General features: G+C 36.8%; 3 protein-coding genes and 1 long non-coding RNA gene across 4 annotated transcripts; 2 read left to right on the top strand and 2 right to left on the bottom strand.

Annotated features, from left to right (window-relative positions):
* Positions 1-58,580: 58,580 nt before the first annotated feature.
* LOC116138933 lies at positions 58,581-60,174 on the bottom strand. The gene is made up of 4 exons (XR_004129360.1): positions 59,851-60,174; positions 59,151-59,387; positions 58,906-58,995; positions 58,581-58,809 (listed from the first exon to the last, which is right to left on the bottom strand). It is a non-coding gene; the product is annotated as an uncharacterized LOC116138933 (long non-coding RNA).
* A 109-nt stretch (positions 60,175-60,283) lies between these two features.
* Positions 60,284-61,548, top strand: LOC116138932. Its single transcript, XM_031424618.1, has 2 exons — positions 60,284-60,573; positions 61,232-61,548. Exons 1-2 carry the CDS (start codon positions 60,295-60,297, stop codon positions 61,457-61,459), a joined length of 507 nt encoding a protein of 168 aa, XP_031280478.1. The 5' UTR covers positions 60,284-60,294; the 3' UTR covers positions 61,460-61,548.
* A 7,196-nt stretch (positions 61,549-68,744) lies between these two features.
* LOC116138853 (putative pentatricopeptide repeat-containing protein At3g23330) lies at positions 68,745-69,984 on the top strand. The gene has a single exon (XM_031424513.1). The coding sequence runs from the start codon at positions 68,795-68,797 to the stop codon at positions 69,782-69,784; it is 990 nt and encodes a 329-aa protein (XP_031280373.1). The 5' UTR covers positions 68,745-68,794; the 3' UTR covers positions 69,785-69,984.
* On the bottom strand, positions 69,896-71,670 carry LOC116138852 (pentatricopeptide repeat-containing protein At1g05750, chloroplastic-like). Its single transcript, XM_031424512.1, has one exon. It carries the CDS (start codon positions 71,651-71,653, stop codon positions 70,115-70,117), a length of 1,539 nt encoding a protein of 512 aa, XP_031280372.1. The 5' UTR covers positions 71,654-71,670; the 3' UTR covers positions 69,896-70,114.
* Positions 71,671-72,089: the final 419 nt, after the last annotated feature.

The following is a 72,089-nucleotide window of genomic DNA, read 5'->3' as shown; positions in this document are numbered from 1 at the left end:
TTCCACATCATTTTGAAGCATCTCAATCGGAGCTTGGATGAGAGAGTTATGCCCAGATTACGAAACGATGTTGAAACTGTCCGAATTCACCTAATTAGTTCCGTTTTGCATTTAATGCCTCCATTTGCATCCTAAATCAAAATAGAATAATAATGAGTATATTTAGGCAACAAATAAGTATAAAAGACTAGACATTAAGGGGGGTAAATATGACATTTTGCATTCTCATCAGTGATGCTTACAAAAGAGTGCAGCGCATTGTTATTGAAGAAATTACCACCAAAGCTCAGAGATCCAGGGAGTTTCACAATTCCTTGCACAATAGGTAATGTTCATTTTGATAAAGTTTTATGTGACCTAGGAGCTAGTGTTAACCTCATGTCATTCTCAATTTATAAGAAACCAGGCCTAAGGGAAGTAAAACCAACCACAGTCCATCTTCAACTAGCTGATAGGTCTATGAAATACCCCATGGGAGTAGTAGAAGATGTATTGATCAAGGTAGATAAGTTAATTTTCCCAGTGGGTTTTATTGTTCTTGAGATGGAAGAAGATCGGGAAGTACCTTTAATTCTAGGAAGACCCTTTCTAGCTACGGGTAAAACTTTAATAGATGTTCACTAGGGGAAGCTAATCTTAAGAGTAGAGGATGAACAAGTAGAGTTTAATGTGTTTGATGCCATGAAGTACCCATCCGAGGGAGATACTTGTTTTGAAATTAGTGTCTTTGATAATGTCATTGCCAAAACCATGGAAGAAAATTACCCAAGCTCCCCCTTAGAGAATTGTCTAGTTCATGCGAGGAAAAATGAAGATGAAGTGGATGGAGAAGAGTTGAAAAGGTGTTTAAGTTTCGTAAACTCTCTACCATCAATGAAATCCCCACCCACTAAGAAGTTCTTTGAGATTAATGCGATAGAAAGTCACTCCAACTCATCAACAAAGAAGCCTCCGAAACTTGAACTCAAACAACTTCCATCTCACTTAAGGTATGCATTTTTAGAAGATTGAAAGTTTTATCCTGTTATTATTAATGCTTCTTTGAGTGATGTAGAGGAAGAAAGGCTATTGAGGGTGCTACGGACATACAAGACAGCTATCAAATGAACAATTACAGACATCAAAGGTATAAGCCCCTCAATTTGCATGCACAAGATTTTAATGGAAGAAAGCTACAAGCTGACGGTGCAACCACAAAGAAGACTCAATCCAGCAATGCAAGAAGTGGTGAAGAAAGAGGTTTTAAAGTTGTTGGATGCATGAATTATTTACCCAATTTTGGATAACGCATGGGTAAGTCCGGTCCAAGTTGTACCAAAGAAGGGAGGAATGACTGTGGTGCAAAATGACAACAATGAACTCATTCCAACAAGAACGGTTACAAGCTGGTGAGTGTGCATTAATTATCGGAAGCTTAACTTTGCGACACGCAAAGATCACTTTCCGCTTCCGTTCATTGATCAAATGCTAGAGAGATTAGCAGGCCATGCATTCTATTGTTTCCTAGATGGATATTCAGGATACAATCAGATTGCAACAGCATCGAAAGACCAAGAAAAGACCACATTCACATGCCCATATGGAACATTTGCATATCGAAGGATGTCGTTTGGACTATGCAACTCACCAGCCACTTTTCAACATTGCATGATGTCCATCTTCTCAGATATGGTGGAGAGCTCTATCGAGATTTTTATGGACGACTTCTCTATGGTAGGTAATTCATTCGATTCTTGTTTATCTAGCCTTTCTTTAGTTTTGCAAAGATGTGTGGAGACCAATCTAGTACTAAATTGGGAGAAGTGTCACTTCATGGTACAAGAAGGATTCGTACTAGGCCATAAAATCTCTATCAATGGGATCGAGGTGGATCGAGCAAATGTGGAGGTCATCGAGAAGTTACCACCCCCAAATTCTGTGAAAGCCATATGAAGCTTCCTTGGACACTCCAGCTTCTATAGGAGATTTATCTAGGATTTTTCTAAAATCTCTAAACCTCTTTGTGATCTATTAGCTAAGGATACACCTTTTAATTTTACTAAAGAGTGTTTAGAAGCATTTGAGTGCCTAAAAGCTAAATTGATATTTGCTCCTATAATTGTTGTGCCCGATTGGGAATTACCTTTTGAATTAATGTGTGATACTAGTGACTATGCAATAAGAGCTGTATTAGGGCAACGAAAAGTTAGAATTTTGCATGTTATTTACTATGCTAGTAAGACATTGACAAGACCACAATTGAATTATGCTATGACAGAGAAAGAATTTTTAGTTGTTGTTTTTGCAATTGACAAGTTCCATTCTTATTTTCTAGGTACAAAGGTCATCGTACATACCGACGATTCAGCTCTGAAGTACCCTCTAGCAAAGAAGGATTCCAAGCCAAGATTGCTTAGATGGGTGTTACTTCTTCAAGAGTTTGACTTGGAAATCCGTGACAAGAAAGTAACCGAGAATCAAGTAGCAGACCATCTATCTCAATTGGAAAGAAGAGAAGAAGATCAAAATGATGAAAAGCCAATCAATGAACATTTCCCGGATGAGCAACTATTTACGGTGCAAGATGGACCTTGGTTTGCCAACATTGCCAATTACTTAGCAAAGAAGGTGCTACCTCCCGGAATGACATACCGAAGGAGGAAGAAATTTTTCTCCAACTTGAAACATTACTTTTGGGAGGATCCATTCTTGTACAAGCAATGTGCGGACCAAATGGTCAGGAGATATGTGCTGGAGGAGGAGATGGAGAATATAATTCGACATTGTCATTCCCTAGAGGTCGGAGGGCACTTTGGAGCAACACGAACAGCTGCTAAAGTTCTTCAATCAGGATTTTTCTGGCCCACTCTCTTTAAAGATGCATATAATTATATTCGAACTTGTGATATGTGTCAAAGGGCTGGGAATATTTCTAGGAAAAATGAAATGCCTCTTAGTAACATTTTAGAAGTGGAAATATTTGATGTATGGGGAATAGATTTCATGGACCGTTTGCATGTTCTTTTTCTAACCGTTTCATTCTTGTGGCTGTAGATTATGTCTCAAAATGGGTGGAAGTTGTGGCACTACCTACCAACGATGCTCGTGTTATAGTCAAGTTCATAAAGAAGAGCATCTTCACAAGATTCAGCATGCCTAGATCTATCATTAGTGATGTAGGAGTTCACTTTTGTAATCAACAATTCGAGACATTGTTGAGCAAGTATGGAGTTACAAATCGAGTGGCAACACCATATCATCCACAAACAAATGGGCAAGTAGAGGTTTCTAACAGGGAGATGAAGAGAATCCTAGAGAAAACTGTGAATGCCTCTCGGAAAGATTGGTCCACAAAATTGGATGATGCATTATGGGCATATAGAACGGCTTTCAAAACGCCAATAGGGATGTCGACATATAGGTTAGTATATGGAAAAGCATGTCACTTGCCGGTTGAGCTCAAGCATAGGTCATATTGGGCTATGAAGATATTAAATTTTTATCCAAAGGCGGTAAGTGCGAAGAGATTGTTACAACTCAATGAGATGGAGGAATTTCGCCACAAAGCATATGAAAGTGCTCAGATTTATAAAGAGAAGACCAAAGTTTGGCATGATAAGCACATAGTGAAAAAGGAGTTCAAAATAGGAGAAAAATTTTGTTATTCAACTTGAGACTTAGACTTTTTCCAGGAAAGTTACGATCAAGATGGTCTGGACCATTCATTTTAAGTAAGATTTTTCCATTGTAAGTAAGATTTTTCCGCATGGGGCCATCGAAGTTCATTATCCAATGAAAGGGACATTCAAAGTCAACGGACAAAGATTGAAACCCTATGTTGAGCATGAATCGGAAGAAGACAGAGTTTCGATTTTTCTCCACGAACCTAAGTGAACATAGAAAGGCGTCAAGCTAAGGACGTTAACTAAGCGCTTCGTGGGAGGCAACCCATGTTTTAAATTAATTTCATTTTTTTCATTTTCGTTTTCCATGCATTTTTTTTTCTTTTAAAAAAAAAAGAAGAGAAAAAAAAAAAAGAAGAGGAAAAAAAAAAAAGGAGTTCGTGGGGTGTGTCACAGCATGAAATGGGTAGAGGCGACTGTGCCGTGAACTGCTGGGTTTTTAAACCCATCAGTTCGTCACCCACACGAAAACCAGAAAACAGAGAAAAAAAAATTTGTCTTTCCCCAACTTTTCACCTCTCTCACCTCAAAACTCATCCTTGCTTCCAAATCCCATTCTCATTCTAAGTTTTCTTCCTCTTTTGCAAGGATTTCAAGTGGAAATTCAAGAAAATCTTCTTGGTGGAGTTAGGGTTGCGAAATTGGGGATTTTCAAATTCAAGAGAAATTGGTGGAATTGTTGAGCAAGATTGTCTCTTTCCAACACAAGTATTTCTACACTCCCTATTCAAGAATTTGGCTTCCTATTAGTTGATTTGACAAGATTGCTTGAGAAAATTTTAGAATAAGGGTGATGTACAATGTTCTTGTGTGGATTTTCAATCATACATTATCATTCGTGGTGTTGTTGATTTGAATTGGTGGTGATTGTGATTGGAATTGGGTTGTTGAAAAAAAAAAATTGGTGTTTAAGGGGGATAAGTTCAATCTTATTTGAAGAATTGGGTGATTGTTTAATAGTGGATTGTGGCAGTTCATTTTGCGTTGAAAACAGAAGAAAAAAAATAATTTTCATGGCTCAAAAAATCGCTCCCAAGCGAAAAGTGAGAGGTGGGCAGGGTAGTCAAGTGAATGATCCTAAGTTTGTGAGTGGAAAAGCTAAGGAAAGGTTTGAAGATGCTCAGCAAAAAGTGAGGGGTTTCATACAAGAAAGGGGCATGGATTTTGATGATGATGACGTAGAAGAAATAACTGACATAGTCAGGAAATTGGGTTGGCATAAATTCACTCAAACACCCCCGTCAGCCGTTGCTCCAATTGTTGAAGAATTCTATGCCAACTTACCCGAAAGTACCAATGGGAAAACGAGAGTTCGAGGAAAGGAGGTAAAATTTGATGCTGAGACAATTAACCAATATTATGAATTGCCACTAGTCGAAGAGGACGAATACGAGGAGTACTTGAAAAATGTCGATTATGACAAGGTAATTAGGAGATTGACAAAGGGCCAAGCAGAGTGGGTCATGGTGGGTGATTGATATAAGAATTTTTTTGCAGGAAATCTTCGTAATGCCACTCGTGTATGGCAATATTTCATGAACACAAGATTGATGCCAACAACCCATAATAGTACTGTGGATCGAGTGAGAGGAATCTTTCTTTACTATATCGTGACAAAGTTGAGACAATTGCACTTAGTTATGACTCTCTTGGGAATGGGTTTGATTGGTTGAATAATTCGGAAACTTAGAGACGTTTTATGTGTGTTTTTATGGGTAATAATTTTGTAAAAATTGTGCATAAACTCTAGAACTCATTTGATAACCACTTGAGGTGAAATCCTAGAATCCGCATTGCTTAGGATATGATTTAGGCAATTTTCTTTGAAACGATTGAGCCTTTCAAGCCAACCTATATTATTTTATCCCTAGTTAACCCTTTGAGCCTATATATACACTTGGTAAACCTTATTTTTTTTTTTTTTTTAAACCCACTATATCTCACCTTGACGATGAAGCCTAAAACACTTTCCAACCCATCTTATTGTGAGAGACTTAATTTAGGGTGACCTTATAAGAAAAACTCATGAAAAGAAGTGTGATAGAAGAAAAATAAATATATCTTTTGGATCACATCCTGAGTATGTACAATGAGATAGGTTGGGGGTTGTGAAAAGAAAAAAATGATAGTAGAAGCAAGGTGGGGTAGACGATTTTTTTTTTTATGAGTTACTATCTTCCTAGAAAAAAAAAACTTGAAAAAAAAAAAAATTTGCAGAAAAATAGGAAGAAGTAGCTGGGGAGAAGAACTTGAAATGAGGTATATTACATGAGGGTTTGTGCTAATGTTGGAAGGAAGAGTTCAATCAATGTGAAAGGGTAGAGGGTGAATGAGAAAGGAAGCAAGGAGGAGATTGTTCATGCTCATTTACTATAAAATATTAAGTCTCTTACATTTTGTTAAAAATTCATTTCCGTTCTTTCATAAACCATTACCCTAGCCTAATGTTATAACCATGAAAAAGACCTAATGATCCGAGGTAGTGATTGTTAGTAAACGACCCAGTTATGCAACGGAAAACAAAAACATAAACTCTATGGATCGTTCCTTAGAACCAAGATTCGGGTACAAAAATTACAGTTTATATAAAATAATCAAATCTGCAGAAAATCAGTTCAAGGTTTAAGAAACCATACCCACGTTTGGAGGCTCCACCAATATTGTCTTTGAACGTGTTTGCTACCAATCCAAGTGTAGGATCGAACCGTAGAGGTCCACACGAAGACAATCAACAAGAACCAAGGAGGGATTTGCTAGATTCTCCTTAGCCTTAAGAGATCAAAAAGAACAAAAGGGACAAGTTTGATTTTTCAATCAAACAATGAAAGTGGCGTGGGAGAGTGTGTTGGGGCAGGAGGTTTTCTCTTTCAATGAAAAATGGAATAATAAAAAACACTTACTATTTTTCAACTAAAACTTTTCTTTTACAGTGTTATTTTAGTTGCCCTATTCCCATATGGAATGGGCTTGGACTCCAACTCAAACACCCCCAAATTTGCCAAACACTCACAATTAGATATTTTAATTTAATTTAATTCATCATTATCTCAATTAAAATAAATTAATATATATTTAATATATATATATATATATATTAACATTTAACAATAATGATAATTTATTTAAATATATGCGAACACATATTTAAATGGAATTTCACTTATTTAATTTTTATAACAAATTAAATAAAGGCTACGATCTCAAAAAATTTAATTGCACTATGAAATTACCAAAATACCCTTTCACCTAAAAAGACGAAAACGCCCTTCTTTCTTCTTGGCTCTTAAATTATCTTCTATGTGTGTGACCCATAGGCTCCTCATCATACCGGTAGTGTATAGTATCGTGATTAATACCAATTAATCGTCTCACTAATACACAGACCAAGATTGGCCCTTAGCAAGGCATCATGGCCACCCGATAGATTCGGATTCAGCAAAGTAGCTACCTATCAACGATATGGTTACCATACAATTCGATCCTTTCATCATCCGTTATCTCTACGAGACGAAGGCATAGAAATAGTGTCAACCTTCGATTACTCTTGATATTATGTATTTAGTTTCTGGACCAATGACCCGTATTATAAACTGGATATAGCAACAACTCAATCCCACTGTGGCCACAGTTTTAGTGTCATTCCATATACTCAATTGCACCGTGAGATAACTTCTCCCGTACCCGGGAGTGATGAATCCTCTATCTATCCACCATAGTCTTGATACACTCCTTGATGCAGCCAATCACCACCGTATTGATAGCTCTGAAAAGAACTGCATTAGGCTAGTGTCAAACTGCACCAATCGGTGCACAAGAAGCTTTGATGATCTCAAGTCTAAGGATCACATGCACCACCATTCTTAGAGGATTTGTTCCATAGACACTGGGGTTACCATCCATATGAAATCCTCTGGTGGGTCAATCTAGTGAACTTGTTGTGGTATATCCGCCTACAACAAGCACCCATGTGTTGCACCAGGTTGTCACCAAACAACCTTAACAAGTGAGATCAGTCACCGCCTTTCGACAGGGTCGTTCAACACTATGATAGCCTTACCGTATTATCTGTGCCCTTACTTCAGAACAATACTAGGGCTACGGACGTTTCTAGAATGGCCACCATATTTGCTCATAGCGTTCTCACTATCAAGATTTGAAACACTTGATACCCTCGTCATGGTTCTACCATTCTAAGGACATATATTAATACATATTGCAATAATAATGATTTATGCGATATAGAATAAAATGCCTTTTATTATTGATTAATAAACATTATTACAAAGAGTCAATTCTACAATAATTGATTGGGGCATCTACTCTAACAATCTCCCACTTGCACTATAGCCAATCATTCATGTATTTAATACCAAATGATCTCAAGTGCCTTTCATGCTTCTGCTGTGACAGAGGCTTTGTTAGTGGATCTGCAAGATTGTCGTCAGTATGTACTTTACTAATCTGCACGTCTTTTCTCTCAACTATCTCTCTGATGAAATGAAATCGTCTGAGTATATGTCTGGACTTCTGATGAGACCATGGTTCCCTGGCTTGAGCAATTGCTCCATTGTTGTCACAATAGATGTCTATAGGATCAACAATCGTAGGAACCACACCAAGTTTAGTGACGAACTTCTTAATCCAGACTGCCTCATTGGCCGCATCTGATAATGTAATATACTCAGCCTCCATTGTACAGTCCGCTACAGTGCTTTGCTTGGAGCTTTTCTAGCTCACTACACCGCCATTGAGACAAAATACAAACCCTGATTGCAATCGATAATCATTTTTGTCTGTTTGGAAACTAGCATCACTGTATCCTCTTACAGTGAGCTCATCTTCCCCTTCATAAACCAAGAACATATCCTTAGTCCTCTTCAGGTACTTAAGAATATTCTTGATAGCCATCCAGTGACGCTCGCCTGGATCCGATTGATATCTACTACAAGTGCTCAAGGCACATGAGACATCAATCCGAGTACATAGCATGGCATGCATGATGGATCCAATTGCTGATGCATATGGGATCCTCTTCATTCTATCTCTCTCATCTTGTGTTTTAGGACACAATTCCTTAGAGAGATAAACACCATGTGACATCGGAAGAAATCCCTTTTTGGATTCTTCCATACTGAATCTTTTCAGTACTTTTTCAATGTATGCACTCTGACTTAGGCCAAGCAACCTACGTGATCTATCATGATAGATCTTTATACCAAGGATGTAGGCTGCTTTCCCTAAGTCTTTCATGGAGAAGCACTTGGATAACCAAGTCTTTACCGATTGCAAGTTTGGTATATCATTCCCGATCAGAAGTATGTCATCAACATACAACACTAGGAATGCTACTGCGCTCCCACTCACTTTCTTGTAAACACAAGGCTCATCTTCGTTCTTGATAAAACTGAATTCTTTTACGGCAAAGTAGCAAACCCGAAAAAAAAAAAAAAAAGCAAACCAAAATGAAAAAGGCAAAAGCAAAAAGCAAAATTTTAAAAGTGGCAGACAGCTGGCAAAACCAAATTGAAATGTATTACAAAATTTGGGGATTTGACACTTTGATTTGTGTTTGTGGTTTTTAAATTTTTTTCATATTTTTAAGTAGTGGACCGGATTGGATGTGGACCGGATTTCTGTGTTATACCGGTTAGACCGTCGGTTTGCTACAGTAAGACGGTCTAACCACGGTTTGAAATGGTCTGACACAAAAATCCAAGTTTTACTCTTTTAAAACCCAAAATATAAGCGAAACCCGGTCGGACCGGTTCGACTGCCTGGTCTAGTCCGGGTTTCAGAACATTGACTATAACTCGTCAAACTAGGGCCACCTAGGGGTTTAAAGGCTTGTTGCATATGCTAAATGCAACCGTGACAATCTACGGAAGTGATTTAGGATAGTTTAGATATAGACTTTATTTTGTTTGTGTTTTCAAGCTAAAGCACTTGTTCTATCGCTTAACTTGCTAGGGACTAGCAAGAAGCTGGTTGAGAGTTGTGATAAGAGTTTGAAAATATTCATTTAGTTAGTGGTTTATGGGGATTAATTGTGGGAAATTAGGCTTAAATTGATAAAGTTGCTTAATATTTTCATAATTGTCTTTTACGGGATCACGGGTGTTTTTGAGTTTTTTTCAGGCTACTAGTGATTAAATGTTATGCTTGGATGAAGAATCATGTCGGTAACGGAATAAGTGACGAGTGGAAACAAACGGATCGAGAATTGGAGTTGAATTGAAGAAGTTATGGAGGTTGAAGTAAAAAGAAGATTCTAGATTACGTTCCAGCTTGAGTATGCCTCGGTCTTTTGAGAATATCTTGAGCTGTAGAACTTGGATTAAGACGATTCTTGGACTGTTGGAAATCTGATTCAAATGGCTACATTTAATATGTTTACCACTTTTCCAAATTTCATCATTATCGATTTTAAAAATCACCATCACTGAATAACAGTGGAATGATGCAGGAAGAAAAAGAAATTACTGTGCCGCAAATCAACAACACGCGTAAGCGAGCCTGAACATTTCGGTTATTAAAAAAAAAAAACTAATTCAATCCCATTCTTTATCCCTCACACCAAACAAACTCTTTATCCCTCACACCAAACAAACTCTTATGGTTGACAATTTGACATACATTTTGTAAAAAGTTAATTTAGACAAAGGATTTTGATACAATAACTAATATACCTTTATTTTATCTATTTTCTTACAAAAAGAAACTAATATTTGACATTGGTTACATGATCAAAACATTAAATATATTAAATCATTTAAAAATATTAAAAACAAAGGGAAGAGAAGAAATAAATAAGGTTGTGGGTCCCAACATTTATATATAAAATTAATATTTGAATAAAATATTATAAATATATTTTTAATATTTTTTTATTTCTTCTCCCTTTTAAACAAAAATTTTCAACTTATGATAACGAAACCAAATGTTGATACGAAAATTCACACCAATCAAATGAATCCAATTGACCTTAGTGAAATCAGAATGGATGTGGACATGATTATGGATAATCAGCAATGGATGAATAATAATGTAACAAAGTAAATGACAATAAGACTCTTTAAAGTGGTTCAACGAGGTAAACTCTTGAGCCTATGTCTACAGTTCTTGTATTTGTTGTGAGAGCTTACAATAAGAGTTCTATGGAAAAATTCTAACCCCCTTTTCATCAATTGAGGGGGTTTATATATAATGTTTGTACAAAGGAAAAAACGCAAATAAAGGAATTACAATTGATTTGAAATACAACTCTGATATTCTCATGATTGGGCGTTGTGATTGTGCAGAAATTGTTGTTAATCTAATCATTCCCGTAATATATGGGATCTGAAGTTATCTGTGAATCGATTGAATGATCATTCAGATTGTTCACGACTAGCTAGGTCGAGTTATATGTCGACGAGTTTATGCTGGGTCAGACAACTGGTAGAGTCGAACTAATCTTGGGTCGATCTAATATCTCGTAACTCACCAAGCTTGATGAAAAAAATCACATACAACACCAAACATATTTGATATAAGATCATCGATATGAACAGAATAAATAGTGATTTAAACGAGTTTTATCAATTGCAAAAGTAATAAATATTTGATATAAACATTTTTTTTTCTTTTTGTGTTTTAAGATAAATATGTTGAATACATTTTCAAGTACTATGTTTAGAAAAATATGTCAAACACAGTTTTCATTTTTCGCCTTTTTCAATAATTCAAAAAATATAAAAGTGGATAGACAAAATTCGTAAAAATACACACCCAAACAAATAAATACAACTCATTTTAGTTTCAAAAATAAGTTAATCAAATAAATAAGCAAATCAATAAACTCTAATCCCAAACAAACAATCCAACAACCACCCGTGGCCGGACGGATAGAGGGGCACATGATTAAAAGCGCCTCCCTATTTTGAGTTTGAGTTATACCATGGTGGCCAATTACCATACCTAAAAAAAATAAAATCCAAACCTTAATCTTAAAATCCAATCCAATCAACAAAATCCAACGAAACCTAAGATCATTAATCCAAATCCTCAGCAATGGCGATAACATATCCCAAGAAGGCCAAGGACGTCGTAAGCTACGACTTCACGTTGACCCACATCTGTGGCCTTGCATTGGTCAGCAAGGTTGGACACCGTGGCCTTGCGGCCTCCAGTTGGCTAACAAGGCCTCATGGCCAAGCGTATCCCACCAAGGCTACAAGGGTTTGGTTACAATGGAGAAGCTGAGGCTATTAGGGATTGGTTTTAGTAGAGATGAAGACAAGGGTATTAGGGTTTGGTGGAAAAGATAAAAGGGTGAGATAGTTTGATTTTTTTTTCTCTTTCTTCATCTTATTCATATTAAATTTCTATTTTAACCTTCCTGAACTCTTTGACTTAGCGAAAAATCTCTAACATCTTATTAACGGCAGGTTGAGGGCTATTTATAAAACTTGATAAGTAATGTACTAACAAGGATTTTAAATATTCATAACTTTTTGAATAAAGAGAATTTTATTTTTATGCTTGATGAATTGATACCTGTTACGATTTGGGACCAAAAACAAACTCTATCAACTGTCAATTTAACCATAAATACAAGATCAAAGAAGAATCAAATAGACACACGAAATTACCGTGATTCACTTGTTTAAGATTTGAATAAGTTACGTCTACGTTGAACTCCAAAATACTGAAACCTGCTGGATTATGTATCAAGAACATTTTTACAGATTATATACTCAGAAGAACTCTCAAATCACTCTAAATCGCAATTACAAATACCCACACACAATAATCCCTATAAATCCTAAGAGAAACCTAACCCATTTCCCTTAACCAAAAGGAAACACAACCTTTATGATACCATTCACCAAAATCGCCCAAGAATTACACAAACTAAGTGCTTGACAAGAACCTTAGCAGAGCAAAACATTACCTGAAGAAGAAAGCAAAAAACTGTACACAAAATCGAGAATGGGCTATTTTTATGCATGGGCTAAATGAGAGGAAGGTAGCCATTGGATCTTGATGCAAAGTGACGGCCAGGATTAAAAAAGGATCAGCACTCAAAACGGCAGCACATGCGATTAAGTCATGCGGCACCAATTAATGGCTGCATACTTTAAAAATACCCACGTTTAAAAATCGATTAAATAAAATCAAGACTTTTGCAATAAAAAGATGAGATAGTTGTCATCTAATATATTAATTAATTGATTTGATGTACAACCAATAGATATCTACATATGATAGTAGTTTAGTATAATTATTGAGATACACTCAAGATACGTTGAAACCAGTGTGTGTGAGAAGTTTTTGTTATGAATGCATTGTTTAAATAAATGCAGTGATAGATGAATGAAATATGCTTTGTAATATGCTGTACTGAATGCTTACAAGCCTATAAATAGAGGTTTCAATTTCATAAAGGAATATATGAATGAGAGAGGAACTATGAATTGAGATATCGTTCAAATAGAGAGGAATAATGGAATTTAATACTTATATATTATTTTGTCTCTATGTTTTATTACTTTAGTTTATAACAGTTTTCACTTTGTTGACTGATATTATCACTTATTCTTTTATAGTATGTTAATTTATATATATATATATATATATATATATATATATTATATATATATTATATATATATATATGAGGTGTATCCAGAGTATGTTGAGGGTGAGCCATGACCACCTTCAATTTAAAAAAAAAAAATATTAATATGTAATTTTTTTTTCTTTTTGTGACATTTCGACCAAAAAAAACAAAATATAAATATATATCAATTAGTTTTTATTTTGGCTTACCCTAACAGAAATTTCTGGATATATATATTCTATTTTTAATTATAAATTTATATAGACAATGAACTTAATATAAATTTAATATATATAATAATCTCTCATGGTTTTTAACTATACCCTCAAAGGTGTTTGTAATATTAAAAGAGTTATGGTTCTAAACTCAAGTGATGTTCTCTTGGAATGGAATTAAGAGCTAATGATGAATTCAGCTGTGGAGACTAAGTTGCGAAATAGGATTAGTTGTAGTATTTTCATTACTAGCTTGACTTTGATAGTTTCCGTAACCCAAGATTTAAAAAAAAAAAAAAGAAGGGTTAAAATCCAAAAGACTCAAAGTGAAAATGGGAGTACATCAAGTCGTCCCTGCACTGCACAGTAGTCGAAACTCCAGTTAAGACATCTGATCATCTGACACTCTGCATCCCTCCGAATATTCAAGTCTTAATCACACACAGATACTTCGTTTACCTCAAAAACTGTAAAAGGAATCTATCTCACAACTAATTTCATCTCAATTAATTTGTTTACATTATAATTAAGGAAAATAACTAGTAATTGCCCGGTGACATTATTAGCCTTCGCTGATTTAATTAGTGCTGTGACCTATATAAAAAGAGAAAAAGGAAATCAAACTCTCCTAACTAAACCTTACTTAAAGAATATTTTTGTATATTTTTTTTTTAAGAGTGTTCGAACCAGTTTATGTATATTTTAACTAATTTTTCAGGATCTTAAAATTATCAATTGAATAAAAATTTCAATATCTATCCTTATTAAGAACTAAGAAAAAAATTAAAATAAAGATTTTTTGAATACTATACTTAGGAACGTCTATTAATCTTTTAAATAGAGTAATTAGATGACTTATTAAGTGAGATATATAAACAATTATTATAAAATAATAAAAATAAATATACTGTTGTACAGAAGATTGCTTGGATTGACGTCAAGGAGGCCTTAAAAAGGAATGAAAATGTAACGGTTAACCGATCGTACGGCTCATATTGGACATTAAAATAAACATGACGTCATGCTTTAAGTTCGACTGGCACGTGCCAAAATAACCTGGCTCGTGTAACAATGACGTGGGTGGTGACTGTAACCGAAGACGGCGCCGTAACATAATCTATCGATCGAATCGAGTATATTTATATTTATATTTTCGACAGTGTATTAATCATGATTTCTCTCCAAAAATGGCTGCATAGCAATCATTTGCGCAACTTTTTACTTCCAAATCCTTCTCTTTTTCTCTATAAATTGCATCTCTTCCTATAAGTTTCTACATAAATCTCTTACTTCTTTCTAAGACAAGTGTTTTTCTGGATAATTTCCTTAAGGTTTTACACATATCATTATTAATGGCGTTGCCAACAAAGTTCACGCGTATGGCTATGGTGCTGCTCTTTTGCACCACTCTCGCTTGTTTTCTTCTGTTTTGCTCGGTCTTCATGAAAGAAAACTCAGGTCTCTCTTTGTCTCTAAAACTTTTACCACTGTTGAATATGGGGTTTTTACTATTTCTTCTTCAAATTAATTATAGTTTTTTGCTTTGTACAGATTGTGTGGCTGGGTATGGATGCTATTATGTACAAGTGGAAATGCTAAATAGAAAGGTTTGTTTTGTTTATGCGTTCAAAATTGTGAGAGCAGTTGTTTAATTTAATATGGTTTATGTGCATTTATGCAGCTTTTGAGCGAGAAAGAAGTGGTGGTTAAGAGCGAGCTGCATGCATCATCGAGTCATGAGTTAAGGATGGTTCCATCTGGGCCTGATCCCCTGCACCATAATAGCAGTCCTAAGAAGCCACGAACTCCATGAACGTTCATAATGGAAGCTTTTTGTGTGTAGCATGAACTTGGTTTCTTTTCTTTTTTTTTTTTTTTTTTTTTTTGGGTGGGGGGCTAAGAATGGAGATCAGCGTCATCTGCATCTACTATATATACCTTGCAGGTTTCTTAAAATGATTCTAGCGGTGTATGTTTAGTCTCCTTGTAAAGAAAGCTGTACTAGCTGTTTTCCGGTTTTTATCCTTCTTCCGTTTTGATATAATTGATTATATAATGTACTGATCCTTTGTTATGGTAATTATTAGTTTATAAATGCTTGTAGTGTAGCTCTCGATTGGACTTATTATTGCTTTCTTTACTGGTGCATGTTAAAAGAGCTGAGAACAGAAGCACTTCCTGGATATGTAACAAACTAATTTGTTCAGCTGACGAGAGTCAATTTGCACGTTTCATCCGTATCAATCAAAATATACAGCATATCATTCTTCTCAAATTTACGTCACAGTAAAGAAGTTAACATCTTCTCTTGTATCACTATGGCCGTGACGGGGGCCAATCCAAACCTTTCGGAACAAAATAGATGGTATGCATATCAATCATATCATGTATTACACAGGCTAATTAGATGGTATTTATGGGGTTAAACCTTGTGGTTTAACATCTTAAAAATGATGGTATTTAAGGGGTTAAAACTTGTGGTTTAACATCTTAAAAGTACCATGAACAATATGTTGATAAGAAAAAATCTAGAATAGCCTGTGTACCATCTCAGATTCTTTTAAATAATATCTCTTGTTGACGAAAAACAGAAAAAGATAAAGAAAAGATAATACTATGTAAAGGTAATTCATATTTTAATATGCACCTCCCCAGTTAGTTATCTTATTTCTGCTAGTATCAGTAATTCAAAAGTAATAATCTTATCTATATTTCCGCGGCAAGGGAGAATCTGTATTTATTTATCCTCTACATATAAAACCCCTGATCGTTTGCTCGACTATTACTGGCTACCATTTGTCTCCTTAAGATTACATATTCTGACAAATCATAATCCCATTTTAATATATGTGTATTAACTAGTCTATATAATTTCTATTTAAATGATTCGAAGAAAACAGACCCTAGTTAACGCGTTATATTACAAAGGGAAGTTATACGTAGTTATTGATAATGGTAACAGGTGCTAGCTGGTGATATGACTGTAAGGGTTAGGGGAGATGTGATGGTTTGGAGGTGATAAGGTGGAGGTCACAGTCAAACTCAAGTATGACTATTTGTAGGTCAGAGCGTATTTGTGGATTGGATTAGAATCTAATTACTAGCATGATATCTTTATATGTACTGCCATAACTAACCTCGAGCTTCCATTCCATGTCTGTATATACGCCCTGCATGACGATGGAGATGTGACAATGATGGCGATGATGCTAGAATGACCTTGCTGATATCATTCCTGTCCATTTCAAATTAATAAATAAGAATCACTAATAAGATCCCAGAGAGAGATATAGATATACTACTTTATCGCAAGCGTGAAGACAACATCAATTAAGTTTATAAACAAAAATTTAATATGATGTAATTTGTTTAGCTTTTGTAGGATTAATAATTTGTTTTGCACGTAGGTTTATTGATTTGAACAAGTATATCAAAAAAAAATATAATTTAATTGATGAGGAAGTGATTACAAGGCTCTCAAATAAGGCTAGTTTCTTATCAGAATTTCGTCATGTTGAAATTGTAGAGTCAATTCAAACTAGAGTTGGATTAAGATATGCGTTTTTCTAATTTGTCTTATTTAAGTAGAATTATTTCTTTTAGAAATATAATTGGAAATATGATTATAATTGTAATAAGAATTAAAATATAATTTCTATTAGGATATGAGACTTGAGTCCTATTAGGAATTGTGTCTCATGTATTACCTATAAAAATGAGTTAAATTCTAGAGTTAGATAACACAAATTGAATAGAAGACAAAGCTACAATCAGAGTGAGAGTCACCAAATAGGGTTTAGTGAGTGAGTCAAATTGTGAGGCTTGAGAGATTCTTGTAATTTTTCTTCTTCTTCATAGTAAAATTCTGCAGTGGCAAAATGGACGTAGCTCTCATACGGAGAGTGAACCATTATAAATCTTGTGTTTTTGTGTGGTTATTTTGTGTCCTTTGTTCGCATTATTTTTCGCTTTCAGGGATTAAAGATTTACTAGTATTCAATTAAATCCCCCACCCCAACAACTGGTATCAGAGTAAGGTTCAAGGAAGAAATCAATGGTTGGAGAAGAAGGAGGATCTGCACTTGGGATCAACAAGTTTGATAGAACAGATTACGCGTTTTGGAAGATGCAAATTGAAGATCATCTGTATGGTAGAAAATTACATCTACCTCTTCTAGGAGCAAAACCCGAAAAGATGTTAGATGAAGATTAGACACTCTTTGATAGACAGGTATTAAGAGTCATTCGGTTGACATTGACCAAGAACGTGGCAAGTAACGTGGCGAAGGAGACAACCACAACAGGATTTATGAAGATCTTGTCTGATATGTATGAGAAGCCTTCTGCAAATAATAAGGTACATCTTATAAAAAAATTATTTAATCTTAAGATGAGAGAAGGTGCTTTCGTGATAGAGCATATGAATGATTTTAATACAATTATTAATCAACTTTCATCTGTAAAAATTGATTTTGATGAAGAAGTTCGTGCCATAATTCTTATGGCCTCCCTACCAAATAGTTGGGAGCCTATGAGAGCAGCAATTAGTAATTCAATAGGTAATGTGAAATTAAAGCTCACAGATGTTAGAGATAAAATTCTTGCCGAGGAGGTTCGCAGGAAAGCTTCGGGTGAGATAACGTCGAATGCTTTGAATGTTGAAACAAGAGGTAGGGGCTACGATGGGAATTCAAAATGAGGCAGATGAGGATCAAAATCAAGGAATGGAAGAAGCAAGTCCAAGTTTGGGAAAAAAAATAGAGTGCTGGAATTGTGAAAATAAAGGCCACATACAGAGGAATTGCAAAGTACCAAAGAAAGAGGAGAACAATGATAATGGCGCTGCCAATGCCGTAACTGAGAAGGTATAAGATGCTTTACTTTTATCTGTTGATAATTATATTGACTCTTGAGTTTTAGATTCAAGAGCTTCATTTCATACCACTGCACACTGTGAAATTCTAGAAAATTATGTGACTGGAAATAATGGAAAGGTATACCTAGCAGATGGAGAGCCCTTGGATATTGTAGGTATGAGTGATGTTAGGTTGAAGATGACAAACGGATCTATGTGGAAAATCCAGAAAGTAAGGCATGTACCAAAATTGATGCGCAATCTAATATCAGTTGGACAACTTGATGATGAAGGGCATAGTGTGTCCTTCTTAGGTGGTGCATGGAAAGTTACTAAAGGAGCCATGGTGGTTGCTTGTGGAAATAAAACTGGAACTCTTTACATGACTTCTAGTTGCATAGATTCAGTTGCAGCCGTAGATGCTAATGTTACCTCCAGTTTGTGGCATTGTAGACTTGGGCATATGAGCGTGAAAGGAATGAAAGAGCTTCAATCAAAGGGAAAACTACCAGAGTTGAAGTCGATTGATCACATTTTGTGTGAAGGTTGCATCTTTGGCAAACAGAGAAGAGTAAGTTTTTTCAAAGTAGCAAGAGAACCAAAGGCAAGGAAGTTGGAGTTGGTTCATACAAACATGTGGGGACCCGCTCTTGTGTCATCCTGTGGAGGCTCAAAGTACTATGTAGCGTTCATTGATGACGAAAGTAGAAAGGTATGGGTTTATTTTTGTAAAATAAATCTGATGTTTTTGATACTTTTAAAAAGTGGAGAGTCATGGTTGAAAATGAGACAAACCTAAGAGTGAAGTGCTTGCAATCCGATAATGGGGGAGAGTACATTGATCAAGGGTTCAAAGAATATTGTGCCAATAATGGGATCAAGATGGAGAAGACCATTCCTACAACTCCTCAATAGAATGGTGTCACTGAAAGGATGAATAGAACCATAAATGAGCGTGCAAGAAGCATGAGATTGCATGTTGGACTACCACAGACAATTTGGCCTGAGACAATTACTACTGCAACCTACTTGCTCAATAGAAGACTCTCCGTACTGCCAAATTGCAAGATCCCAAAAGAAGTTTGGAGCGGGAAAAAGGTAAATTATTCTTTGTTAAGAGTGTTTGGTTGTTTAGCATCTATTCACATTGACTCTACTCTTAAAAGTAAGCTTGATGCTAAATCTAACAAATGTTTTTTCATTGGTTATGGTGACGCCAAGTTTGGTTATCATTTATGGGATAACCAAAACCGCAAGATTATAAGAAGCAGAGATGTCATATTCAATGAAGAAGTGATGTACAAGGATAGGCTTAATATGAAGTTAGAAAATCCAAGCATTGAAGTGAAAAAGCAAGAGGTAGTTCCTTTGAAAGACTTCCCAATGAATGGCATACAAGACAATGACTAGGAATATCAAGATAATATAGCTCAAGAAGTTGAACCACAAACACCTGTGTTTGAACCTAGAAGATCTTCCAAGACTATAAGACCACCATAGAGGTATTCCCCTTCTTTGTACTATATTTTACTAACTGATGGTGGTGAACCAGAGTGTTACGAGGAAGCAATGCAAGTTGATGACTCAATCAAGTGGGAGCTAGCTATAAAGGATGAGATGGACTCATTATTAACAAATCAAACCTGGGAGTTGACAGGGCTACCACAAGGGAAGAAGACTTTGCAAAACAAGTGGGTTTATCGGGTGAAAGATGAACATAATGACAGCAAATGATATAAAGCAAGACTGGTTGTGCAAGGATTTCAGTAGAAAGAAGGTATTGACTACACCAAAATTTTCTCTCCAATTGTTAAGTTGACTACAATAAGAACAGTACTTGGGTTAGTGGCAAAAGAAGACCCTTATCTTGAGCAGTTAGATGTAAAAACGGCATTTCTTCATAGAGAATTTGAAGAAGAAATTTATATGCAGTAGCCACAAGGTTTTAATGTACAAGGAAATGAGAGAATGGTGTGCAAACTTCAAAAGAGCCTATATAGGCTAAAACAAGCACCTAGACAGTGGTACAAGAAGTTTGATGGGATTATGTGTAGTAACGGTTTCCTCATATGCCAAGTAGACCATTGCTGTTATTTTAAAAAACTTGGTAACTCCTATATCATCCTATTATTATATGTAGATGACATGTTGATTGCAGGGGCTTGTAAATATGAAATAGATAAGCTAGAAAGGCAATTGTCAAAGGAGTTTGTTGTGAAGGATTTGAGAGCTGCAAAATAAGTCCTTGGTATGAGGATTACTAGAGATATAGCCAAAGGTTTCTTAAAGCTGTCACAAGAAGAGTATGTGAATAAAGTACTCAATAGGTTCAAAATGGGAGGAGCAAAGCCAGTAAGTAACCATTTGGCTAGTCATTTTAAACTATGCAAAGATCAATCACCTACAACAGAACATGAGCGAGACTACATGGCCAATGTTCCTTATGCATCAATGATTGGCAGTCTTATGGATGCCATGGTGTGTACAAGGCTAGACATAGCACATGCAGTAGGAGTTGTGAGTAGGTACATGAGCAATCAAGGAAAGCAACATTGGGAAGCAGTGAAGTGGATTCTCAGATATTTGAAAGGTACTACATATTTAGCATTATGCTTTAGGAAGTCAGACTTAGAGCTACAAGGTTATGTGGATGCTGATATGACTGGTGACATTGATAACCGCAAGAGTACCATAAATTATGTCTTTACATTAGGTGGTATAGCGGTCAATTGAGTTTCAAAGTTACAGAAGATTATTGCCCTTTCTACTATAGAGGCAGAGTATGTTGCTATGACAGAAGCTAGTAAGGAGCTAATATGGTTACAATGGTTCCTAGAAGAATTGGGTCAGAATTATGGGAAGAGCGATTTGTATTGTGATAGTCAAAGTGCAATTCACTTGGCAAAGAACCTAGTCTACCATGCTAGGACAAAACACATAGAAGTTCGTTACCATTTCATACACTTAGTTTTGGAAAGAAGGAGTTACAGCTCTCAAGAAGATTCAAGGGAGTAAAAATTCAACTGATATGTTTACGAAGGTTGTTACACTTGAGAAACTGAAGTTGTGTGCAACAGTTAGACTTCTCACTTGAAGAAAGAGAAGTTGATGTCGCTGTTGATGGAAGTGAAGAATTGAAGACATATTGAATTAGTCTCCAAGTGAGAGATTGTTGAGATTGTGGAGCCAAATGCAATCCAAATTAGAGTTGGATTAGGACATGGGTTTTCCTAATTTGTGTTTAAGAAGAATTGTTTTCTTTTAGGAATACAATTGGAAATAGGATTATAATTGTATTAGGAATTAAAATATAATTCCTATTAGGATATGGGATTTGAGTCCTATTAGGAATTGTGTCCCATGTATTACCTATAAAAAGGCGTTAAGTTCTAGAGTTAAATAACACAAATTGAATAGAAGGCAAAGCCACAATTAGAGTGAGCGCCACCAAATAGGGTTTAGTGAGTGAGCCAATTTGCGAGGCTTGATAGATTCTTGTAATTTTTCTTCTTCTTCATAATGAAATTCTGTAGCGGCAAAGTGGACGTAGCTCTCATACAAAGAGTGAACCACTATAAATCTTGTGTTTGTGTATGGTTATTGTGTCCTTGTTCGCATTATTTTTCGCTTTCAGGGATTTATGATTTACTAGTAGTATTCAATTAAATCCCCCCAACACGTCAAGCCTTTGCTACAGTTGTTTGATCGCAAGGCAATGACTAGTAGGGTCACTACTAGAAAATTGGTTTGCTCTAACACTAAACCTAACATAAGGACCTAGTGTTGATGTTCTTGTAATATGTCGATGCTAGTATGTGTTAGTGACTTATTTGTAATACCCCAACGTAGATTGCATTAGAGTATGTAGAAAGTACGACACAATTTATTTGTGTTGAGAGGCCTAAACGCAAATTGGTAAACCTCCAACGTTAGATATTTATTGGGGAGTAAACTATATTTTCCCACCCAAGGTTTGGCCTAATGACAGTTTACCATCCGCAAAGTTTCAAAATGACACTTTCTCACCCACAAGTCAACTCCGTTAGTGAATTTCCTTCTGAAGAAGGGTAAGATAGTCAAAATCTGTTAAAAAAAAGGATAAGATTGTCAATTTACATGATGCTGAAAAAATAAAAATTTAAAATTCTAATTCTCGGTCAATATAGCGGCTGAATGGTTGCCATGTGTCCCACCAAAGTTGACTTAATAGAAAAGGGAAAAACAAGTCATTTGCCTTATGGGGGCGTTTGGTTAGGGGTTATGTGGGATTTCTAGGGTTATGTCATCTTATATTACTTGATTACCATGTTTGGTTGTCAAGTAATATAAGATTCTGGTAATCTTCAAATACAAATAGTAGTTATAGTTAGTAATATCGGAGGTAATCTGATTACTTCCATTTTCTTAGGTATTATAAGATTACTAAGGTAATCTTTTTTTTTTATTACAATTTTATCCCTTATTAATAAAATTTTAGTTCAATAATACCCATATTTTTAAATTAATTTACATGAATATGACTTTTACTATTTCACCTCAATTAATTAACTTTTGGGATAAAATTACCCTTGAATTCAAAACAAATTGCAACCCACCCAAGCTACCACCCCCACCCACCTGCCGGCAACCATCGCCAGCGACAAGTCGTCGAAATGACACATGGAAGGCCAGAAATGGCCTCCGTGCGTCGATATGGCCATTCCAGCCAAAAATCTAGCTGAAAATGGCCAAATCTCTAGCCGAAAATGGCCATAAGGCGCACAAAGATCGTTTCTTGCCTTCTGTACGCTATTAGGTTGCTGGCGGTTGGCAGTGGTTGCCGACGGCCGGTAGTGGCTAGGTTGGTAGGGGTGCATTGTTGATTTTCCAAACTTTTATTATAGGGTTGTTTTTGCTAAGTTTTTAAATGTAGGGGGGTTATAATAATCCAAATAATATTCTAAATAACAATATACTAATAATATTTAATTAGAGGACAATTCAGTAATTTAAATAACATACCCACCAATTCATTCCTCCCAACCAAACATATTAATAACAAGAAGCTTGTCTTTGCCTATTTATCAATATTTTAATTTCTAAAGTTTTGTTGTACTTGAATCCACAATGACAAGAAACTTGGATGATTTGGTGTTACAGGTTGTTTGTTCAGTCCGTGATACAGAACAACTGGTACGTATGTGTTCCTTGATTTTGGACATGAGGCTTTCATTTTTTTCTGGCATATCTGAATTGCTTGGAAGTATATGGGGGGTTGTAAGGAGCATATTCCAGCTTGCTTCAACTTCGGAGGCTACGGTTAGCACATATGAAGTTTCCATATGGCTTTCACTTTGGAATGACCTATTCTCCTAGGTTTGAAGATTTTGTATAATTGCTTATGATGATTAGTATGTGTTAAAGTAGGTGCCCTAGAGCCAATCAATTATTATAGAATTGAATTTTTGTAATAATGTTTATTAATTAATAAAATACATTTTCTGCTATATCATGTAAATCATAATTGTATGTATTGATATATGTCCTTAGGATGGTAGAATCGTCATGAGGGTATTAAGTGTTTCAAATCTTAATAGTGAGAACATTATGATCACATATAATGGTCATTCTAGAAATGTCCGTAGCCCTAGTATTATTCTGACCAAGGACACAGATAATACGGTAAAACTATCATAGTGTTGAATGACCCTGTCGAAAGGTAGCGACTGATCTCACTTGTCAAGGTTGTTTACCGACAACCTGGTGTAACACATAAGTGCTTATTGTAGGCAAGTTCACTGGACTGACCTACAAGAAGATTCCATATAGATGGTAACCTTAGTGTCTATGGAACAAATCCTCTAACAAATGGTGGTGCATATGATTCTTAGACTTGGGATCACCGGAGTGCCATGTGCACCGATTGGTGTAGTTTGATATTAGCCTAACGTAGTTTTATTTAGATCTATCAATACGGTAGTGATTGACTGCATCGAGGAGTGTATCAAGACTATGGTGGATCGACAGAAGATTCATCACTCCTAGGTACGGGAGAAGTTATCTCACGGCGCGATTCAATATATAGCAATGACACTAAAGTTATGGCCATAGTGGGATTGAGTTTGTTGCCCAATCCAGTTTATTGTTTCGGTCATTGGTCTAGTAATTGAATACAAAGGTATCGATGATAATTGAGGTTGACACTAATTTTGAACCTTAGTCTTCATCAGATATAAGGTGATGAAATAATTTGATTGCACGGTAACCATATCTTTGATAGGTAGTTGTTTTGCTGAATCCAAATCTATCGGGTGGCTATGATACCTTGCTAGGAGCCAATCTTGGTCTATGTGTAGTGAGACAATTGATTAGTGTCAATCGCGATATTACTCACTGTCAATTTGATGGAGAGCCTACGGGTCACACACTTAGAAGACAGTCTAAGGATGGTAAACTTTGGAAGGGTATATTCGTCTTTTGGACGAATTGACATATTCGTAATTTTGCTGTGTAATTAAATTTACTGAGGTTGTACCCTGTGTCCAATTTGATTATTGGAGTAATTTAACAAAATTAGGAATTTAATTATTAAAGTTAATATTAATAGTTAACTAAATAATTAAATAGGGACCTAACCTAAGTTTGGGTTGTTGCTAAACTTTGGGGGGTGAAATGGATATTTGCATCGTTATTTAAATGAAGCAAAAATTAGGTTTGATATACAATTTCATTTGTGGCCCTCAGTGTTAGATTTTGACAGCAAATTTTCTCTCTTCCTCTCTTCACTCTATCTTCCTAAACACTCTCCTTAAAGCCAGGAATTGATTCTAGTAAAATCAATTCTTGGTCTTTAACGTACTGCCTTGGTGTAGATGACGTGAGTTCGATTTCATTATCGAATTGGTAGCAAAATCGCGTTAAGAGATATTAACGTAGCCTCCAAACACTGGTATAATATAATCCTTTCATGGATCTTTGTTATTTCAATTTAAGCATGTAAAATATATATATAAGACCCTGATCTTGGAGAATCATGAGTAATTGATGGGCAATAATTTTTGTTTTTCGGCTGCTTGAGATCATCGATTTACTAACAGTATGACTTTGCTATGTGAATGGTTCTCAAACTTAACCAAAAATTTTCAGTTTTTCGTGCTGTCAGAAGCATATTAAATGGTTTTGTTAACGTCTTCATGGCCTGCAAGGCATTGTCTCAGGTATTGTGTTTTTACTTTGCTTTATGCCATTCTGCTTTGAAGTTGTTTTGTTTGGTGCAAACACCTGCTTGAATATCTTTTTGTTCATCTAGCTGTTATCTTCTGGTATGATGCTTTGATTTTGTTAATTGAAGTCGGATGTCTCGGTATGAGTTTATACCTGGCAACAGATGTGATTTACTTGAATTTACTTGCTAAGATTAATTAAAAGGATTCAGCAAATACAAAGAGCTTGGTCATTGTCTAAGGGATTTAGTGTCAATTTGAAATTGAGTTGAAAGATAATTATGCTTGATGTCCTTTTATTCACCTACTTAATCAGAACTTTAATTTCTCTAGGCTTTCCTAAAAACCCACTTTTGATATTTATGAATTTGAAATGAAATTAGTATTTTATTCTTACAAACTTCTCATCCATGTCCTGCAACTTAATATAATGATAGAATAACGACTTTTGTCAATGCAGGAATCATTCTGTAGTTTCTTTATCTTCCGCAAGTGATACTGTTTTTTTTTAAGTTTACTGTTCTTTTGATCCAAGCTTAAGCCTACTCCTAATACTTTTTTCTTATGTAATGGCCAGCAACATTTATAATCTTATACAGGATTTCATCCAAAGACTGCTTGGTCGAACCAGAGATCCCAACCCTCAGATCATAAACATAATAGAGTAACACGCGAAGCTCAAAACTTGGTAAGTCACTGTATGTTTACCTACAGAATGATTCACCAAAATTTGTAGTCAGTAACAAGTGAGTGCATATGCACTCAGAATTTGTAGCACATAGAAGATCTAATGAGTCATTTCTTCCAGATGCACACTGATTCATTTACCTACCATTTCTTGAGCTGATTGTGTCATGCTTATGCCTTTTCAGTCAGAAGGAAGGAAACTCAACATGAAGTGAGGTTCCATTCCTTTTTAGGATTTAACAGAGACGAAATTATGTCTCTAGTTCAACAAAGAATTATGTCATTGCTGACGATTTGGGAGTCTTAAAGGGATATATGATCGGAGCAGATTTTTAGCAGGTTCAATTGCTGGTTTGTCAGATTTGTGAAGAAGGTTTTGAAGATCCAGAAAGCAAATGAAAAGGAAGCTTCAAGGAGCCGGAAAGTGGGATGGGGAAAACAAATCTTTTTCGATTTTAAGAAATGAATTGACATATTGTCTTATAAGAACATCACCTGAAATGCTTCCCCATTCTTTGTATCAAATTCCCTATTTTTATTGGATTTGAATTGACAAAATGATTAGGTTATGCACTATAATTTTGCAATATGAATTCTTATTTAAACAAATCAGTTATGCTAATACTTAGTTTTATTGAGTTTAAATTGACAAAATTTCTTAAATATAAATGCTAGTTTAAGTTATAGCAAACATAGGGACAAAATGGTAATTTTAAAAAGTTTTAAATTTTATTGGAGGGACAGATTAAAGATTTAATCCCCATATATTGTTGAAGGTATATTAGTAATTTTATATTTCAAGGATGGGTATATAGGTAAATGACTGTTGACATGACATTAAATAATAAAAAAATTATTAGGTCAAATAGTAATGGGTGTTTTCGTCTTTAAAAGAATATATATGTAGTTAACAAAATTTACTAAGGAAACATGATGGTAGGAAAAAGTTCTTATAATAACATTTTAAGTGAAATTGTTTCAAGTATGGAAGAAAAATATATGAGATATTGGTTAGATATTTCATTCTTATATGAATTAGGCATTTTTCTAGATCCTAGGTTTAAATTATCTGTAGTTAACGGTATAATTACTGAGTTAGACCATTATTTAGGACATGATTATACGTCTTATTTGACTGACTTTAAACACAAATTGGATATGCTTTTTTCTTTATATGAGAACAGATACAATGGAAGTGGAAGTGGAACGTCTAGGAGAGGCGATCAGGACCTTGATGTAGCCCCCCCCAATGGTCGAGCAAGTACGCGTATGTGGGACGTGGCGGAAGCTCCAGCTCCAACTCCAACTCATACATACATAGACCAAATGAGATGACTCGCTACCTAAAGGTGGACTTGACCTTTATGACGATGAAAGAGCAACTTGACATGGATATTCTTCAATGGTGGAACCAACAAGAAAGTCAATTCCCCATTATATCCCAAATGGCACGTGACATTTTATCTGTGCCGGTTTCTACAATTGCATCCGAGTCAACATTTTCAATGAGTGGTCGGATTGTTGAAGACAGAAGATATTCTTTAACCGATGAGATGATTGAAGTGATAACGTGTTTACGGGATTGGATTCATGCAGAAAGAAGACTACAACAGCACCTTGAAGATCCCGAACTACTTGAACTCTTTAGGAATACAGATTTGAATAATGTAACTAGTGTTGACGATGAAATTGAAGATGAATAATTTAATAAAAAAAATATTTAATTGTTTATTTGTGAAGCGTGAATGTGTGAAATGTGAATATTACATTTATGTTAAAAATTAAAATTAACTATTAATTTATTATTTTTTAAAATTAATTAAATTTTTAGAAACTTACTAATCAACCCCTAAAAAATACTAAAAAAACCCCCAATAAAATTTCATTTTGCCCCCAAAATATAAAAAAAAATTGAGGGGGGAAAAAAATTATCCAAACCCCATGGGACTGGTCCTAGCCCATGGGACCAGTCCCGATCAGGCCTTGGTTTTTCTCATGGGCTACTCCCAGGCCCATGAGTGATTGGTCCCATTTGGGACCAGTCCCAAACGGGCCCAAGCCTGGGCCTGCAAGGGACCAGTCCCTTGCCCAGCTCTAGCTACATATCTTGCATTGTGTATGGAGGGTTTTCATATAAGACCAAGTTCTCTGTCCCAATAATGTGATATTATTTTAGAGATACCCATCATGAAGCACTTAATTATAAAATTTGTATGAATAATATATCATTTCTTGATATGCAATATTTGAAAAAGTAAATTTGGGATGCACAAAATTATTTATTTTGTATAAGTGTTTGTACAAAAAATTGACCGCCATGGTTTATTGAGTGGTTTTGTTTCTAAAGTAGAACTAGAGAAGGAGAGACTGTTGCCGACATGGGTGAGGGCCATAAGGAGAAAAGCGTTGTCTAATGCTCAACTGTCAAATTGTGTATAAAAGTGAGTTTTTTTTTTTTTTTTTTTTTTTTTTTTTTTGGGTAATCTTGGTAATTGTATAAAAGAATAAAAAAATGACAGCCTAAATGAGGGAATTCCCCTTCAAGCTACAAACCTTGGACAGGGCCAAGGGGAACAACAAAGCAAGAGCCTAAAACCTAAAGATTTACGAATCCTATACAAAAACCAGCAAACAAAGCTAAAGCAAGAAAACCACATACAAAAGCCCAGCTCTCAAAAACTTTTCCAACTAAAACCCAACCCCAAAGATTGCAACAAAACCACTCGAGAGGATAAAAAAGGGCAACAACTGAGTTTAGCCGAAACCATGCCTGCTAACAAAAGCAAGGAGGCCTCCATAGACCCAGCAAACACCACCGAGAGCTCCCTCCCAACAACCATGCCAGATGGCGATCCCTGAAGAACATGCACAAAACACGGGCCAATCACAAATAACCTCCCACTACAGCAGGAAGATAAGAAAAACTCCCTTTGCAGCTTAAACAACACTCTGACCGGACTAACAAAAATGGTGTAGGGCCTGATTAAATCCTCATACTGGCTAATGACTCCCATAATGCAAAAAGGATCATTGCAAGCCTGAAAATAAAAACACACAGCGCCCATAAACCATCTCAACTTATTTTTGTTCCCAACCTCCCCACCCAGATTCTTCTCTCTGACAACAGCCAAAAAAAACCTCACTTGAAAGAATACGAGGCGGTACATATGTTTCATCCCCCATGCTTATCACGCCCCACCAGTCGTCACAAACAACATTTCTCCTACTTGTTGCATCAAAAAAATTACCTTCAGAGATAATATACGCCATCACAATCTCCCAGCGCTTCTCTGTGATACCAACCATCTGAGAAAAAACCACCAAAATATAATTGGAACTCCACCAAACGCTGCTAAGCCCTTCCAGCCAGAATTGAAAGAAAGGAAATCTGTACGATTATGCACTACACTCAGAATCATTATAGACAAGATAAAATTCCCCATTGTCACGAGGAAATAAATCTGTTCAAGTTCATGCCAAGCCTCCCCATTGGAATGTTCCAGTCTTCCAACACCTGGCGGACTCGATCATTATCTTTGAACTTGATAATGTACATTCTAAGGCGAACGTCATAAAAAATTAGGTTTTTAAGAGTGTTACAGTCTTGCCTCTTACCTTTAAAGAGTCTAAAGTTCCTTTCTTGCCATACGACATAAACCAAAGCCCCAAGCAATAAGCGACGAACAACCCCTTTTATGCTCTTACCTTTAAAGCTGGCAACACACCAAAATACAATATTGTCCCAGCCGTCAGTATTTGTCCGGAACTTCCTTTCGACTTGAACAGCTCGCCAGAAAGAATTCGTAAAAAGAACCTGTTGAATAGTTTGTGGAAAACCCTGTTGAATAGAGTCAGGCCAGACCCACCTACCATTTTCAATAACCTCATAGACTGTTACAGTGAAGTCTAGAGTAGACCTGAACACCATCCTATAAGAGACAAATTCTCTAAAGGGACCTAGGGGTGCTAGTTATCAAACTAAAAGGAAGTAGAATGCCCATCACCAATCTCTACTTCAACATGCCTTCTTATTCTGCCTCTTAGCCTAAGTAATTTTCTCCAATTCCAACTCGCGTCCCAAGGAACCCAAACATCCCAGAAGTTACAGCCACGCAGTCGATAAAAGTGGATCCATTTAACCCACATGGAGTCTTTCCCCACAGCAATATTCCAAACATGGTTGACCATTAGCAAAGTGTTCCAAAACCGCAGAGATCGAATTTCCAAACCTCCATCCTTCTTGGGCTTACAAACATCTTTCCACGCAACTTTAACCAACTCACCACCAACCTAGAGAAAGGAACCCATCAACTTCTCCATGGCCTTAATAACCAAGGAAATGAGGATGAAACTAGATGCCTAGTACACTTGCATTGAGGAGAGAACTGAAATCACAAGTTGAAGTTTACCCGCATAAGACAAAAACTGATTCTTCCAAGCCATTAATAATTTACCAATAAGAGGGAGACAACCTCTATGACAAAGGCGGGTGGAAACCAGAGACACACTTAGATACAAATCGGCAAGCTGCCCTCTTCAAAACCCATAATAGAATTGATAATCGTCCAGTATTCCTTCTTCACATTGCAGAAAAAAGTAGAACTTTTAGCTAGATTCAGCTGCAGGCCAGACAAATCAGCGAACACCGAGAGCATGTCTTTTAACACCTGAACAGAATAAGGATCCCCATGGCAAAAGAGAAAAAGATCATTAGCAAAACTTAAATGACTTATCTTGTGGGCTTTGCATCGAAATAGTACTGGAAGCCTTCACTATTCTGAATTCTCTTTCGTAAAATTAAAGAAAAAATTTGCATTACCAAAGGAACAAGTAAGGGGAACAAAGGGTCCCTTTGACGCAAACCTCTTTTTTCTTGGGAACAAACCATGGAAGTCACCATTAATAGCCACTATAAAGCTGGTTGTAGCCACACACTCTTTAATCCAGTGAATAACTTGCAATAGAAAACCAAACAGGATCAGAGTTTGGAGTAGAAAATTCCAATCAACACAATCATACGCCTTCTGGATATCAACTTTGAAAACACGTCTAGGCTCTCCAAAATCCCTGTGGTAGTTCTTGAACAACTTTTTAGCAAGCTAAACATTATCACTTATTTTCCTCTCTGGAACAAACGTAGACTGCGTTTCATCAACTATATCACCCAAGCATCCCATAATTCTAATAGCTAAGATTTTCAAGATACACTTTTAAAGGACATTGCAACTGAAAATAGGCCTAAAATCTCCTACTCGCAAAGGCACCTCCAGCTTAGGGACGAGAGCAATAATAGTAGCATTAATTTCTGTTAACATCCAACCCTGATTAAAGAAGTCCACGACTGCTTACAAACATCAGTTCCCACGATTTCCCAAGCTTGGTTGAAAATTTGGTTGAAATTCCATCTGGCACCTTGTCATCTCCAATGGAAGAAATGACTTTTTTTTTTTTTTTTTTTTATCTCATCCACCGTGATCGGCTGAACCATCTTGCTGCAATTGGCTTCCAAGATTTGATTCGGAGGAAGATCAAGCATATTATCTAACTGGCTAGAATGGGAAGCTTTCCTTTGAAGGTTCTTATAAAAAGAAACAAAGGCTTCGGCAAACTGTGGCCCCTCACCCATATCTCTAGTATCCAGTAACACACGCTCAATTCTTTGTCTTTTGAGGGACGACCGAAGGAAATAGTGGAAAAAGGAGTTTTGGTCCCCCACAGCCAACCACAGAATCTTGGGCTTCTGCTTTAGAAACCTTTCTTCATCAATCAAGGCCGCCATAAATACTGCTGAAAAAACCATCTCTTGCTCCCTAATTTCCTTGTTACTCGGGTCCCTGTCAACAGCTGTCTGAAGATTCTTAACTTCCACCCTTAGAACATTGACTTTTTGTCTTAAGTTCCCAACTTTCCTGTTTAGAGCTAAGAACTCTGGGTTCAGCTTCCTTAGCTTAGTAACAACACTATACATAGGAACCCTTGCCTCATGCGAATTGAAAACCTTCTGAACCGTGGGGAGGAACTCATCCTTGTGAACCAAAAAATTCGGAAAGTTGAATGGCTTTGGTTTGGTACCTTTGTGCTTAAGGAAAGAAGTGATAGCCGGACTATGGTCACTAATTCCTTAAGGCCAAAAAACAGTGTTGGCCCTAGGGAACTTTATGACAAAAACAAAGATTCCCTAGCACTCTATCCAATTTCTTCATAACCCCGTCAGAGCCGTACCAGACATACCAGCAAAGAGCAAAGCTGTGCCTCCTATGCTTTCATCTAAATTCAAAGTCACATTAAAATCACCTATCAAAATCCAAGGTTTATCCCCAATCGCTGCCTTGAAAGTTCGCAATTCCCTCCAGAGGTCCTTTTCTATCCATATAGTGATTTTCAGCATATATAAACGAACAACAGAACTCCTTAGTACCATCAATTTCACGAATCACACAATTAACCATTTGGTTAGTCATCCCTTGAGGGATAATATCATATTTCCTTAGATCCTAACCTACTACAATATGGCAACCACAGTTACCTTGCTCTACATTAGAAAACCACTTCCACCAATAGAACAAACCATAAAAAATGTGTTGGACATTCTGCCTAGCCACTTTCGTTTCCAATAAAGCACACACCCCAATTATATGATTCTACAAAAAGGAACTGACTTCTTTCTGTTTTAGGGGTTGATTCAGACCCCGCATATTCCAACATACAATATTAGACATGGGATACAGCGGTTTTAGGGGAGCTTTTTTCCAAATTCATACTCTTTTCTCTTTTGGAATGTCCACCGCTTTCCTAGGACTTGCCACTCGCCCAACATCATGGTCCTTCTGCATGCCTTTTTTAACAGAAACCGAGTCTGAATCAAAATTTGTACCTTCTATTTCCAAGTCAGAGTCGGGTTCATTTTCTGTATCTTCTCCTGCCAAGATTAAGCATTCTCCCTTTTCCTAATGATCAGTCTCCATGTGGGTATCTTTTAGGCATTGGAAAGAATTATCAATCCTAATGGGAGGTTTTTCAACACGATCGATAACTCTACTACTTTTTCCTGCCTTAAAATTCTTATTTGGACGCCAATGAACATTGGCTTTAGTGGTACCTACCGAGGATTGCTTTTCCTTGCCCTTGCGAGTCACAATCTGGAATCCCTCTTTATCAATTGGAGATTTTTCAACAAGATCATTTGGGGACGTTCCTACATCTCCTCTCGGCTGCCTAGGATAACTCATATCTCCATGCCCATACACTTTGCAAAGCAAACATCGTGTCGGTTTCCATTGGTATTCAATGCTAATTTCCATAAGCTTAGGCTTCTCTCTCGTCACTCGGTAAAACAATCTTTGTTTTTAGCAACCAGGAAACTGCAGGTTTTATCATCTAAACTCTTCAAATTACAAAACTAACCTCTCTTCCTATTGTTTTACCATACATGTACTAGGTTTTCTTTATTTTTCAAATTCCTAGGTGGTTTAAGTCTTTTAGATAAATAAAAAAAAATCTTTTTTTTTTCTTTCAAGATACTGTAATAAAAAAAAAAGAATATAAATAAAATTTATAAATATCAAAATGATTATAATGGTGGCTTTGTCACATAATCTAGGTGAGGCAATATTATTGTGGTGGTGTGACATACTCAATTATGATGCTGAAGGGTGTCATTGAAATTTCTGAAAATGTGGAGGGCATGGTAAAATTAAAAGACAATACCGATGTATCTACATAATCCTAATCCCGAAGCCTACCCTCTCTCTTTTTATCTCCATTATCGATGTATCTACATAATCCTAATCCCGAAGCCTACCCTCTCTCTTTTTATCTCCATTTGGGCTCCACGTAATATTTCAGGTAGAATCTTAGGAGCTCTCTTAATATATGATTATCATATAAGATTTCATCTATTAGTATTAATAACATATATTGGACATCTAACAGTTAAATTAAAAGATATATAGATTCATGTTAGTCCTTTCATATTTACCTAAATATTAATAATGATTAAATAATGGTATCCCAAAGATCTCAAGAAAACTTTGTTTATATGTAAATTGTTATTTATTAGTATTAATAGTACATATTGAGTATTCCAATGTTTAACTAAAAAATATATAGATTCATGTTAGTCCTTACACATTCACCTAAATATTAATAACAATTAAATAGTGACATCCCAAAGGTCTCTAAAAAACTTTGTTTATATGCAAATTGCTATTTATTAGTATTAATAGTACATATTTCAGGTAGGGTGTCACATAGAATCTTAGGAGCTCTGTTAATATATGATTGTCATGTAAGATTTCATCTATTAGTATTAATAGCACATATTGGGCATCTAACGGTCTAATTAAAATATATATAGATTCAATAATACCAACCTCACTAACCCATCTCACTAACTCCTCTCACTAATCTCATATGGGAGTTTGTGATTGACTTGATTAGGTGGGATCCATTATTGGACAGACAGGACTCATGTGAACTGATGAATTGTAAACTGACATGTGGCGTTAGTAAGAGAAAGTTAGTAAAAAGTATTAGTGAGTGTAGTGTTACTCAGATAGATTCATGTTAGTCCCTTCACATTTACCTAAATATTAATAATAATTAAATAATGGCATCCCAAAGGTCTCAAGAAAACTTTGTTTATACGTAAATTGCTATTTATTAGTATTAATAGTATATATTGAGTATCCCAATGTTTAACTAAATGATATATAGATTCATGTCAGTACTTTCACATTCACTTAAATATTAATAACAATTAAATAGTGGCATCCCAAAGGTCTAAGAAAACTTTGTTTATATTTAAATGGCTATTTATTAATATTAATAGCACATATTAGGCATCCAAATGCCTAATTAAAAGATATATAAATTCATGTTAGTCCTTTCACATTCACCTAAATATTAATAATAATTAAATAATAGCATCCCAAAGGCCTCAAGAAAACTTTGTTTATATGTATAGATTAAATATTCAGTTTTGCATATATTTTGACCTTATGTTAAATAGAATAAGTATCATTAGTATTTCTCAAATTTATATGGTGTGTTTCATCTTCTCTTAATGTGCAATATTTCTTCTTTTTTCTTTATGATGATTTTGGTTCAAATTTTGATGGTTTGTTGTGCTGTTGGTGATGTATGAAAGATTGTAGACTTCAAAATTTTGCAAGTTAAACTAGTCGGGTTTGATAGCGGAGTCATTGAGTTCTGATTGTGAATGCAGGTTTTTAATTTTGTGTTGTTTGAATTGATTGTGCTTTAGTTATTTGATAAGGTGTTAGTGATTTAGTGAATTGACTTTATCTTTGTCGCTCCAAAATTTATGTATGTTGATTAGTTAGTGTTGATTTTTAGGGTCATTGTCATCGTGTTAGGCTTCAGTTCCTAAAGGATCTACATATCAAAGTAAAAAAGTGCATCATTTAGCAAGACCTAATTCATCATTTAGACTTATTATTTGTGCAGATGACTAATGGTGTTATATAGGTTGAGATTTGAATTTAATTTCTTTGAATGACTTATTTGATTGACATGTAGGATTTTTAAAGTTTTAAGATTCTGAAGATTTATGTTTATGATTTTTCCTTTTAAATTTGTAGCCGTGTATGTATGGGCTCACGTGCTGCAGACAATGCTTCTGTAGCAACGCCAAGGAATTTGGATTCATTAAGATGACAATTTACAAGTATTCTGCTGATGATGTGGTCTATAATTTATGCATCATACTGATTCTTTTTATTCATCGGGGTTGCTCTGATAATCTATTTGCAGTACCGCTAACTTACCAAGAAGAGTGGTGACTTTTGTTAGTATGATTGTGGTTTTGCTACAAGCATTGTCCCAATAGTGGTTTAAAATATGGAGATTTTATGTTTTTAATTTATTTGAAGTTGAGTTTGATGTGATTGTTGAACTAAGAATATTTGTCATTATCCGTTTTATATGTTACAATTTATTTTCTTCTGTAGGGGCCATTATTGACTAAATATGGAATGTCTTTTATTGATTTCCTTAAATCTCTGCCGGCTGAAATTAAGCAATAATTAGAGGTAATTAGAGTTTCAATCAATCAACTTAATTCAAGTGATTGATTGAACAATTACAGGAATTTTTTATATTCATTACTTTCCTTTTTTTACATTTACAAAGATGTATAAATTGGCCAATTATACAGGCTTACAATATACTAAATATACAAATTTCTTCTCTCTTTCTCTTTTCTTGGGCATACTCTGGCAGTGTCATTGTCTTGAACTGCTCCTCTTTGTCTTGCTCTTTGTCTTTGTCTCGATTCCTTACATGGTATCAGAGCACAGCTAATAGCTTTCGCTTGCCTTTTAACTCAGCTTCTTTCTCTTTGTCCCTGCAAACAATCAAAAAACACCATTAACCTTCAGCATAGAACTCAACCCAAATACAACTACAACAAACCCAGACGGCCCAACTAACAACCCAATCACCACAGACAACCCACACAGCTCCGGCCCAAACAATCAATCTCTACCTGCTACAACCCAAGCCCAAACAATTCAAAACAAGCTTGACCTAGCTCGTTATCCATATGGAATGCCAGGTTACAACCTGAAATTTTTTACCCATTCAAGGCCTAACCCAACCTCTCTTGGAATATCGAGTTACAACCCGGATTCTATTCCCACATCGGGTTCAGATCCGAATCCCTACCTGCTCCCTTTTCAAATTATTCCAGCCGCTGGGAACAATCACCTTGAACCAGACGATGTTCTCTTCTCACTGGTCTCCGATGGACCTGAATTAGTCCTCATCAAACAAACCCTAACTAGATCTGACAACTATGCCTCTTGGTCTCGCGATTTCCAGCGAGCCCTCATCACCAAAGACAAAGGTCCATTTCTTGATGGGGCCTTTTAACCACTGCTGCAACCTCACCTTCAACACCATTGGAATCGTTGCAATATGCTGGTCCAATCATGGATCAGTAATTGCCTTTCGTTAGAGGTTGCGACTGGGCTCCCACCAACAGAAATGGCTGTCAGAATCTGGGCTAACATCAAAGAGATGTATGGGAAGCTCGATCTTGCCAAAATTTTCACTCTCCGGCAGTGCCTCATCGAACTCAAGCAAGGGAACAGCTTGGTCACCACATATTTCAATCGTCTCTCGATCGTTTTGAATGAGTTAGACACTACTGAAGAAACGCTTGAGGGACCACCAGAAACACTCAATCAATACCACAGAATGCGAGATCGTGACCGATTGTTGCATTTTTTGTTCGGATTAAATGATGGTTTTCTCTTTTTTAGGACATAGGTACTAGCCACATCTCCACCACCCTCTCTCGATCGGAGTTTTCAACTGGTGGTGCAAGATGAAAGCCAACGCCAGTTGAACTTCGACAGAACATCACCGAATTCAAGGGCATTGGCAGGGTTGAGAGAAAATAGGGATTCACAACGGCTAGAGCACAATGAAGGTGAAAAACCTTCTTTTATATATGACGAGATGAAGGGCTCAGATTCAATCTTGAGATCTGACAACCAGAAACTCATCGCGTTTTTAAACGCATCTCACGGTTCCAATCGTGCCACGTCACGCAATGGGTCAAACAGGTCAACTTCTTGGTCAAACAGGTCAACTGGATTTGGAAATGGGTCAAACGGGTCTGGATCTGGGTCAAATGGCCGGGAAATTCAAGATCCAATTAAAATCGATTATATTGTGATTATTGCAAAAGAAGAAATCATGATCGGGATCATTGTTGGAGATTACATGGTCCTCCGGATTCCAACAACAAGGAAAGAAATGGTCATTCTTCTTCTTTCCAAGTTTCTCTTGGAAATCAATCAGCACCTACTCTCAACCCGGAACAATATAATCAATTGCTCCAATTACTTAACAATGCCCCGACTGCTCCCACCGCATCTTACACAGGTACCTCTTACTGTTTTAATGTACTCACAACTGATATGTGGATTATTGATTCAGGGGCTAGTGATCACATCATTTGTCACCTAAAATTTTTAACCACAATTTCCACTACCTCATCCACTTCCGTTCGTATGCCGGACAGAAATATCACCCTAGCTACTCATATAGGAACCGTCCACTTTTCTGCCACTTTATCACTTAAAAATGTGTTATGTGTTCCTGCATTTCATTTTAATCTTATCTCAGTATCCAAAATATGTGAAGACAATAGTTGCACTATAGAGTTTTGCCCTAACACATGTAAATTTCAGGACCCTTCGACTGGGAAACTGATGGGCTTGGGTAAAGTCAATAGAGGTCTATACTACTAGGCACCTGTTGAGTCTCTTAAAAGTTTTCCTACTTGTAGTCAAAATAAAATTTCCCATTGTAATACAATGATTAATAAAAATTCATTTATTCTTCATCAATGATTAGGTCACAGTGCAACTATCCCTCACCCTCAGTGTCCTATATGTCCATTAGCTAAACAAGCCTGCATTACCTTTCCACATAGCACTTCCACTACAATCCAACCTTTTGCTTTAATCCATCTTGATATTTAGGGGCCCTACCACACCCCAAATCATGATGGATCTAGATTTTTCCTCACCATTGTCGATGACTTTTCCTGGGGTACATGGACATTCCTCATGCAATCCAAATCTCAAACACTTACTCACATTAAGAATTTCCTGTCCATGGTCACCACCCAGTGTCATACTTCTGTACAAAGAGTTAGAACCGACAATGCTAGGAAGTTCTAGAACCGACAATGCTAGGAAGTTCTTTAATTATAATTGCTCATCTCTATTTTTATCTCTTGGCATTCTACATGAAAGCTGTTGCAATATACACCACAACAAAATGGGGTTGTTGAAAGAAAACACCATCATCTACTTAAAGTAGCCTGTCCCCTCAAACACCAAGCCTTCATACCTGTTTCTTTTTGGGGCGATTGTGTGATCACAGCCACATACCTAGTCAATCGCATGTCAACTAGAGTTCTTCATGGTAAGACTCCTTATGAGATACTATTCAAAAAGCCACCAGGTCTTGACCACCTCCGAGTTTTTGGTTGCCTTTGATATGTTGCCACCCTTGGCTCCCATGACAAGTTTGGTACCCGGGCCACCCGCTGTATATTTATGGGATATCCTACGCTTCAGAAAGGTTATAGGCTATATGATCCAATTGAAAACAAGTTCTTGATCTCCAGAGATGTTGTGTTTCATAAAGATACTTTTCCGTTTGCCAGAGATAACATTACTACATCTACATCACCCAGACTGGTTCCTGAAGATACTATCCAACATGATCCTCTATTCTATATGATACTGGATCCTCTGGTTCCTTAGCTTGACTACACTACCAATGATTCTGATACAACAGCCACTAATGACCCCCAAGAAGAAACACCTATTCAGATTCCTACTACTGGTTCCTCACCCGGATCCCCCGTTCCAGTTGTTTCCACACCAGGATCCATTGTTCCAGTTCCAGTTATTCCCACACGCCGTAGTACTCGGTAGACTCGGCCTCCAATCTAGACAGCATATTATGAATGTCTTACTGTTTCAAATTCCTTAGGTACATTATATCCTACCTCCAATTATGTGAGTTATGGACGTCTCTCTCCTGTACACAAAGCCTATATCAATCACATTTCTGCCGATAGAGAACCCACTAGTTACTCAGATGATGTTCAATACTCTCACTAGTGTCAAGCAATGGCTGATGAACTTACTGCTCTGACTCAGAATCATACTTTGGAGTTAGTGCCTCGTCCCTCTCACAAAAAACCCATTGGTTATAAATGGGTCTACAAAATCAAGTATCATGCTGATGGATCCATTGAACGTTATAAAGCTCGATTGGTAGCTAAAGGCTTCACTTAGTGTGAGGGCTTTGATTATCAAGAGACATTCTCACCAGTAGCCAAACATGTCATCGTTTGTACTTTCCTTACAGTGGCTTCCGTTCATGACCGGTCTCTCCATGAAATGGATGTTAACAATGTTTTCCTTCATGGTGATCTTCATAAAGAAATTTATATGAATCTGCCTCCCAGCATTCGTAGACAGGGGGAGAATACACTATGTCATCTGCGAAAATCCTTCTATGGCCTTAAACAAGCATCCCGACAATGGAATGAGAAATTCAGTAAAGCTCTCATTGGCATAGGATTTGTTCAGTCAAAAAATGACTATGCACTATTCACTTAGCACAAAGGTAAAACCTTTATTGCTCTAATCATCTATGTAGATGACATTCTTATTACAGTAAATGATGAAGTAGACATCAAATCCTTGAAAGAGCATCTCAACAGACAATTCCGAATAAAAGATTTAGGAGAACCAAAATATTTCCTAGGAATTGAAATTGCACGATTCCCGATAGGAATATCTCTCAGCCAACGAAAGTATGTCTTGGAATTGATTTCTAATTCTGGGCTATCAGGATGCAAGCCAAGTATTATTCCAGTAGAACAAAACACCAAATTGACTACTCAGGAATACGACAATGAGACATCATCTACTGAAGTTGATCCACCTTTGGAAGACCCCACAAATTATCAAAGACTTGTTGTGCGATTAATCTACCTCACCATGACTCACCCAGACATCAGTTATGCGGTCCACATCCTTAGTCAGTTCATGCATAGGCTTAAACAATGTCACATGGATGCTGCGATAAAGGTTTTGTAATACTTAAAAGGATGTCCTGGCTTAGGTCTTCTCTTTCTTCGAGACAAAGGTTTGGATATCACAACTCATTGTGACTCAGACTGGGCCACATGTCCAATGACAAGAAAATCGCTTATAGGTTTCTACATCAAGCTAAGGGGAGCTCTTATTTCTTGGAAAACAAAGAAACAATCGACTGTATCCCTTTCTTCAGTAGAGGCAGAATACAGAGCCATAGCAAAGACAACATGTGAGATCGTCTGGATTCTGGGATTATTAGAGGACTTAGAAGTATAGGTAAGTAAACTGGTTCTTTTATACTGTGACAACAAGGTTGCAAACGACATAGCATCAAATCCAGTATTCCATGAAAGAACGAAACATATAGAAATTGATTGCCATTTTGTTACAAACAAAATACAAGAAGGGATACTCAAAACTTTACATATTCGTACTTCAGAACAACCAGTAGACATCTTCACAAAGCCATTATGTAGCAGGCAGCATTCATATTTACTTAACAAGCTTAGAGTTTTTGACGTCTACAAACCACAAGCTTGAGGGGGAGTGATGAAATATGGAATGCCCTTTATTGAATTCCTTAAATCTCTGCTGGCTGAAATTAAGCAGTAATTAGAGTTTCAATCAATCAACTTAATTCAAGCGATTGATTGAACAATTACAGGGATTTTTTATATTCATTACTTTCCTTTTTTTACATTTACAAAGATGTATAAATTGGCCAATTGTACAGGCTTACAATATATTGAATATACAAATTTCTTCTCTCTTTCTCTTTTCTAGGGCATACTCTGGCAGTGTCATTGTCTTGAACTGCTTCTCTTTGTCCTACTCTTTGTCTCTGTCTCGATTCCTTACAATTATCCCTAAAAAAGAAGTGATAAATAATACATTGGTTGAAATGAATGACAAGTTATGCATAGGAGCACAGAGCAATTGAAAGCCAATGAATTTTCTGTAAGCTATTATTTTTTAATTTATTTGTATAATAAAAACTATGTTAGATAAAAAATTAAGTTTTAAAAAAATTTTAACAACATACAAGGGATATGTAGAGAATTTAAAATATAATTCTACCAACTAAATTAAATGACGTCTCAAGGTTATATGAACATTAATAAACTTCTGAATGTTAACACTTAGAATCTAAGAAAAGCATATTAAATAAGTGGATCAGTTGGTCATTTCTTTATATATAATATTTATTTCATATATAATATTTTATTTATTGATTTCTTTAATTATCAATTCAATAGAAAATGAGCTTCAATACAAAAAATATATATTTAAAATACAAAAAAACCAATAATAATGTAAACAAAATATAATAAACATACCTGCACAACGTGCGGGTTTTCCATCTAGTTTATATATAAAAATAGATAGTGTAAAAGTGGACGTAGCACATGAAGCAATTGCTTTAATTAAGGGTCATGGTCAAGATAACATAGTGAGGAAATTGAAAGGCATACCATACAAGAGATCAAATTTAATTTTTGAGTAATTATAGATATGATTTTTTTAATTAAAATAAAAACCCAATTTATACATCAATTTATTTTAAATTATTTTATCTTTAAATTTAAATGTGTATATATATATATATATATATTTTATCATTTTGATATTATCTAGCAATTGAATTACATAGAAGTTTTATCTAAATTCTAAATCAATAATCAAATTTTAGGGATTAAAGTAATCACTTCTGGAAGTCTTTTTTTTCTTTTTTTTTTTTTTTGCTAAACGAGCAAAAGTGTAACTGTCAAGTTGTGTTCAGCCCAATTTAGGAGGCCTAAGTTCGTCAACAGTTCCCATTCAATCTTTTCTTGAAAATCCAAACATGTTGGGTTCAGGATAAAGCCTTTCTAATTACCTTTCCACTCACTCTTTGTTGACCAAGGTTTTAAAACCCGACCCGAGGGGTGACCCGTTCAGATGACCGGGTCACGGGTTAACCAGTTTAACCAATGGTTTGATAGGTTTAAAATCTAGCAAACACACCCCTGATAAATACCATCAGACCCTATAGGTTTGAAATCTAGCAAACACAACCCCTGGCCAAATGCAAATCGGTGATCGACTGGGAGAGTGGCGACGACACACCAAGGAGGGTAGATCAAGTAATGGGGAGGACGAATCGGCAGTTGGCAAGTTGAGACATCGTTGGAAAATGGCAGATCAGTGGTGGAAGTCAAACGGTCGTGGTGGTTTTTTATTTGACGAGATGACTATGGATCTTTGTGAACGGCGGCAAGGGAGCTTAGGAGAAGGAAGATCGATGGTTGAGGTGGCCTATTGATGCCGAAGAAGGTCGATCGACGCTGAGAAATGAAAGAAAAATTGCTGGATGACAAAAGATAGTGCAACGGCGGGACATGAAGTGTCATGGCCCCGAAGAAAGTCAAAAGGTGGTTTTCGACAACAAGGGAAGGTGGAAGGTCATCGAAAAAGGGGAGGTCATTGTCGAATTTCATTTGGCCAGAGGGTGTGTTTGTTGAATTTCAAACCTTTAGGGACAGATGCATATTAATCAGGAGTGTGTTTGCTAGATTTCAAACTTGAAAGGGTAACCCAACCCGGAAAAGGCCTCGGGTCTCGGTCCAAGCCGGTTTGGGTTTTAAAATCATGTTGTCGACTTCACCGTAAATAGAATTTTCTTAAATAGGAGGTTAATGATATTGTTGTTTGATGCAACGCCTTTAGCAAGCTTAGTTGATTTCACACAACCTAATAACATGGACCCGCATTTGTTGGATCATTTAATAAGCATATGATATTAGGTCCAGACCTCGGAAGTAAATTTGGATCAATTAATATTCACTGATACAACAGTTTGGAAAGGTCGCTAATCACGTGGTCTTTTGTTTGCAAGCAAGGCACCAAGTGATTTCTAGGTCGTCTGGTCAATCTTCAGAGAAATTACAAAAGGCTTTTATGGGGGGAGTTTATTAAAAAGACATTTGGAGTTAAAATTTATTTAAAAGGCTATGTAGTTTGTAAATGTTAACTAAATAGCCTTATTTTTTATTAACCTTAATTAAATATGATTAGGGGTTAATTAGGATTAATGAATAATTGTGTAATCTTTTAAAAATTATAATATGTCCCCAAAGAGTCAAAATTCTTGTAAACAAACCCAAACACCTTCTTCTTCTTCCTCCTGCCACGTTAACGCATTCCTCCGCCATTAACATCTTCTCCAACACAGATCCTCCTCCTCCTCCTCCTGACATTTCGTCCAGGTATGTGTATCTCCCTTTCGATTTCATATTTCGATTTACAAAGATCTGGGTTATGATTTTCATTTAGCATGGATTGGGTTTAGGTTATGATTTTGATTTAGTTGTTTAGGTTGTTGGGCTGTGTTTGATGTAATGGAAGTTGAAAGGAGTGAAATATGTTGAAAATTTGTTCTGGGTATGTGTTCTGGGGTATGATGGATCGATTGTAGGTGGAGATGACTGAAAATATGTTCTGGGTATGATGGATCACTTAAGCAATCTGGTAGGTCTTATAATGCAGCAGATAGATCGCTTAAGCGATCAAGTATGTGGCATAAGATCGCTTAAGCGATCTTCTAAAAGTCTAGTGTATAGGAGCAGATCGCTTAAGCGATTAGTAAATTGCATATGATCGCTTAAGCGATACACCAGACTATATAAGCGATTGTGCATATTCTTTTTAAAATATTTGAACCCTTAGTACAACATTTAAGAATATTTTTTTTCTTGCATTACAGGTAGTTGGCTATTATTGCACATGGGACAAGTTGTTTTGGGTGTTGAATATTTTGGTGAATGGGTGGAGGAAGAAAGTAGCTGGAAGTGGATTGGGAAGAGCAAAGAAGTGATACCAATTGCTATGAGCACAGAGGTTAGTTTTGATGAGTTGATTGATGAAATAATTAGAAGAGGTGATTTGAGTTGCTCGCGTAGTGATATAGTTGTGAAGTATGTTTTAAGCAGAGTTCCTGAATATTATAAGGTACCTCCTGCTATATTAAAGTCGGATGAAAGTATGAAGTTATATATGATTGATGTGGCCGATAATGGTTCGAGGCTGATTTTAAGGGTTTCTTTTTAGAAAAACTGTTGGAAGTTGGTTCAAAGGAAGGGGATAACGAGGAAGTAGGCGGAGATTTGCCTAGTTTTAATTTGAACTACGAGGCCATTGATTTGTTAATTGAAAAATCAAGAGTAGACGGTGAATTGGGTGGTAAGGAGGACACTGTAGAAGAGGTTGGTGATGGGGGGCAGAATGAAAATGTTGAGGAGGAGGACCATGTACATGTTCCCACAGATGTAGAGATTCCTTTAAATATAGATTATGCAGAAGACGTAGATTGTGAGGAAGAGAACACTATGGTCGTTTATGCAGGTTCAGAGGGGGCAATTGGAGGTAGTAATGAATCAGCTCATGTTTTTACGGATGGATCGGAGTTGCGCATAGGGTATTTATTTGACAACAAAGAGAAAGTGGTGAGGAAGCTAAAACTTGTTGCCGTGAGAGTTAATTTTGAGTTCATCACCAAAAAGTCAAATTCATTGGAAGTGACGGTTGCATGTCGTGACTGAAAGTGCAAGTGGCAGGTTTATTGTAGAAGGTTGGCAGAGTCAGAAAAATTTATTCTTAGCACATATACCCATGAGCACACATGTGGTTTGGGACATATTCAGGTGAGCATTGACAAGCGTCCATTGATGTTATTGGATAATTTGTCAAAAGTCGGTTCGTTGAAGGGAAAAGTCCATCTCCTAAAGACATTCAGAGACTTGTGTGCACAGAGTTGGGATGTGTTGTTAGTTATTGGAAATGCTGGAAAAGGAGACAACATGCACAAGATTTTGTGAGGGGCACGTCGGAGCACGAGTACGCAGTATTAGAAGCGTACCATTATATGCTTGAGTTGACAAACCAAGGTAGCAAGACGGCTTTGAAGTGGGACAGGAATATGATGTTTAAATATTTTTTTGTTGCTTACGGTTCTGCTATAAAGGGTTTTGTAAACATGAGAAAGGTGTTGGCTGTTAATGGTTGCTTTCTGACGGGAAAGTATGGAGGTACATTGTTGGTGGCTACTACACAGGATTGAAAGAATCACACATGTCATGTTGCATGATGTGTGGTTGACTCTGAGAATGATGAGTCGTGGACTTGGTTTTTTCGGCAATTACGTACGATAGTGCCTAACAGTGATGAGTTGTGTATAATATCTAATAGGCACAACTCTATAAGGAAGGGGATTGCCATTATTTACCGTCAAGCACATCACAGATTTTGTATGAGGCACCTTGGTAAGAACATAAAACAAAAGTTTAAGTGTGCTGGCCTCCTTTAGACATACTGCATGGCAGCAAAAGCTTATCGGGTTGATGAGTTCGAGGAGCACTTCCAACAAATCCGAATCAAGGATGATAGAGTTGCTAAGTATCTTGAGCATGATGTTGGTTTCGAGCGATGGAGTAGAGCTTACTTTCCTAGAAGAATGTTTGATGTCATAACCACGAATATAGTGGAGTCCATAAATTCGAAGTTGTTAATAGAAAGAGAGTTTCCAATAGTTGCACTTTTTGATGCAATCCAGAGGACATTGTCACAGTGGTTCCATGAGCATCGTACGGAGTCAGATAATTTTACTACAACCCTTGTTCCGTTAGTTGAAAAATTATTGCGAGACATATGGAACTGTCAAATGCACTGTTTGCCTATCCTCTTAATGCTCAAGAGTTCACTGTGCGCGGCTATGGTCCGGATGCCGTAGTTAACCTTGTTAGTAAAACTTGCAGCTGTAAAGTGCTTGACATTCAACGTTTACCTTGTCCTCATGCACTAGCAGCACTAAAACACCAACAGAAGCCAGATTTTGGTTCAAGAATTTACATGGAACTTTGCTCCCCTCTCTATATGGAAGATCACTACATGCTAACTTATTCAGAGACAATATATCCAGTGCCTCTAGAAGAGCAGTGGGTAGTGCCGCCAGAGTTGGCTGATATTATCATCCATCTACCATTCAAGAAGACAGCAAAGGGGAGAAAAAGAGTTAAGCGTATTCCATCAGCCTTTGAGGTTCCCCGGAAGATGAATAAGTGCTCAATTTGCAAGTAACTTGGCCACAAGAGAAGCAGTCGCCAGAAATAATCACATGCAGATCCAGAAATTTAGGTTCGGAGAAGGATGAAATTCAGGGAGTTGCCAAGGCCAACCGTTGATGAGTTATTGTTTTCAATTATTGATGTTTTAAATTTTATTGTTACCTTTAATAAATCATTCTTTATATTTAGTATTCTTGTTACATGGCCTAAATATTTGTTGGTGATTTTAGTTTGGAATTAGGTTGTCAAATTGAGGAAAAAATATGGAATTAATACATGTTGGTACTTTTAGTTTGTCAAAATTCAAGAGAAAAGCTAGAAAAGTATATATTGCCCATGATCGCTGAAGCGACTAAGTATATCGCTTAAGCGACAAAGGGTTTTTCAAACCGGATCACTTAAGCGATCGTGCACCTGGGCAGATATTGAGTCTGCCCATCACATGATCACTTAAGCAATCTACGATCGTTTAATCGACCAAGTGAAAAAGACAAGAATTGTTTAAGTGATATCATGGATCGCTTAAGCGATCTTGCACCTGGGCAGATTTGATTCTACCAATCACATGATCGCTTAATCGACCAAGTGAAAACTAAAAGAATGGCTTAAATGATATCTACGATCACGTAAGCAACCCTGTGTAAATGAAGTTCCTTCGACTATTAAACAGATTTTAAAATTTAACAAATACACACCTACCTACCCACAGTGGCAGATTCCGGTCACCACCATCGGAATCTAGCCAAAAAAAGGCATTACAATGCACAGCGGTCGGATATGGTAGGTAGGGCGTCGATTTGGCCTTTTCCGTCCAGATCGACCACGGATGTGGCCGGAAAAGGCCAGATCACGGCCAGATCTGGCCGTCGATGGACGAAAAAATCCAGATCTGGCCGTTAGCGATGGCCAAATATATGGCTGTCGTTGTCGGTCAACGATACCCAAGATTTGGCCATCGTTGACCGTCAATGTCGACCATTTCTTTGAAAGTCGATGACGGCTAGATGTGGCCTTTTCTGTGCAGATACACAGTGGATCTGGCTGGAAAAGGCCACATCAGTGAATTACCGGCCATTTTCGGTCGTTTGTAGCCGTCAGTGGTAGTCAGAATCTGGGAAGTTGGGTGTGTGGGGGTGTTTTTGTTAATTTTTAAACTTTTTTAGGCGATATTAATGAAATTAATTCAGTTAATGGGTCTAAAATTAATTAAAAAAATACTAATATTTCCTAAATAATTAAACAAAGAAATATTTTGGGAATAGAATTTGTAATATTTATATGAATATTCAATCAAACGCACCCTTTATGTTCTGAACAAAGAAGAAGAACATATGTTCACTAAGATTCCATGGTTACCTTATAAATATAATAACAGTCATAGTCCACTGAACGAATCGTAAACCCTATATGTTTAGCATAAACGTAAACGTTCTACACCTTATATGTTTCATACTGACGTAAAAGAACTATATGTTTAATATAAATATAATAATAGTCATGGTCCACTGAATGAATCGTAAACCCTATATGTTTACCATAGCGTTAATCGCTTAACCGATACTCTGAAATACAATAAATAATATCTGAATACATAGGCAATCCTCTGTATTTACACACTCGCTTAAGAGATCTGTCTGTATCGCTTAAGCGATTCTTTGCTTTTACTGAGAACGAATCGTACATCTTATATGTTTAAGAAAGCGTTAATCGCTTAACCGATCTTCTGAAATACAATAAACTAAGTCTAAATACACAGGATTGCTTAAGCGATCCTGTGTATTTAGACTTAGTCGCTTAAAAGATCCAGTGTTATTTATGATATCGCTTAAGCGATCCTAACCTTTTACACTTGGTCAAAGAATATACAAGTGCCCAGATCGGTTAAGCGATCCCTTTGTATCGCATAAGCGATTCTTCGGAAAGACTCTTGGTCACTTAAGCGATTTCAGATCGCTTAAGCGATCTTTACCGAGGTAGAATCATCTGTCTAGATCTATGATCGCTTAAGCGATTCCTGGCTTTTACTCTTGGTCGCTTAAGCGATTTCAGATCGCTTAAGCGATCTCTACCAAGGTAGAATCATCTGTCTAGATCTATGATCGCTTAAGCGATTCCTGGCTTTTACTCTTGGTCGCTTAAGCGATTTCAGATCTCTTGGTCGCTCTTTACCAAGGCAGAATCAACATCTGCCCATATCTATGATCGCTTAAGCGATCCTTACCTATTGCTTAAGCGATTACTGGCTTTTACTCTTGGTCGCTTAAGCGATTTTAGATTGCTTAAGCGATCTTTACCGAGGCAGAATCAACATCTGCCCAGATCTAGGATCGCTTAAGCGATCTTATGAATCGCTTAAGCGATTCTTCGTAAAGTAACTCTTGGTCCCTTAAGCGATTTTAGATCGCTTAAGCGATCATTTATGGAAAACTCTTGCTCGTTTAAGAGATATATATGGTCGCTCATGTACATAATTGTTTGGTACCATGACTGTCTTTAAGTTAATTAATTTTGAAATGACTGTGATTGGAATACATTTCTACCTCACTCATGTCCCTCCCAAATCCGAAAAGAATTTCTATCGCAAAATTAAGTAATTTATATCAATCTAATTCATCACAACTTAAAATATAAGAGATATCAATGTAATTGAAAGTTTAAAGAAATCAATGTAATTGAAAGTTTAAACTTAAAATCATCCATAATAGTGTCGAAACACAATAATTCCTAAGACATTTAACTTTAGTTCTGATTGTAATAAAATTTCCTCCACCCAAACAATTGCAAAGAAGAACCCAATTCCAAGTATCATTTTTCGTCTCATTTCCCTTTCATACATTCTCATTTCCCTCCTGTGACCTGCCAACCAGCTTTTGAGGAGTTTTCGAATTCTGTTTGCTAGGAACCTATCTGAGATCATTGATTGGTACCATGCCTTCCTAGCAGCCTTGATTGCAGATGCCTCCTCCTACCAACTAGCCTTTGAGAAGTTTTCGAATTCTGTTTGCCATGGTCTGAGATCATTGTTTGGTACCATGCCTTCCCAGCAGCCTTGATTACAGATGCCTCCTCCTACCAATCAGCCTTTGAGAAGTTTTAGAATTTTGTTTGCCATCAACCTGTCTGAGATCATTGTTTGGTACCATGCCTTCCTAGCAGCCTTTATTGCATATGCCTCCTCTTGCCAACCAGGCTTTGGGAAGTTTCCTCTCATTGTTTGCCAGGAACCTGCAAAATTATCTAGCACACACCTGCAGACATGTCAGCTTTTGTAAATTAAAAAAAAAAAACACGTAAAAAAGTTACAGAGTGGGTAGGTGAGAAGTTCACTCAGTCTGTCTCTTTTGGTAAAGCTCTATATAAGCATGACACCTGCAGCATCAACACCATAACCCAAGTATCAACATCAACATCACATAAACTACAAAATTCAAAATCCAACTTTCATACCTTTTGATTGGGTTCTGGTCACTCAAAACGGATCCATTTGCCCATGGAAGCAGTCGACAACCCAGCGCTCCCGACAGTCTCTCATTGTTTCGTCATTCAAGCCGTCTATCGGGGCGTTGGTCATGTCGAACTGAATAAATTTCAGGGCATATGCCCAACATTCAGCACTACGATAGGAAGAAGACATTAGCATTAGAATAAACTTATAGAACAATTGTATTATGTAAGTTAGTTTTATACAAAAATTACCTTCACTCATTTATTAGGACGGTAGAGCGCTTAACTGGCCACTTTCCGATTAGTACTTGATCACCCAAGTGCCCAAACATCCCGCTGTCATGTAATAGCCGCGGGAACAACCTGGATAGTGGCTCTAGCTCGACCTCTAACTGCTTGTCTCGACAAATAGTTGGGTTGCAGTCAAAGATCTTCAGCAACCCCTCCTCTAGATGCGCGACGACTGCTATCCAGTGCATCTCTCTGACGAGGATTATGTAGTAGACTTTTTTAATAAAGGCCTAACCGTGGCCATATTTGGCCCTTTCCCCCCGTACATACTGCATAATCCTGTCATCAAACTGAAAATCATCAAGGATGCAGTCTAACTATTCTAGGGCCAATCTTTTTTGCTTCGCTCCTTTTGCTACACCTCTACCAACAGCATTTTTAATTAAAGTGTGATAAGTCGAAACAAGCGTTTGGCCAAACGCCACATCAGTTATGGCACTGTCGGGATACAATAGATCACCATCACTAGTCTGTCGTACCCTCATCAGTGTCAATATCTCATCGATGTGCTGCATCAAATAAAAACAACAACATAAGTATGGAAAACATAGGCAAAAATAAGGAAAATTCAGTGAAAATAACTCACCGAGTCCTCAAGCTACGTGCCCATCGTCAACAACTTTTCAAACCATTCCCGGGGATAATCCCATGTCTTACACTTTATATGGGCATTACTTCATGATTCATTGTAATAGGCATAGAAGAGTTTTTTTTCTTTTCCTCTATTGGCCTATACAAATCGACATTTGAGTCCATTTTTGCTTGCCCACTTCCTCCCCTTTCCTCTATTTTTACATCCCCGCTTCTTTCGCCTCCTACCTCGCCCTCCTCCATTATCACTGCCCCATTTCCTCCACCAACCTTTTAACCTCCTCCATTTCTGGTTCTTTCTCCATTTGTTTCTTAATTTTCCTCTTCTTTACCTGTGTCACTACCATGTAAGGCGATTTGAAAAACTTGTTCTTTCGGCTCTCTCTTTTCAGCCCAGTTTGTACTTCAACCGCCTTTAATTCTCCACCAACTTCCTCCTCTACAGTACCCACTTTCTCTGCCAGCTTATCCACTTTCTACTCCACCCTTTTCATGCGCTCTTCCATCTTGTCAAACCTGTCATAAACGGCTGTTGTAAAACTCTCAAACATGCCGTTTATAAGTTCAACCACCTCATTCTCCCAACGTCGATGTCTCGGCAAAGCGGTACTTGTTATACTGGTTTGCTGAGTCATACAAACCTCTTCCTCCCTCTTCTCCTTCTCATCCTCAGGCCTCTCACTGATTGGAGCTTCATCATCCTCGGCATCAACGACATTGTCAAGTAGTGGCCCTGCAACTGCCGTCACATGCGTGACCCCTTTTAGGTTCTGCATCAAGCGGTCTATCTGTTCATCCCTTTCATCCTCCAATGCTTTGAAAGATGTGACATAGTCCTCTTCCGCTTCATCCCCAGTAGTGGTGAGAAAGGGACGAACGACTCCTTATAATAAGAAACAAAATCAATCAAATTGAAGCGACATTTTAAAGCAACTACATATTCAAAAGCTTAATTCTTTAATCTTACCCTAGCCGCTTCAATCTCAATGTCTATTTGGTCATAGTCCCAATGGGTACACCTCTCGACATGCCACCGCAACATCCTAGGAAATTGCTATTGCACATCCAAATTGTTGCTCCTCCCCCCCTCCCCGGCTTAGCGAAGACAGGGATGGCCTCATACATCCAAGCCTCCATTGTAAAAAAACAGTTCATATCATAATTCAAACACATATATTACAAAAAATATAACAAAAAGCTATTAATATTTACCTGCATTGCCTATGGGAAGCCAAACAAATTGTACGCGCTTGGTTTAGGGTTATCCTTCCCGACCCATTGGGACTGCTTTAATGCCATGTCTGGTTTTTTCAGGTTCTTGATGGTTAGCTCAAACGATTTCCGTCCCCACGGATAAGAATTAAAGAACTCCAAGTTGTTTGCAAACAACAACCAATCATTCTCAACAGGTTTTGTTGAGTCACCAGCCAATAAGATTGAATGTAAAAACAATACCAAGCACACTTTTATCTTCTCTCCATCATTAAACCGAACCGTTTCTAGCCTCTCCTCTAAAACGTGTCTTGTAATAGACTTTGCCTCCTGCAAAACCATCTTACGAAACCTTATGGCTCCCGGACTCTTCCTTATTGCTTCTTCCTCTGGCTTATCTAGCAAGTTCGCACATCCTAAGCCCGTCACCAAGGCATATTTCATCGTGCCAAAACGTATCTAGCAAGTTCCCACATCCTAAGCCCGTCACCAACGCATATTTCATTAGTGGCTTTCCGTCCACCACGAACCACATTTCTTTATTTTTTTTTTTTTTTTTGCATTTTACTGAGTGCAGCAACATGTAATGCATTCCCTGCCCCCAAAAGGCCTTTTTCCAATTTGTTCCGATACTTAAAAACTGACCGAAACAAGTGTCTTCAAAATCTCTTACACCATGCCTCATTCCAGCTAAAACCTCCTTTATTCTGTCAAAAACTTCCCAACTCGACCTGACCGTCACCCTTGCAGGGAAGTAGGGTACTTTATTGCTTACAAGCTCCAACTCGTAGTCTCTACAGTTTATGATCCGCACAATCTGCACAATCGATATAAACAAAATGTCAGCAACAAAAATAAACAAAAACAACTAATAAACAAATTATCAGCAACAAAAAATTACCTCTGTGGTCGCTTAAGCGATTTCGGATCGCTTAAGAGATCTTGACTCTGCCTCGTGCAAGATCTCTTAAGCGATCTGAAATCGCTTAAGCGACCAAGAGTAAACTAAAAGAATCTCTTAAACGATACAAAAGATCGCTTAAGCGATCTTATATCTAAGATGATTTTGCCTCGGACAAGATTGCTTAAGCGATCTGAAATCGCTTAAGCGACCAAGAGTAAACTGAATCAATCGCTTAAGCGATACAAAGGATTGAGTAAAAGAGATTAATCGCTTAAGCGATACAAATGATCGCTTAAACGACAGTACAGAGCCCTAAACCCTAAACAAATACGTACCCTTTCTTCGCCGGCCTCCTCCTCGTCGCTTGAATCCTTGGAAGACTCCTCCTGGCCGGAATTCTCGCCGGACTCCTCCTCCTCGCCCTACTCCTCCACTTTAGAACCGTTTTTCGATTCTAAACTCTGTTGTTGTGCCGCCGTCGTCTCCTCTGCCTGTGGACCACCTTCACTGATCAGATGATCCACTGAAGCAACCATTGAACTGCTTGCGCCACCAGAATCTAGGATTCGAAGTGGCGTTGGGTTTTCCTCCTCATTGTGAGTGTCAGCCATGGTTTTGGATTGAATTTAGCGTCAAAATTTGCAGTTTCGATCGAAAATGTGGACTGTATTGCCGGAAATCGCATAGATTCCATTTAGGGTTCAAAAAATCGATTTTAGGGTTCAAGAAATCGATCGAAAATCGCGAGTGTATCGCCGAAAATCACGACTATATTCCGTTTAGGGTTCAAGAAATTGATTTTAGGATTGAATATGGTGTGGAAATTTTCAAGTTCGATCAGATATCGCAGTGTCTCCCTTTGGTTCAAGAAATCCCTTTCTGCCCTAATGAATTTCGATAAAGTAAGCTGAATAGATGGGGCTTGTTTTGTAAATTTCAAATTTTAAAAAATTTCATTATTTATTTTGGCCCACATATGTTTTAATCTTTTCATTTTAACCCATTTTACGTGTTTACTGAATCCTAACTATACCACGTCAGCTTCTCTAAATTAAAAAAAAAAAAAATGAAAAACATTTTCAAGGCCATTTTGTTAAATGGAAACTTGGGATGGCTGCGCAGCTAAATTTTCTCGGCTGAGGTTTTTTATTAAAAGACCATCTCAACCTTAAATTTAATTAAAAGGCTATCAAGTTTAAAACTCTTAACTAAATAGCTTTATTTTTTATCAAAGAGTAATTAAACATGATTAAGCACTAATCATGTTTTAATTAGGATTAATAAAGTATTGACTAATCTTTTAAAAATTATACTTTGTCCCAAAAAAAAAACCCCAAAATTGTTGCAAAGAAACCCAAACCCAAAACAAATTCATTTTCCTCCTCCCTCCTGCCATTAATGTCGGAAATCCCCTCCCCTGGTTAATGTTTCTTCTTAGCAAAACCGAACATCTTCTTCTTCCTTCACCATTAACACATTCTTCTTCCTCTGCCATTAACATCTTCTCTGCTAAAGATCTGCCTCCACCTCCTCCCAAATTGCATTCTCCCAGTTATTCTGTTGCATGTTTTGTGAATTACTTTGTGTAGGCGGCCCCAAAAAATTGGAGCATAAATGGAGCCAAGACCAGAAATTATTTGAATCCTGGAGAGATGGCTGAATAGGGTATGTTGTTTAATCCAACTAGTAATCTTCCATTTTGAAAATGTATATCTTGTTGAAATTAAAATTTCTACAAATTTACCACCATATTATCTTTTCGCATTTTTGTTTCCATTACATTAATCTTAAGCTCTGAAAATTTACAAGTACCCTTTTATGGATGCCAATATGAAGGAACTATCAACTAATGGGTTCATGTCAACAGAGGATGACAGGTAATAAATAAGCCATAACTCGATGTTTACTTCCATATTTTGTTTCCGGAGAAATGTAACAATGAATATAACTCTCTGTTGCATTGCAACCATTTTTGTTATTGTTTTTTCTGCAATCTTTAAGTTTCTAGTGTGACAATGTTTGTTCAGATTGTGTGTTCCTTTCTTGTGCAGGATATGGGGATTGACTGGCATATGGGAGCTGAATGGTTTGAGACATTACTATTGGATTATGACCCATGTTCCAATTATAAAAATTGGACTTATGGAGCTGATGAACCATCTTTTATTTATAATGAAATATTCTACTATGGGATCTTTGAGCTAACAATTCATTTTCTATTCTTTGAAAGGGGCTGGAAATGACGCAAGAGAAGATCGTTATTTCAACAATGTGTATCTCATCTTTGTATTTTATATTTCTATTTACAAAGATTTAATGGATTGGGTTTGAGTTATGATTTCGATTTAATGGTTTAGGTTCTTGGGTTGTGTTTGATGTAATGCAAGTTGAAAGGATTGAAATTTGTTAATGATTTTCTTGCATTGTGGGTAGCTAGGGGTGGTAGCAATTGCCACAACTGATTATAGGTGGAGATGACTGAAAATGGATTTTGGAGTTGATGGATCACTTAAGCGATCTAGTATAGGTATGGTATATGACAGCAGATCGCTTAAGCGATGAGGTATATGGCAGCAGGTCGTTTAAGCGATAAGGTATATGGCAGTAGGTTGTTTAAGCGATCAGACTTATCTATACCAAATCGCTTAGGTGACTCTGCAGACACTTTTTAAAATTGGTCAACCCTTAATATGTCGGTTAATAATTTTTTTTTCCTTGCATTATAGGTGCTTGGCTATTATTAGACATCAGACAAATTGTTTAGGGTGTTGAATATTTCGGTGAATGGCTAGATGCTGTTCCAATTACTTGTTCACTAGTTTCTCTTGGCTGTATGTCAATCTTTTGTTGTACATTAAACTGATTTTATGTCCTTATATTTCTAGCTATGCCATCAAGAAGAAGAATGAAATCGAGAGAGTTGCCAAGGCAAATCGCTAAAGACTTATTAGTGAATCATAAAACAATTTTAATGGTTTTGGTGAGTACTTTATGAGATTACCTTTCTTGTCTTATGGACTTGTTATGAATGCTTTGTTGTTTTCAAATTTTTATGTTGACAATTGGATATTTTTTTGTTTGAAGTTTTGAATAGATGATAGTAAGGATGCTTCTAGTTACTTAATTGTTGCTCTTATTGTGCTACTAAATTCATTCAATATTGAGATGTTATTGTGTTGCTAAATTAATTCAATATTGCGATGTTATTATGCATATAAATTCATTCAATATTGAGATGTTATTAATACTGACATCGCTTAAGCAATCTTGAATTTGAGAAGGAATAAAGTACAAAGAAAATTGGCTTTGGCCTCTTAAGCAACGTCGTCTATCGTTTAAGTGTCACGGCTTATTTGTACAGGATCGTTTAAGTGAAAGCTGACATCGCTTAAGCAATCTTGAATTTGAGAATGAATAGTCAAGTACGAAGAAAATTGGTTTTGGTCGCTTAAACAACGTCGACTATCACTTTAGCAATCACAACTTATTTGTATAGGATCGCTTAAGCAAGAACTAACATCGCTTAAGCGATCCTGAATTTGAGAAGGAATAGTCAAGTACAAAGAAAATTGGCCTTAGTTGCTTAAGCGACGTAGGCTATTGCTTAAGCAATCATGGTTAATCTGTACAGGATCGCTTAAGCGAGAGCTGACATCGCTTAAGCGATCAAGGGTAATTTTCTTTTGTACTTAGAATAATCCTTCTCAAATACACAATTGCTTAAGTGATGTTAGCTTTTGCTTAAGCAATCTAGTATAGATAAGTCGTGATATGTCGCTTAAGCGACCAAGACCAATTTGCTTATTTTCTCCTCAATTTTTTGATATTGTGAACGTTTGAGTGAGAAATTATATTTTGTAATGTGGGTCAGTTGTATATTCAATCATAACCATCCATATTTATAAAATGAAGTATGTTTCTACTAACGTGTGACACTGGTGTGCTATATATTCCTCCATGTATCATAGGGTTGTTAGTCACATATCGTAGCTGTTATATTTTGATGCTGTGAACGTCCGAGGTTTAAATTAACATTAACAATCTTCTTAAATGGCCTTAATATGTGTTGATGGAATTAGGTTGTCAAATAATCCTTCTTCATTGGCCTTAATATGTGTTAATAACCAATGTCGCTTAAGCGATCAAGGCTAATTTGCTTTTTTCTCCTGAATATTGTAATGTTGTGAACGTCCCAAGTTAACATTAACGTTACTTAATATGGGGTTGTCAAATAATCCATATAAAAAAAGATCGCTTAAGCGATGCAGCTCTTGCTTCAACAATCTAGTATATATATAAGACTTGATCGCTTAAGCAATCGCCCACATCACTTAAGTGACCAAGGCTAATTTGTATCTAAACTCATCCTCAAGTACATGATCACTTAATCGATGCAGCTCTCGCTTAAGCAATCCAGTATATATAAGCCTGGATCGCTTAAACGATAGCCCACATCGCTTAAGCGACCAAGGCTAATTTGTGTATAAACTCATCTTTAAGTATACGATCGCTTAAGCGATGCAGCTCTTGCTTAAGCGATCTAGTATATATAAGCCTGGATCGCTTAAGCGACCAAGGTTAATTTGTGGCTAAACTCATCCTCAAGTACACGTTTGCTTAAGCGATCCAGTATTTATGCTTTCATCGCTTAAGCGATAGCCGATGTCGCTTAAGCAACCACAACTAATTTGTATCTGAACTCATCCTCAAGTACACAATCGCTTAAGCGATGTAGCTCTCACTTAAGCGATCTAGTGTTTATGCCTTGATCGCTGAAGCGATAGCTGACATCGCTTAAGCAACCAAGGCCAATTTATGTCTAAATAATCGTAAAGTACAAGATCGCTTAAGCGATGTCAGCTCTCGCTTAAGTGAGCTTACACAAATTAGCCTTGATCGCTTAAGCGATAACCCACATTGGTTAAGCGATCAAGGCCAACTACTGTCAAAATCATCCTTACTATCCAATTGTTAAAACTTCAAACAAAAAGATATCAAATTGTCAATAAACTGGCCTTGGCAACTGATAAAACAGTAGCCTAAAAATCTGTCAACCAAGATCCTCACTCACCAAATAATCAATTAAGAGAAAAACTGAGGAAATTTCATTGATTAACAGGAAGCAAATACAATCAAGAAATCTGGAAAATTATAGTTCCAGTAGTTCTAGTAATTCCCAAAATAACAACCTACCAAAATAGGTCAATTTTGCCTCAACTAAATATACTTTCAGTCCCTACTCTAAAGATTCCATGGATCCTGCCAACCTTTTCTAACTAAATACACTTTCTGCCCGTCAAAAAACACAGCCAAATCAATTTCCAATTCCTCTAGCAACCCCACCAAAAGCTGATCCTTGTTGGCCGCCGAAACCTCCAAATCCACCACCACCTGTAAATGTTTAGATCTGACAATTATCAGCAAAACCATCTCACCTTCACAAGGAAAAAACCCAAAACAAGGGAACATCAATATAAAAACTGCTACCTGCTGCAACAAAAATATGACAGATTCATGGAAAAACATAAAGGCTGGCAACTTCTTGAGAGATTCTTGATGGATTCCTGTATCAAAAATCTGTAAACCACAAAATGTTGTGATCCTCCCAGGACTTTAGATGGACTCAAAAGGTTTCATGAAAAGACAATTAGTTTTTTGCCCTTGGAATTATTGACTATATTCAATTATTCTAAATAACATAGAATTTTTTAGTCTAGTCAAAAGAAACAAACCTTTGGTCCAAATGTTGAACCGAAAATTCCACCATATGTGATGTAAAGCTCATACAAGGAATGAAGAATGCCTCAATTCGAATAGCACTAATCTGCCCTTTTGCTTCCGGGATCTTTGGATAGTCTTCATTAGCATCAATCCGATTAAATAGAACTCCCAAAATTTCACGAGGAACACCCAATTTCGACAAGCCATTCCTCAATACTGAATTACTGATGGAAAACAATGTCACAAACCTAAAGGAAAAGACAAAATTAACTCAAAGACTAAACAAATTACATAATTTAATAAAAAAATATGCATTCCCCTTTAACAAGTAGTTCCACGTAAAGCAAACATCTTTAATCAAAATTAAAATCAAACACTGCCAGCCCAATTATAGATGTTATAACAAAATAAACTGTACCAGTATCATAGAATTACCCTTGATAATATATAATAATGTGTTATCAAGACCCTTTAGTAACTATAATGACACCAAAATTCACATCCGGGTAACATAGCATCCCCCTTTAACAGTTAGTTTCAATTATAGCGAACAACTGTACACAAAACTAAAAATCAACCTTTAATTCCTGTAACGATACCGAAATTCTCATCAGGGTACAAAAGAATTCACATTTAACAAATAATTCTAAGGAACTTCCCATTAAAGCAAACACATTTAGTAAAAACTTAAAATAAAAAACAATCAGTTACCTCAAAATTCATAGCTCAAAACTAAACATGCCCAGATGGCTTTACTGTAAATTCTCCAGAAGCCATTCGAGCAGACAACTTAGCCCTCTGTTTCTTTTGAGGAAATTTAACCGATATGTCTTCCCAAGTTTCGAATTGAGAATATAACCTTGAAAAGGTTTTTGATTTTTTGTTGGGTTTAAAAATCTGATGTGGCACACTTAAGTATAATTAAAGCAGCAAAAAAGGATAGGGTGAAAAGATTTAAACGTTTATGGGTTAAAGTATAATAAAAGGAAGTTGATTTAAAATTTGAAAGACAAAACACATTCCTCTCAGTTTCTCTTTCTCGAAACACGATTCAAACACCTTCCTCTCTCGTTTTTTCTTCCAATTTTCTGCCATTTCTCAATTTATTTGCTCTTTGCATTTTTTCCATTCCTTGCCATTCCCGATTAAGTTACAATGGCTAAGATCATCAAAGAAACCGAAAAAAACTCATCCACTCCCCAATTGGTAGGCACCACTGAGTCTACCAAAAATGGAGAAAAAGAGGTTGTGGTGGAGCAACTTTCGATGATTAAAGTTGCTCCACCGACAGAGGACACCCCACCGGTAGAGGAGACGGCGCCGGCAGAAGACATCTTGTTGACAAAAGAAGGGACGGCAAGATTTGAAATTGAAAATGAAGAGGAGGATGCTGGCGCAAATTCCGGCAAGGAGGTGGAAGAAGAGACAGAACAAGTAATAATCTATATATTTTATGAAATTATTGGTTGTTGGTGCCAATTTAGGGGATATTTGGTTGGTCTTTGTTATTAGGGTCATTGTTGCATTTTGTCGAGCAGTTTGAGGGCATCGGAGGAGTGGGTGTTTTGGGCTTCTAGAGGATCGAGGAAGCCAAGGGATGCCTTAGGGAGGTTGTTTGTTGCAGGTTGGATGGCTTTTGTTGGCAAAGAGAACGGAATAGGAGGGCCTGGGGGCTTGCCTGCATATTGCAAGGCTACCCACGTGCAACTAGCCCTGCAATATGCAGGCAAGCCCTGAACCCCTCTATTCTACTCTCTTCTGCGAAGTTTAGAGCACCCATTTGTGTGTGTTTTTTAACAGTTGCTGGTGAAAATAATTTTAACACATACTTTAAGGTGAATGATCTTTATAATTTTGGTCCCCAGTGGCTCAAAATACATCCATTTGGAGTTTAAGTTTTTTCTTGAAAAATATATGCAAAAATACATGTTTATTCAATTTTTTTTGGATACTATTAATGTATGAGATCATATGATATGTTAGTGATTATGAAATCAGTATACTTCACAATAATCTTTTTCTTTAGTTATCAATGTTTTATGCTTTATTGTTTATTCAACATTATTATTATTATTATTATTATTTTTTGCAGGCTCTAGAAGTTGTACAGATGGTCCTGACTATGACCAATAATAAAAGAATTGATGCTGAATTATTAGAGAGAATTATGCTACAGGTGGTGGTGGATTTGGAGGTTTTGGCAACCAACAAGGATCAGCTTTTGGTGGGGGTGCTGGAGGAAAGGACAAAGGGGCAGAAAGGGACAAGACCAGCTAGGTGTTGCCTTTTTTTTTTCTCTCTTTTTTTCGTTATCTTGTAAATTCTGGAATCTTAATGAAATAGCCTTTTTCTCTTGTTGCTGTGTTACTGGATTGCTGTTGTTCTTGCTTGTGACTGGTTTATGTGCATTATGGGTCTGTTGTTGGGTTATTTGTGCTCTTGGTTGTATGTTGAGTAAGGTTTGGCATGGAAGGGTATGGAATTGTTGTTGAGTAACATGTGATAATGTGGTCATTAACCGATAGAATTAAATCGGTTATGTTGGGACACGTGGTGGCGATCAAAAGTTGGTAGTAGTTGGATAATGGGCAGTTATACTTAGCGGGTAATTGCTGGTCAGCTACCACTGAAGATGGTGGCAAGCCCACTGAGTTTTATAATGGTAGATATCATTTTCAGTTCCCAAACATTCTTGGTTTCCTAATTTCATCAATTATGAAGACGGTGGATATCAATTAATTTTAAAACTCCAACTTATAATTTAATCAAACCAATCAATCAACTTGTTTGTTCAAAATCAAAGGAATTTTAGTATTACATAGAAAAGGATGAAGTAGAAAATGAGGATGTCAACAAGTCCAGGAATTAGATATTTCGACAAGGGGTTTCATCTGCTTGTCTTCCTCTAGCGATATCATTCCTAGATGTGATGGATCATCAAGCATCATTTTAGCCACCAAATACCCAGCAATGGACCAAGTTTGGGATTTACGAGCCTGCTTCCTAACATAACAACCAAGTTTTCCATCATAATACTCAGGCCATTGATCTTTAGACAATATGCTTCCAACAAGATCGATGGCATGTCTTGCAATTTGGATTATTTGACACAAATTAGCCTTGGTAGCTTAAGCGATGTGGGCTATCACTTAAGCGATCAAGGGTTATCTAGATTGGATCGCTTAAGCGAGAGCTCTATCGCTTAAGCGAATTTGTTTTTTATATGGATTATTTGACACAAATTAGCTTTGGTCACTTAAGCGATATGGGATATCGCTTAAGCGATCAAGGCTTATGTATATTGGATCGCTTAAGTGAGAGCTAACATCGCTTAAGCGATCGTGTACTTGAGGATTATTTAGATACAAATTAGCCTTGGTCGCTTAAGCGATGTGGGCTATGGCTTCAGCAATCAAGGCTTACATATGCTGGATCGCTTAAGTGATCTTGTTTTTTATATAGATTATTTGACAACCCCATCTTATGTAACATTAATGTTAACTTGGGACGTTCACAACATCACAAGATTCAGGAGAAAAGAAGCAAATCAGCCTTGATCGCTTAAGCGACATCGATTATTAACACATATTAAGGTCATTTACTGAGGATTATTTGACAACCTAATTTCATCAACACATATTAAGGCTATTTAAGAAGATTATTGCTATTAATTTAAACCTCGGACATTCTCAACATCAAAATATAACAGCTACGATATGTGACTAACAATCCTATGATACATGGAGAAATTAATGTCATAGCACACTAGTGTGACACGTTAGTAGAAACGTACCTCATTTCACAAATATGGATGGTTATGATTGAATAGACAACTAATTCACATTACGGAATATAATTTCTCACTCAAACGTTCACAATATCAAAAGATTGAGAATAAAATAAGAAAATTGGTCTTGGTCACTTAAGCAACATAGGCTATCGCTTAAGCGATCACGACTTATCTATACTAGATCGCTTAAGCGAGAGCTGACATCGCTTAAGCGATTGCGTATTTGAGAATGATTATTCTAAGTACAAAAGCAAATTACCTTTGATCGCTTAAGCGATATCAACTGTCGCTTAAGCGATATCAGCTCTCGCTTAAGCGATTCTATACAAATAAGTCATAATCACTTAAGCGATAGCCTACGTCGCTTAAGCGACCAAGGCCAATTTCTTTGTATTTTACTATTCCTTCTCAAATTCAAGATCGCTTAAGTGATATCAGTTCTCGTTTAAGCGATCCTATACAGATAAGCTGTGATCGCTTAAGTGATAGTCGATGTCGCTTAAGCGACCAAGGCCAATTTTCTTCGTACTTGACTATTCCTTCTCAAATTCAAGATCGCTTAAGCAATGTTAGCTCTTGTTTAAGCAATCCTGTACAGATAAGCCGTGATCGCTTAAGCAATAGCCGACATTGCTTAAGCAACCAAGGCCAATTTTATTTGTACTTGACATTTTCTTCTCAAATTCATAAAAGTTAGCTTAAGCGATGTCATCGCTTGCTTAAGCGATTCAGTATTGATAACATCTCAATATTGAATGAATTTATATGCACAATAACATCTCAATATTGAATGAATTTATATGCACAATAACATCTCAATATTGAATGAATTTAGTAGTACAATAAAAGCAACAATTAAGTAACTAGAAGCATCCTTACTATCATCTATTCAGAACTTCAAACAAAAAGATATTCAACTATCAACAAAAAAAATTAAAAACAACAAAGCATTCATAACAAGTCCATGAGACGAAAAAGGGAATCTCATAAAGTATTCATCAAAACTATTAAAATTGTTTTATGATTCACTAATAAGTCTTCAACGGTTGGCATTGGCAACTCTCTCGATTTCATCATTCTTCTTGATGGCATAGTTGAAAATACAAGGACATAAAATCAGTTTAATGCACCACAAAAGATTGACATACAGCCAAGAGAAACTAGTGAACAAGTAACGAAATTGCATCTAGCCACTCATCAAAATATTCAACACCCAAAACAACATCTCATGTCTAATAATAGCCAAGTACCTATAATGCAAGGAAAAAAAATTATTAACCAATATATTAAGGGTTGACAGATTTTAAAAAGCATCTGGAGAGTCGCTTAAGCGATCTGGTGTATCGGTTAAGCGATTTGATATATCGCTTACTGCATCGCCTAAGCAGTCTAGTATATCGCTTAAGTGATCTGGTATAAATAAGTCTGATCGCTTAAGCGATCTGTTGCCATATATTAGACTTATACCAGATCGCTTAGGCGATCTGCTACCATGTATCAGACTTATACCAGATCGCTTAGGCGATCTGTTACCATATACCAGACTTATACCAGATCGCTTAAGCGATCTATCAGATCCAGAACACATTTTCAGCTATCTCCACCTACAATTGGTGCTACCACCCCCAACTATCCACAATGCAAGAAAATATTCAACAAATTTCACTTCTTTCAACTTGCATTATATCAAACACAACCCAACAACCTAAACAACTAAATCAAAATCATAACCCAAACCCAATCCATTATTAAATCTTTGTAAATCTAAATATAAAATGTAAAGAGGAGATACACATACTTAGACAAAATGTCAGGAGGAGGAGGAGGCGGATCTTTGGCAGCGAAGATGTTAATGGTGGAGGAAGAAGAAAGTGTTAATGGTGGGGGAACAAGAAGATATAGAGGAAAGAGAAAGAAGAAGATGTAGACGAAACTAAGAAGAAACAACAACCAGGGTAGGGATGTGTTAATGGCGGGAGGAAGAAGAAGAAGGTGTTTGGGTTTGTTTGCAAGAATTTCGGGTTTTTGGGGACACAGTATAATTTTTAAAAGATTACACAATACTTCATTAATCTTAATTAAGCACTAATCATGTTTAATTACTCTTAATGAATAATAAGGCTATTTAGTTAACACTTTAAAACTTCATAACCTTTTAATTAAATTTAAACTTCACATGGTCTTTTAATAAAATGTCCCATTTCTCTTCAAGAAGTCGCTCCACTCTCTTCACTGAACCATCTCCCAGCTCAGGCTCTCTCCCATTTGAAGAGCAGCACGTCACTGCCACAAACAACCTTCCTAGTGCCTCCCTTGGCTTCCCCAGTCCTCTGGAAGCCCAAAACACCCACTCCTCCAATGCCCTCCAACTATGGTTAGAGTAGGTCTTTGAGGATCTTAGAGTAGTTGAAATTCTGGTTCAATCCTTCAACTGTGGTTATGCTTTTCTTGCCATTCCTCTGCTGAACTCGGAGATGAACATAACCATCTTTGGAATTAGCAGAACTCTTGGTCTCGGCGAATGGATCGAAAGATGATGGGATCTGAACGTCTATGTCAACCATGAACTTTGCTTGCTGAAAACTTGAAAACTTTGTATTTGTTGCTGAAATATTTAACCCACAAACAACTTGTTAGGCTATAATAATCTTGAAAGAAACAGAAAAATTATATTAGAAATCACGTTCAACAAAGAACAAGAAGAACATAATTTTGTATTTCAATCGAATCATTAGAAAAAGAGAAAGATCCACCAAACTTGCGTATGTCTTGAAAAAAACTACCTTCAACTTTTGATTGGTTTTTACCATGAAAAAACCAAAATTCATTTGAGCCCAGTTTTCCAAATAATTAGAAGATTAATATTTGGCTACAATATCTATGAAAAAACTCAAAAATTATGTTCAAGAAGCTAAAATTCTGGAAGCCCAAAACACCCACTCCTTGATGCCTTCCAACTGCTCGACAAAATGCAGCAATGACCTTAACAACAAACACCAACTAATTATCCCTAAATTGGCACCAACAACCAATAATTTCATAAAACATATAGAAAATTACCTATTCTTCATCTTCTTCCACCTCATTGTCGGAATTTGCGTCGACGTCCTCCTTTTCAATTTCAATTTCGACTCCTGCCCTCCCTTGTTCCGTCGGTAGGATGTCTTCTCCTGGCATCGTCTCCTGGCATCGTCTCCTCTCCTGGTGGAGCAACTTTAGTCATCAGAAGTTGCTCCACTGCAACCTTCGATTTTCTAATTTTCGAACCATCGGCATCTAGGATTTGGAGAGGGGCTCGGTCTTTATCAAAATCTTTGTTTAGGTCAGCCATTGTTTCTTTGTAAGTAAGAGGGAATGCCTTCAATACAAATATCAAAGGATTTCAACAATGGGTGCGGGAAAACGGGAAGAAAAATGCAATGAAGGGTGGTTGTTTCTGTCGAGGTTTTAGGTCGTTTAAGCGATTTGAAAGTGGGAGGGTGTTTGTTTTGATTTTGAAAATTTAAAGCAATTTCTATTAATTATACTATTACCCATATATGTTTAAATCTTTTCAGTCTAACCCTTTTTGCATGTTTAGTGATTCTTATGTGTGCCACATCCGTTTTTCAAACTTAAAAAAAAAAATACAAAATAATTTCAAGATCATTTTCTTAAATGCAAACTTGGGAAGTCATGAAAGTTAAATTTCCTTCCCATTTGAGCATCATTAATCTTAAGATCAAGAAGAGGTCCATTGGTCAGCACACTACCGCTCCCTTGAGTCCAGATGTTACCCAACGAGATTTTCAGCTTATCCAGAGCTTTGTGGCCCATTCCTCCACCTCTTTTGCCCAACCCAACTTCTCGAGCCTTATCCCCTTCTTTTTCAATTGGGCCTTTAAAGTGCCTCACAACTTTCCTCACACTAACACCGCCCATTTGCCTGGTTAAGAGAATGGTTCACAACCACTCCAGATCCAAAACCCAAGCTCAAACCCAACGACCTGTCTTCCCCCATTACTACGGTTCTGCATTTTGAGAACAGTTTCCTATTGCCCTTCAAGCAAGTGCCCTGGATTGAAAGCAGAATCAGGGCCTTTCATCACGCCATCCCTTCCCATAGGCGGACTACGAGACAAGTCTCTGCTATTGTTATCGTCACTTACTGGATTAGAACTGAGTGAAGCCTTCCTTCTATGAGGCGCTGTTTCGACATCAATCCCCTTTACTCCAACAACTATTCGCGTCAAATTTCAAATTAGATCTAGGGCCAAGATTCTATTGCTTGGCTCAGTTTCAGCCAAACCCTCCACTGCGTCTTTACTTACGTGTGCCGCTTCAAGTCCTGCATTAGACAAATTAATCTCAATTCTATCACCATCCGTGGAATTCATCGGTCCTTGAGGCCCAATTTCTTCATTGTTGGAAGTAAGCTTACCATCCACCGATATTTTCCTACTTCCCATGCTAATTCCTAACTTAAAATCCCGCTGAGAGCCTTGGCTCTTTAGACCCGATTTACTTTTATCCCCTTTCTTCGGTTTCATATTCTAGACGTCTTTCGGTGCCAGACTCTGGCAATTACCTGAGAAAAAACCATCGTTTACTGAAGCAAAGCATTGTAGCAGTTCTGAGAGAATGTTATTGTATTAACATCAACGTACTTTTGCAAAGGAGATATGTATATAAGTAGTTGAGTAATGCTGCATATAACTGATGTGATAATTTTATATGTTTTACGTATCATTTATTCTAATTTGTCTAAATTACCTCTAATTCAATATTTTCAATCATATTTAAACATATCAGCTTGTAGGAAGAATTTGTACATTAATATTATTCCTAGGTAGTTATAGAACTTAAGAATTTGTACATTAGTATTATTCCTAGGTAGTTATAGAACTTTCGTCAAAATTAGTATTATGGAGATGTTAGGAACAATATTTTATTGTGGGAAAAATTTGTAACTAATCGGTTATATCTTAATTGGGGTAGCTCGTGGGTCAATAAAGACAGGAAAGTGGTGCCTTGCTTATTCCTCAATTTTGGGTAAATGGTTTAGTGGTGGAAGGGTAGAGTTGTCTGCAACCAATAACATTCTTTATGCTTCAAACTTAATTTTTACATAATTTTCAAAATGAAAATATAAAATAATTTTGTAAATGAATTTCATTATTAATATTCAATAAATGATTTTAGTTTTTACTGTATTAAGCATCAATGCTTTGATTTTGTGTTGAAATCATATGACATGTAGAGTTAATTTTTAAAACTTCAATAATGTGAGAACTTAGAAGATTGTTGTTAAAAACAATTTATTGGCTGCAAACAATCTAACCTTTTAAGGAAAAAAGAGAGAGCATTTGCATTTACACATACGCATAGAGAAATACTTATATGAACTGCATCACTCTCCTCAATTTTAGCTATTGTAACCTGAGGTATTGTTTTCATCCCTGAGTTTTTAGTTAACTAAGTACTATAGTTTTGGTCTTTCTCGTTTAAAATTACCACTGTTTTATTAAGTCAAAGGATTAAAACAGTAGTAATTTAAAACAAGAAGGACCAAACGGTGGACAAAAAGAAGTTAAATGGAGCCATAGGGATGAAAAACTGAACTATCTCCTAGTTACCTGGACGCCGATTTTGTTGAGTTGTCCAAATGTCAGTAAGATAGGAGTTCTCAAAATTTGGGCTTTTCTCATGTCCACCAGGAGAGTCTTCATATAGGTTGTTGCCATTTGAAGTTTGAACCTATCAAAAACTCCTTTTTAAGTCGTATATTATATTACAAAATTATGCTTTTATCTTCAGTTGAAAAGTGCGTTATTCCATTTATCCTGTACTCGAACAAAGGCAGTGGCGGGTAATATTGTGGTGTGGATGTTATTCCATTTATCCTGTATTCTAACAGAGGCAGTGGCGGGCAATATTGTGGTTATGTCCACACCACAAAACCTCATACCTTTCTTTGCCCGTCTCTTAGACCACATCTATTCCACAAAACACCTCCACAGACTCAAACAAATCCACGCACAAACCATTACTAATGGCATTTTCTCCCATAACTTCATTCGCAACAAACTTGTCTCTTCCTACGCTTCTTGTCACCAAATGCAAGAAGCCCATCTCCTCTTCTCTCTCACTAACCATCAACCCACTTTCCTCTTCAACTCTCTCATCCGCGCCTACTCTTCTCTCCAACAATTCTCTCTTTCCCTCTCCATTTTTCGCCAAATGATCCTTTCTCGAAAACCCTTAGACACTTTCACCTTCCCTTCCATCCTCAAATCCTGCGCCGGATTATTAGCTTTAAAACTTGGTAAACAAGTCCATGGAATTGCTCTCGTCAATGGGTATCTCACGAATTTAGCTAACCCGAATGCATTGATAAACATGTACTCGAAGTGCGGTGATTTAGTTAGTGCATATAAAGTGTTCGATGGGATGCCTGAGAGAAATGAGATATCGTGGTCGGCAATGATGGCGGGGTTCGGAATGCATGGGAAATGTGATAAAGTGTTTGAATTGTTTGACAGAATGATGAATGAACAAATGGTGCCGGATGAAGTGACGTTTGTGACGGTGCTGACGGTGTGTAGCCATGGAGGGAAAGTGGAGAAGGGGAGGCAGTATTGGAAGATGATTAAGGAGGGAAGGTTTGGGGTGAGGCCAGTGTTGGAGCATTACACGTGTATGGTGGATATGTTGGGGAGGGTGGGGCTGGTAGAGGAAGCTGAGAAGTTGATAATGGGGATGCATGTGGAGGCGGATGAGGCATTGTGGCGGTCTTTGTTGGCGGCTTGCAGAATTCATGGGAAAGTGGAGGTTGCTCAGAGAGTAGTTCAAAAGATTCAAGGAGGTTGTCTATAGTGTCGTTACGAGTCTTTTGGATACCATAGGACAGTTATTTCATGGAGTAGACTAAGAAAAGGAAAGAAAAATCTCCTTTATTTGTTAGGCGGATTTGTACAAGTAAAAAGTTAGGCACATTTTCATAACTAAATGTAAAAGATAGGGAGTCTTTATGGATCAATTATTGGCATCATGGGGAAATTTAATTTGTTTGATTCCACGATCTTGAATGAGATAAACTTCTACTGAAATTTGAGTACACATCCCTTCAAGAAAACAAGATAATATACATGAAGGCCGAAGCTGAAGTCTAACCTGACACTCTAAAATATACATTTGACAAAAAGTTTAATCATTTTCATAAAGTTCCCGGGCCACAGGTTCTGGAACATAACCATACAATCTTAAATCGAAAGACAGAAGGTCCAGCATTGCATAAATATGTTCCGTCTCTTTATGGGACTTGTCACCAGCCACAAATTCATGAATGCTACTCCCAATCTCAATTGAACTAATCCCCGGTTTCTTCTGTATACCAAGACCCTTCATTGTCCGCCTAATCTTGCTTGCGCCATCCCACCTCCCAATTGCTGCATACATATTTGCAAGGAGCACATAATTGGAATCAACACCAGGATCCAAGTCAACAAGATACTTCATCAACCTCTCAGCTAACATAACATCTCCTCGACTTCTACATGCAGCCAACAATGAGCCAAAAACAACTTCATTTGGCTTCATGGGCATATTTTCTATGACATTCAATGCATCCTCCAATCTCCCTGCTCGACTATAAAGATCTACTAAGCATCCATAATGCTCGATCCCGGGAGAGATTCTATATGCTTTCTGCATAATATCAAAATACTGGAGTCCATTATCAATTAAACCAGCATGGCTACATGCAGTTAGTGCTCCTGTGAAACTGACTGCATCTGGCTTGAATCCTTCTTCCTGCATCAAATTAAAATGCTCCAAAGTTTCCTCTGCAAATCCATTAACAGCTAATCCCACAATGATTGAGTTCCAAGACACCAACGTTCGCTTCTGCATCCCCTGAAAAACTTGACGAGCAAACTCAATACACCCACATCTAGAATACACGTCGATCAACGAATTACTCACCCTGACATTGTCCTTAAAGTCTTGCTTTAGGAAAAAACAGTGCACCCACAAGCCTAAACCAAGAGTACCAATGTCAGCACACGCAGCAAGAACCGCAATAATGGCCACATAATCCAGCTCCACCCCAGACATCTGCATTTCTCGAAAGCACTCCAATGCTTCCTCAACATAACCTCTCTTAACAAGCCCATTAACCAATGCAGTCCACGATACTGTGTCTCTGACGGGCATTTCATCAAACAGCTTAACTGCACGCTCTATATCCCCATTCTTCATGTAACCGTCGATCATCGTATTCCAAGAAAACGAATTCCTCATTCCCATTCCATCGAAAACCATATTAGCCAAATCCATTCTACCGAATTTCGCATACATCTGGACAACCGCCGTGCCAACTTTCACATTGTTTTTATCCAAGCCAAGTTTACAAACAAGTCCATGTATCAGAAAACCAAAAGACGAACTTTCTGATGGAAAATCAGCACAACCTGAAAGAAGGGACACAAAAGTGATGTGGTTGGGGCTGACCCCAGATAGTCTCATGCGAGAGAACTCTGAAGCAGCTAGGGGTAAGTGGCCGTTGCGGCAGTGACGAGATATAGAGGAGGTCCATTGAACTGTGGGGTTTATGTTGTTGTTGTTGGTTTGTTGGGAGATTTGTTGTGTTTTTGTTGTGAGAGTTTGATTAGGAGAAGTAAAATGGTTTGGGTTTTGGTGTAGAAGAAAGGGTTGAGAGTTAGTTGTTAAGGCGGGAGAGTTCATTCTTCAAAATACCGTTTATGTTATCAAGGGGTTGCTTCTAAAAGCTTGATAGTTGAGACTGAAATATGAAAATTAAATAAATAAAATAATATTTCCTTAATTTTGAAAATAATAAACTTTAGAAGTAATTTTGAATGCGTTTTGTAAAGTATATTTTTAAAGTTGCTTTCATATAACGATATGTTTGATAAATTGGATTCTTAAATTGTTGTAGTATGTATAATGAATTAATTTATTTCTCAAATATTTATAAAATTGATTTTCTTAAAAATTGAATAAACACTAAAAAGAATTTTATATTTAATAAAATATTACCTAATCATTTGTTAAAAAAATTGAACTAGTCACGAATAGACAATCATTAGTGTGCATCAACATCACAATCAGTTCTATTAGGACCATAGACATCAAACTCTGATGAGTCGTTTAACTACAG

This window comes from Pistacia vera, unplaced genomic scaffold, assembly GCF_008641045.1.
Source record: "Pistacia vera cultivar Batoury unplaced genomic scaffold, PisVer_v2 Contig344, whole genome shotgun sequence".
NCBI lineage: Eukaryota > Viridiplantae > Streptophyta > Magnoliopsida > Sapindales > Anacardiaceae > Pistacia > Pistacia vera.
Note: the sequence above shows the minus strand (reverse complement) of the source record. Positions and strands in the feature narration are given on the sequence as shown.

Coding starts and splice junctions, on each gene's coding strand:
- LOC116138853 (XM_031424513.1), top strand. CDS start 68,795: ATGTTATTCCATTTATCCTGTATTCTAACAGAGGCAGTGGCGGGCAAT.
- LOC116138932 (XM_031424618.1), top strand. CDS start 60,295: ATGGCTAAGATCATCAAAGAAACCGAAAAAAACTCATCCACTCCCCAA. Junction 60,574..61,231: donor TGGAAGAAGAGACAGAACAA/GTAATAATCTAT, acceptor TATTTTTTGCAG/GCTCTAGAAGTTGTACAGAT.
- LOC116138852 (XM_031424512.1), bottom strand. CDS start 71,653: ATGAACTCTCCCGCCTTAACAACTAACTCTCAACCCTTTCTTCTACAC.